Source organism: Rhinopithecus roxellana, chromosome 8 (genome assembly GCF_007565055.1).
Source record: "Rhinopithecus roxellana isolate Shanxi Qingling chromosome 8, ASM756505v1, whole genome shotgun sequence".
Lineage (NCBI taxonomy): Eukaryota > Metazoa > Chordata > Mammalia > Primates > Cercopithecidae > Rhinopithecus > Rhinopithecus roxellana.
Window position 1 is genome coordinate 144,715,881 of NC_044556.1, and position 72,089 is coordinate 144,787,969.

Consider the following 72,089-nt stretch of genomic DNA (forward strand, 5'->3'; position numbering starts at 1 on the left):
TTTTATTTTGCTTCATATTAAGCTCGTCTTTTAAGTCTTAGACTACGTTTTCAATGATTATCAGCATTCTCGATTCCTTTAATGTAAATGGGCCTCACTTTTATTTCTCTTTGGCTCTTGAGTCTCTGTTCTTCCATCATATCAGAAAGACTATATATATTTTCTCTTTTATATGAAGAACTGCTTAATTAGTGTTGGCAACAGAGTTCTCATTTCTGCTGACTTTGCCCCAGGATCTGTTGAGGCAGGTGTCCTCTTTTGCTGTCCTCCAGCCTTGGTTCAGTCAGCTTATCACTTACGCTACTCACAAGCATCAGTGAATATGAAGGTTTACTTCTCACTCTGTTTTCTCTTCTTCTGGTGTACATTTTAAAGATGAAAGATTGTTAAAGAAAATTATATTGTATCTTTTTAATTGTTTCTTTAAAACCCTTATCTAAGATATATTATTAATTGTCAAACTTGCATCAGAACTACCCTCCTTCTAACAATAATGCTTTTCATGAATCAGATGTTATGTGGGTTCTTTTTAAGAATCACACTCTAAAAAACAAAATTTTAATAATGAATAAAATTTTGTCCATACAGATGAAGGAGAGAAAAAATGTGTCTCTCTAAATGGTTATTAAGTTGTAGCTATAAAGTTTTAATGATAGCTTTAAAATTAATTATTTACTAGGCTTGTACATCGTTTTGTAACAATAACAAGAGTATTAGGAAACTCTTGTAACTTGAAATAAGCCACTGATATCAATGAAATATAAATAATGTGTACCATATGTTCATTATAAAAGAAAGCATATAAAATCTCTGTAGGTGTACAATTCAATCAATAATAATTCTGTGAGGCCTAGAAATGTAGTTATATAACATCCCACTTTATTCGTAACTTAAATAGGGCTTTATATCTGAAACTTTGGACTATCATTTAGTAGATAGTTTCAAATAGCCCTGTACCTGTCTAAATATATTAAAGCTGTATTGATAATGCCAAAGTGATTACTACATGTATTTATTCAAACATATGTATTCATCCTTAAGTTAATTTGCTAGTTGAATAGCAGATATATAGAACCAGAGAACCATGGTTTGAAAAACCATGAATGAGGGTGTTCATTTTGCATTTATTCACTCCACTTATTATTTTATTAAAAAACCTGCTCACTGGTTATGTAGACACAATTTTAAATACAGCGTGGTTGAAAATATTTTCTCATGTTTACTGGATATCAGTATTTTATAATTGATTTTCAATACATTTAGCTTATTTTGTGATATATTTGTCTTCTGAATAAATATGCTTTTACTTCCATTGCCTTGATGTACATACTAGCAATATGAGTAATGTTTCACCCCATTGAGAGAAGGCATGGAGAACGATAATTAATGGAGATAGGTGATAAGGAGAACATATTTCTATCTCTCCAGTATATAATCAAGGTGCTCTGCTCATTTTTTCATGATTCAAAATTATTAAATATTAAAAATCATGATCAAAATATTATAACCATCCATAATCAGGTTAACACAAATTATTTAGGCTTCTACCTCAGGTACATTGTGACTGCAATTTAATTAAAAGAAAATAACACTGTTCCAATTATAAATAGAGGAAAAAGTGGGTCATGACTGAAATGCAGTTTCTTTAGACTCAAACGACCTAAGGTATAATTAATAGAGGCCTAATTGGACAATGCAAAGATGCAATAATTTGTATGTTCTTTTCTTCATCTATAATAGAACATATAGCACTTGAGTCATGACATAAACTAGACACATAACTTTATATTCTGATGGACACAATTAGTAAAATTATGCTTTCAAATTATCTTAAAATTGTTTTCCAGATCAGTGCAAAAGCTTCTAGTATTAAATTGGATTTGATTCAGGTTAGGCATGTGGTATAAGAAAGACTTACCAAGTTTCTCCTGATGTGAAGAGTAAAGATAATTTTTTAACCCCTGGGGTTGTTAAACTAGGAAGCAATGTCAAATTCAGAGTGGCTTGAAAGAAAATGGTCCCCACATTCTGTTAGAATACCAATCACTGGCCACCCACATTCTGTTAGAATACCAATCACTGGCCGGGCGCCTTGGCTTATGCCTGTAATCAGCACTTTGGGAGGCTGAGGTGGGCAGATCACGAGGTCAGATCGAGACCATCCTGGCTAACACAGTGAAACTCTGTCTCTACTAAAAATCCAAATAAATAAATAAATAAATAAAACTAAAAAACAAATATATAGCAGGGTGTGGTGGTGGGCGCCTATAGTCCCAGCCCGACTATTCAGGAGGCTGAGGCAGGAGAATGGCATGAACCTGGGATGTGGAGCTTGCAGTGAGCCCTGATCGCGCCTCTGCACTACAACCTGGGTGACAGAGCGAGGCTCCGTCTAAAATATATATATACCAATCGCCACCAGAAAACCAGTGAGCAGCACCACTCACCTTGAGGAATGTTATTCCTCATGTTAACGGATTATAATAGGTTATAATTCTGTAGGGGGTTCATGTGTATTCTGAGGTCAATATTTCCTTACGTACTTTACAAATTTAAATAATTAGAGAATTAGAAACTAATATTAAGGACATGACCCACCTCAGAACATTGAGAACTTAACAAATGATAGAATTCTACAAATAAGACTTGATTTCAGAACTGTTTGTAAGAATACACATCTAAACAATAGCTCCAAGAATTCGAATTGGACAAGCACGCATGCATATCGAATGTAATTCAAGGTGAGAACAGGTGCAGATCGAGATTGAATACGGTCAGAGAGAAGAAGGAAGGGGTTAAATTATTTGATTAACATAGTATAATGTTAATGCTTAATAAAATGCTTAAAATATGCCATTTGACATTATTTCTTGCCTTCACATGTTCACACAAAAATGTTTAGAATGATTTACAATTGTTAAGAGAAAATGTGGGTATGAAAGACCAGCAATATCTTTTTTGGAATGATTTTTTTTTTTTTTTTTTTTTTTTGTCAAATGGAAAAGAAGAAAAGAAAAACAACATATTTTCTTTCTAGTATGAAAAGTTAGGAGGCATTCATCATTCAGACTCAACAACAAAATACGCTTTATTTTATTTTTCTGTAAAATGACAACTAAACTTGCTTTCAATTTTAAATAATAAAAAAGCTGCATGTTGCTTGCTATTGTCATTGTGGTTAACTTCCTCCCTCCCAGGTCTGGTACCATCAGTACAAGTCTCCTCACCTTCTAGGAAGACATTTTGTCTGCTCAGAAACTGCTGGGAGATCAAGTTCTTTTATTTTAATAATAAAAATCATGAACAAAGGCACAAAAAATAGGAACCAAGGAGGCTAACTGCATTTAATATACTGAAAAGGGTTGAAATCTATTTGTGTAAGAACAAAAAGCAGACCCTGAAAAGCAAGTGTGTGTATGTGTGTGTGTGTGTGTGTGTGGGTGCCTGCCTGTTTGATGTTGTAAGTAAAAAGATACAGAAAGCATGAAAGTTGACCCTTTAAATTTTCTGTATGTCTTATAATTAATGTTTTCCAGATTTGGATTCTAATGTAATGTTGGAGACTTTTTAAAATAGTAGCTAATTACTGTTACTCGTCTGAATAATTTTTATATATAAATGACTTTTGAAATTCCCTGTTTTGACACTAGCAAGGAATTCTTTTTTAGCAAAGTCATGAACTAATTGCAGGATATCCTTTCATCAGTGAAATGATCTTACACGTTCTCAGTGATATAAAATCAGCCATTTTAGATGAACTTTATGTATTACGAATTTTATTGCTTCTAGCATCTTACTTTGTGTTATTTGGCAGATTTTAAGATTAAAAAGTGTTTGAGAATAAAGTTGCTATTTCCAAAAAATTTCTAACTTTATAGTTCATATTTCTCACCATTTATTACAAATAATTCCTGGATGATTTAAAAAATATAGTAAGAAAACACCACTACCCAAACATAAGCTATTTTTCCTTACAGTTCTATCAGTTTTAGCCTCATATATTTTAATGTGTTGTTATTAGATGATACATGTTATAGATTGTTATTTGTTTTAGAGAAATCATCCCTTTATCATCATGCAGTGGCCTTCTTGATCCTTGATAAGTTTCTTGTTCTGAAATCTGCTTTTTCTGTGTGTTTTAGTCTGCTCAGGCTGTTATAACAAAATAAAACAAACTGGTGGCTTAAGCAAATAAATTTAATTTTTCACAGTTTTGGAAGCTGCAAATCCATGGTCAAGATACTGACAAATTCAGTTTCTGGTTAAGGGCTGTCTTCCTGAGTTTAGATGGTCACCTTCTCACTATGTCTTCACATTGCCTTTCCTTGGTGCGTGGGAATAGACCATGTCTCTTACAACAACACTACTCCCTTCAAATCTGGGCCCCAGCCTTTTGACGTCATTTGACCTTAATTACTTCCTTAGAGACCCTGTCTCCCAATATAGTCACACATGGGGTAAAAACTTCAGAGTACAAATTTTGTGAAAATATTCATTCCATAATAGCATGGTGTCTATTTTTCCATCCCTTTAGTTTTAATGTATCCAAACATTTATATTTAATGAAGGTTTCTTTTAGCCAACATGTAATTAGGTATTTTTAAAAATTCATTTTGAGGATATCTGTGTTCAATTGAAGCATTTATACCACTCACATTTAAAGTGACCATAAATATATATACGTCAATACCTACCATTTCTGTAACTGGTTTATATTTGTTATATTTGTGCCTTGTTTCTTTATCCCTCTCTTTTTTGCCTTCTCTCGTTTTAACTGAGTATGTTATTCTATAAGATACATTTTAAAAATTTGTTAGTTGTTGCCCTAGAGATTTCAGTATACATTTTTAATTAATGTAAGTCCATTTGCAAGTAACACTATGTACATTCCCATACAGCGCAGGCACCTTTTAACAAATCCTCCCTCATGGCCCTTGTGATATTGTTGTTGCTCTCATTTATCTACATAAGTGAAATATGGATAAATGAATTAATTAATATATTTTTATTATTATTACTTTCATAGTTATTTCTTAGGTCAATTAAGAATAAGGAAAAAAGGAGCATTTTTATTTGTTGTTTGTTTTTTGTTTACTTTCAATTCTTTCTTTTTTTTTATTATACTTTAAGTTCTAGGATACATGTGCACAACGTGCAGGTTTGTTACATATGTATACATGTGCCTTGTTGGTGTGCTGCACCCATTAACTCTTCATTTACATTAGGTATATCTCCTAATGCTATCCCTCCCCCTCTCCCAACAATAGGACCCGGTGTGTGATGATCCCCTTCCTGTGTCCAACTGATCTCATTGTTCAATTCCCACCTATGAGTGAGAACATGCGGTATTTGGTTTTCAGTTCTTGTGATCGTTTGCTGAGAATGATGGTTTCCAGCTGTGTCCATGTTCCTACAAAGGACATGAACTCAGCCTTTTTATGGCTGCATAGTATTCCATTGTGTATATACGCCTCATTTTCTTAATCCAGTCTGTCACTGATGGACATTTGGGTTGATTCCAAGTCTTTGCTATTGTGAATAGTGCTGCAATAAACATATGTGTGCATGTGTCTTTATAGCAGCATGACTTATAATCCTTTGGGTATATCCCCAGTAGTGGGATGGCTGGGTCAAATGGTATTTCTAGTTCTAGATCCTTGAGGAATTGCCACACTGTTTTCCACAATGGTTAAACTAGTTTACATTCCCACCAACAGTGTAGAGGTGTTCCTATTTCTCCACATCCTCTCCAGCACCTGTTGTTTCCTGAGTTTTTAATGATTGCCATTCTAACTGGTGTGAGATGGTATCTCATTGTGGTTTTGATTTGCCTTTCTCTGATGGCTTTCTTACCCAATGTTCTAACCTTTTTTTTGCAGACCGAAGAGTCGACCTACATTATTTTTCTTTCTTTTTTCCTAAAAAACTAATTTTAGTATTTCTTACAGAGCAGGTCTGATGACACTGAATTCCCAGAATTATTTAACTAAGAATCTTCATTTTTCCTTTACATTTAAAAGATAATTTCACTGGGTGTAGAATTCTAGGTTAAAGGATTTTTCTCTTCTTTCAACATTTTGAATATTTTACTCCCATTACTTGCAAGGTTTCTGATGAGAAGTCTGCTATAATTATTGTTCTTGTTCCTCTGTAGGTAAAGTTTTGATTTATTTGGTTGTTTAATTTTTTGGTCTCACTTTGTTCAATATTTTCTTTGTCTTTTTGTTTTCTGCAGTTTAAAAGGATATGCCAAAGTGTGATTTAATTAATTAATTGTTCAATAATTTTTACTCTATTGTGCTTGATATGTATCTGGGTTTGTGTGTTATTAATTTTGGAAATTTGTTGGCCATTTTTTGTGTAGTTCATTATCCTGCTCCTTACCCAAATACTTCATATGGGATCTCCAACTGACATGTACCAAGAATATAAAGTTTTGATATTATTTCTGAATGATTTTCAGACACAAAATTGAAGACACACTGTTTCAGCTTGTATTTGTGGATAATGTATACACTTTCAACATTTAAGGAAATAAATATGTCTCCATAAGCTTACTTATTAAATATATGCTATTATCAACCATTACTTAAAATATGTTCCCTAGTAGAACTAAGGAAAAAGTGAATCTTTGAACTCACTGCAGGCATTTCCTTAGATTATAATGCCTTAGGTCAATCTCTGAGTCTGATGACAGTACCCAGACTCTCCCGTGGTCATTAAAGTTATTACCTGGCTTTCTGCTGCTGCCAACAGTAAGTGCCCTGCTGCTAGCTCTAATTGACCTACCTGCAGATCCTTATCCATGCCTTCTTTGTGAATTTCCAGAACCTGCAGCCATTGCAGACTTTGTTTTTTATTTCTTTAAAGGTAACTTTAGTTCTACCACTGTAAAATTGACAGTCATAAACCTAAAAGGGGAAAGAAAGAAAATCTTTTAGTTTTTGTAAGCTCATTTTGAAAAGGGTATTCACCTGTGGTTGTATGTATAAATTAATATGTATTTCTGGTGAGCAGAATTCAGAACATCTTAAGAAACTTAAGTTTTTACATTTTTAGGAATTTTTTCCTGCAAAAACATTATAGCTAAGCACAAAGACTCATATTTAAGGCATATTTAGGATAGTTCATTAAAAAGTTCCTTTTATTGGAGAAAATTGAAAAATTATAATCCATAATAAAGGGATTACTAAGGACAATATGAAATATATGTAACATGAAATACCATGTAGGTAATCACAATTTTATAAGGCTCTTTAATGATAAAAGAAGGATAATTGGGTTTAAAAGTAAATATGGATTATACTCATTTTTAAAAGATGTGTGTGTCACAAATAAACAGAAATAAACACAACAAAATGTTATCCCTGGATTACATATGTGTCTAATATTATTAAATATACCATTTAATATCATATTCTAAAATATTTAATATGCTTAGATTAAGTTGTATGTTTGATAAAATATAATCACTTCCTTTAATCTGTATAAATTCTTGGACACAGTGAATTTTTCATCAGCATGGGTAGCGGAGAAGGAAAGAGTAAACTTCAACACTTATCCTTAGTTTCTGTGTATTCCTGCCTAACGCAACTCTTATTAACCTGATATCTTCCATGGGAAAACAACAAGCAGCTAACTCAATTTCAATTACTCCTCCAAAATCATTTCTGAAATGTATAGTTGCAACAAAATGATTTTACACAGAGTATTGTTTTACATTATTTAATTACCATATTGTCTTTGAGGAAACTTAGGACTCCTTTTGTACTTTGAATTTGCTTCTTTGTGGGCTAAATTTTTTTAAGAAATCATATTATAAAAAGAAATAGCAGTATTTAGGGCAAAGTTATATTGTTTTTTAAAGATAGCATTTTTAGTGTTCTAAAATACAGTTGTATGCTCTTGTTTCTTTGTTTCTTTTCGGATTGTATAAACCTTTTGCTTTTTACTGAAATGCAGCTGCCTCTTTTACGTCCTATATTATCATCTTATGATAACTAAGGCAATATTTTTAGATTCAAATGATTCCCATTTTATAAGTTAAAGACTTTTATATTAGCTTTTATTAAAGACTTTTGTGTTAAATTATTATCTTTGTTTACTATAGGAAAAATAATAACAATAAATAAATACATTGAAATAAATTCAAATGCTTATGTAATTCAGAGATAGTGTTTTAAATTTCATTTCTCTGTCTTTGAAAATATTTTTCACTTATACCTGGAAAAAGAAGATGCTAGGTACTGCCTTTTTGGGGGGTCCAGGGATTGGGATTTTCTTTCTTTTTTTTTTTTTTTTCTTTGAGATGGAATCTCACTCTGTCACCAGGCTGTAATGACTCTCTGCAATGGCGCAATCTCGACTCACTGCAACCTCCCGCCTCCCAGGTTCCAGCGATTCTCCTGCCTCGACCTCCAAAGTAGCTGGGACTACAGGCGCCTGTCACCACGCCCGGCTAATTGTTTTAAATATTTTTAGTAGAGATGGGATTTCACCATATTAGCCAGGATGGTCTGGATCCCAGACCTCATGATCTGCCCACCTCAGCCTCCCAAAGTGCTGGGATTACAGGCGTGAGCCACTATGCTTGGCCGCACTGAGATATTATTTAAGTAGAATGTTATATAGTTGAGTATTGGGAATGGTATGATTTGGATATGGTTTGTTTGGCCCTGCCAAGTCACCAAGTCTTATGTTAAAATTTGATCCCATTGTGGGAGATGGAGCCTGGTAAGAGGTATTTGGATCATGGGAGCAGATCTCATGAATGTCTTAATACTATTCTCTAGTGAGTGAGTTCTCACTTCTAGTTACCTTGAGCTGGTTGTTCAAAAGAGTTTGGCACCTCCTCTCCTCTGTCTCTCACCATGTGAGCTGCCCACAGCAGCTCTCCTTTGCCTTTTGCCATGAATAGAAGCAGACACTTGAGGTCCTCACCAGATGCACATGTTGGTGCCATGCTTCTTATATAGCCTACAGAACCATGAGCCAAATAAACCTCTTTTCTTCACAAATTACCTACTTCTGATATACCTTTGTAGCAACAAAAATGGACTAAGACAGAGAAGGTAGCAGGGGAACTTCTAACGTGTGAGGTTCGAATCAGCCTAATTGTGCTAACTCTGACAAGAGAGCCAGGAGGTTTCAAAAGGACTCAGGGGCCAAATAAATGCTTTCAAACTCACTGTTCACTATGAGACTTTCCCAAACCATCAATCATGCAAATATATTCAACACACTCACAAGCAGTAATAACAGAGAGGGGGAACAAACAATGGCCAGTAGCTCAGGATGCCGGCACTCTAACTGACAAATGGTGAACATCTGGATTTCTTTGTTTGTTTGTTTGTTTGTTTGTTTGTTTGTTTTCTTTTCTTTTCTTTTTTTTTCTTGAGACAGAATCTCGCTGTGTTGCGCAGGCTGGAGTTCAGTGGCGTGATCTCGGCTCACTGCAAGCGCCGCCTCCTGGGTTCCCGTCATTCTCCTGCCTCAGCCTCAAGTAGCTGGGACTGCAGGCGCCCGCCACCATGCCGGGCGTAGAGACGGGGTTTCACCGTGTTAGCCAGGAAGGTCTCCATCTTCTGACCTCCTGATCCGCCCGCCTCGGCCTCCCAAAGTGCTGGGGTTACAGACGTGAGCCACCGTGCCCGGTCGGTCTGGATTTCTTGATCAAGAAAAGGCCACAGAATTCTCACAGGCAGAGCTTCTGCTGGTGTCCTGGCCATGGTCAGTTTCTTTGCTGTTTTCTTGGCCTGCATGAGTGTCCATGGTCATGATCTCAGCTGCCCTTTTGACTTCACTTTTTTGTCAGGTCTTGGATATGCCTGACCACAGCAGTTACTATTACCTCAGTCCACCATGCACATGGTTATCACCTTGAGGGGTCATCAGTTTCACTCTAGACTGAGTCACTTGTAATAAGCGACTCCATTTGGAGACATTTAGGATTACAAAACGCTATTATTTAACAATCTCAAAGCTTATTCTTACGTTTCTATATATCCCTGCCTAACCCAACTCTTGTTAACCTAATATATCCCATGGGAAACAAACAAGCAAATTCTGATGTGTATATTTCACATTGTAAAGTCAGGGAGGAGTTGGGGACAGGGAGCAATCCTGCTCCTATATAGCATATGTATAATAGACAGAAGATAATTATGTACCCATGATCTATATGATTGATTTTTATGTCAGACAACTGCATTCTACCTAGCATCAAATTTGATGTGTAGTTGAAGGAAAATAGCCTGCTTTCATCAGTTTTTAAAACACTATATAGTTAATTTTTGTGAAAGCAAACATTACAACAATTCCCATTAATACCAGAATCTCTTATAATTATTTTTTGCTGTTTCCATATGTTACACATGAACATACAAACATGCACACTTTTCAGGCTGTTTTCATTGTTTTCAGTTATTTCACACTCTGATAATCACACCATTAGTTAAAAAAAAAAAAAAAAAAAAATGAGTACCAGGTGCTTCATACTGTGACTTTTCTTCTCCCTATTGAGTTATACTGCCATCCTCTTGCAGTAATTTAAATAATTAGGCTTAACTTGCTTTTCAGCCTACAACTGTAATCAATATATGTTATTGGTTAGATATCCCCAAAATAAATTTAATCTTCATCACCACTTCCACATGACAAAGATGCAAAAATGAGACGTCAGCATTGTCATAATTTAAGATGATGCCCAATGCTGTTCAATTTAATAATATACTTTGTGGGTATTTGTGGAAATTTGACATTCTTTATTTTTCTCTTACACTCATTTGTGGGTTCATGCCAAATACACAGTCTGTTCCACTTCAGTTAGTCTTGTGTGTGTCATTGAGGACACCCCCTGTATGTTTACAATTGTCTCTTTTTAAATCAAAGATCCAAGATTTAGTAATCTTGTAGTACTCTTTCAATGTAATGATGCTTACTGTTGTAGCTTTTTTAGTTAACATCTAAAGAGATATCTTTGAAGATAGCACTAAACTAGCTAATTTCAAAAGCAAAATTAGATTACTAAATTTGCCTTAGTTCACAATCCATGACCATTAGTTTCTTAATGGATTTGAGAAACTCAATAATTCCTGCTTAGATGAGATTTTATTAGATTTGGATGTCTTTCATACTAACTTTTAAAGATCTGTAGACAGTATAATCAGATTAGAGTCTCAGTCTCAATGGCTTACAATATATTATAACATTTTTATTGGCTCTTCACAAGCACCTAAAGTCACATTGAGAGCAATATAATACCAAGTGTTCACAAAATTAAATTCAGAAGGTGAGCAATTGGCATATTCTTCCATTGGATAATTGTTGTTTTCTTGTCAGGATTCTATTTCTGTTTTAAAATATATCCATGGTTATCAGAAAGGAGAAAATGTAAAAGGTAATATATTGTTTACAAAATAGGGAATAGCATTTAAACTAAGAAAACTACTTGTTATTTTCTACGTGGTTTTTATGATACATGTGCAGTAATTAAGTGCCACATTACCTTAATTGAAATCTATCTATTTAGTTAAGGTCCCAGGAAATAAAGACCATGCAATATATTTTTCCCTAAATACTCGCCACCGAAACAATGATATTTTGAATGAAGCTGTTTGAATAGTTGACTTTACAATTGAATGTAAATTTTTCCTAAATATAAGAATTAATTATCAATAAATGATAAATGCAAAGTAATACATCAATATCACTATAAATGCATAAACAAATGGTATGTATCAGCATTTTATGAATCATTGAACATAATGTCTTATGTGAATTGGTTTTAAAATTGGTGTGTACAAATACAGAAAATATATCCATTTATTTTTAAAAAGTCAATTGGATGAGATGTTAAAGGCAAATTTATGTTGCAAGTGCAAAATATATGCACATGAGTACAATTCAGAGAGTCATTCTTTCTACAGGAACGCTTCCTTTGATAGTCACACTCCTTTAGTTTCAAACTGAACTGTGATCCTTGAGGCATTTGCTGATGATGATTTCTATACATTTCTAGTGCATAATATCTGATATGCTTTACTATGTTGCATTTGGAACTGCCTGCATTCTGTCATTGCTGACAGTAATGAACCAGAGTAAGACAGGGTAGACCAACTTCTGGATGAAAGTAGGGTTCCAAGTTTAAACACTATGGGAGGAAGATGAAATAATCCTAGTTGAGATTTCTTTCTCTCAGATTGAAGAGTCCTTACCCGCTTGCTAATATGGTAGCCTCAGTCACCACAATGATATATTGGTGAGACATTTTTGAGTCTTATCTCACATGTGTCAAAAGTACTGTGCTTTTTCTAGCTCCTCTGGGTAACTACTTCTTCCTTCAGTGAGCTTCACATATTAGCTTACCATTATATCCCACGAGTGTCCCTTTCAATTAATTATATAACCCAAACTATAAAATATATAAAATTAATAGTTTTTGGTGACCATTGATCATAGTTAACTTATGAAGTTGTTTTTTTCTGGTTGACTTAGCAACATCTCTACTCTGCATTATAACTTGGGGACTCAGAATTTATTGTCCAAATTGGGATGACGAGGCTGAGAATGAACAGAACACTATTCATGATTATTCTGGGAATGGGTATATAAAACAGTACTGTCCTAGGAAAGCTAATATGCAAAATTATCCTAATTATAATACTTTAGGAAATATTTTTTAAAAAGTAATGTTACATGAAATGATGAGATATTTTATACTGATAACTTGTGGTTCATGTATATATGAACATTGTGTGTGTGTATGTGTGTGTGTGTGTATATACATATATATATATTTTCTTACAACTTAGAATGTCAATTCTTTGAAGCCTAGGGCTGTCTTTTGTAATTATTTTACTTTTCTCTGAAGTGCAAGTTTTTTTTGTAAATAAATGCATATAAATAGAGTACCTACTATACGAATTGTTCATAATTATTCTCATCATGACCTTCCTAAATGTCTTAAATTTAGAGTGATGATGAGAACAACAAGAATGGTAGTGTTTAAAAGCTGACATTATGTGTATATACTAGGTTGCTTTAATCCTCCAACAACCATGGGGGTTTTCATATTACTTTTCTCCACTGAGTTTTAGCTAACAAGTGGTATGGCTTGATTAGAATGTATGCAATCTACCTTCCTAAAATAGAGTGTTAATCACGTCTTTATACTGTCTCTCACTGTACTGATAGCTCATTATATTTTCCTGTACTTCACATACATTTCAAATCTTCACAGTGAGTTAACTGTGATACTGTTATTGTTACTGTTATATCAAAGATTAGGTAACAGAAGCTCATCAAATTGTAGTTAACATATGTGACAGCATTTTTTCCTAGAACTAAATCTAAAGCAGGAATTAACAAATGTTTTTTTTTTTTTTTTTTTTTTTTTTTTTTTTTTTTTTTTTTGAGGCGGAGTCTCGCTCTGTCGCCCGGACTGGAGTGCAGTGGCCAGATCTCAGCTCACTGCAAGCTCCGCCTCCCGGGTTTACGCCATTCTCCTGCCTCAGCCTCCCGAGTAGCTGGGACTACAGGCCCCTGCCACTTCGCCCGGCTAGTTTTTGTATTTTTAGGTGGAGACAGGGTTTCACCGTGTTAGCCAGGATGGTCTCGATCTCCTGACCTCGTGATCCGCCCGTCTCGGCCTCCCAAAGTGCTGGGATTACAGGCTTGAGCCACCGCGAACAAATGTTTTTTTCTAGAAGGCCAAATACTATTTTTAGTTTTTTTGTTAATAACATATAATTTCTACGACATATTCTTCTTTATTAATCTTTTGCAAGTTATTGAAAAGGAACTTGATTAAGTCCATGGATTGTAGTTTGCTGACCCATGCTCTAAAACAGGATATTTTCACCATGCTACATATAATAAAATAAATTCTTATTAATTGTATAAGATACAAACAAATAAATGCTGACTTTGTGACTCTTGCAAAATCTTTATGCCTGGCAAAGGTGACTGAATAATTTTTCCAAATCTATACATATTTTCTTAGCCTCAATACATTAATTTACAATGCCTAGTCACTTTAAATTGATAAACAACAACTAGGCAACCAAACACCTTTCCCTATCAGTTTATGAATTCCTTTAAGTCACTTCAAATCGTGTATATTCTGAGAAATAGGAAGATCTGAGCTGTAGGTCCAGATAGCTTCCATTTCTATCACCACTTTACCATAGTTCTGGGCAGGTAGAGGTACTTTACTGGGCCTCAGAATCCTCATCTGTCAAAAGTAATTAAATAATTTAAACAAACTCTTAGGGTTGTTCCAATTTAGAACAGTGCCAGACACACAGTAAGCCCTCAAATATTAGTTATATTTTTATTATTGTTTTTAATTCTAGCTAGAGTCTACTACCTAGAGTTATGGTTATTGTGATATTTTAAATGTATTTCAATTAAATAACAAAGCAATGAACTATAACAATATGAGACACAATTATAACAAATATAGAGGGTTTAGTATATTTTTTAAATTAATAAGGCATCTTTGCCCTTTAAAGACATGTGATAATTTCCTGAGAAATTACTGCCTGTATATCATGAATGGTATTGTGGTTCAGTCACAAGGCGCCATATACCTTGTGCTAGATTAACACTGTGCACTATTAGAGCGAACAGCAGAAGCTATGTAGAAAATTCATAATGTTTAAAATATTTTGCAAAACCAGGAAGAATGTAAGATATGGAAAGACTGGAAGACTAGTGTAATAGTATCAGTAGGCTTCCAAAACCAAGTATCACAAAGTATATTGCAGTAATGAAGATAAATACAAATTACACTGAGATAATTCATATTCAGGTTCACCAACATTATGAATTGTCCTGAATACCAAGACATAGTCTATATACTTGCCTTGATAGACTATTGAAAGCCTTTGAAAAATATGTCTCTTTTTAAAGAATCACACAGTTTTAGGATGATTCATCTGGCAGGGAAAGAAAGGATGGTTCATAGCCACAGGAGACTGCATGTTAAAAAGCTAAAGCAATAGTTTAAGTGGGAGGTAATCCAGGTTTAAGGGAGCATAATTGCAATAAAACAGATAAAGTTGACTAGAAATAAAATTTCAAATGACACATTCTACAGGACTATATATTTTTTTGCCACCACCAATTGTAATCAAAGATTAATACTTGGCTTAAACCATTTTATGATAGGGAAAAATCCTGTACCATTAGAAGAAGTGGAAACTTGAGAGAAAAATCTTAGGAATGGAAGAACTAATGGAGAGCAGACAGAATAAATGATCTCTGGACAAAGAAGAAATTAGATACATGGCGATTAATTTGATAGTTTGAATCTAGGGAACTAGGTGAAAACTTGAAAGCAGATGGGAAAAGAAGCAGCAATATTTCCCAGTAATTTTCCAGGAAGTTGTTTTCTAGGAAATAAAAACATTTAAAAATTAGCTTGAGAACTGTGAGTTTCCAATCCAAAAAATATAAAGGAAAAGAATGAGGCAACATGTGGTCAAAAATTATCTGCCTTCCCTGTATTTCCTATCCCTGAATTCAAAATTTTAGATTTTGCACTGATTTAACTCTAAACTGTCTGAAGTTATAGATATTTATAAGTTACGTCAGAGTATTGAAAAACTCTGAGAAATAATTTCAGAAAGATCTATGACCAGGAGTCCTTGAAATCTTAGAAATAATTGAATTTAAATTATAAGTCCTGTGAGGACTGGGTCTAAGTTTTCTTTGCTTGCACTAGCATAATTGCTAGCATATGGCAAACATTCATCTAATATGTAATGAAAATCTACTGATCTTCATGTGTAAAACCTCACAGAAGTTAATTCTTTCAGTATTCTTCCTTGTGTGATATTTTTAATGTCTTACTACTTTGTGTACCCAAAAGTAAATGGCCACTTTGAAGCCCTATTTTACCTACACCTCAATTGTGTGGGTTTCTAAAGATATGCTCAAGCATAGCCATCCCAAACTTCATTAACAATTGTGTTAGTTTGCTGCTGCCACAGTAATACCAGAGCGTAATTATTTCAAACAATGGTAATTTAATCTCATGTCTAGTGTTCTGTGTGACAGTTGCAACTTGGCTGGAGTTGGCTGGATTCCAACCTTCAAGCTTCAGGTTGGGTTGGAGTCTGCTCTTTCTGTTTCCTCTTCTCTTTGGAACAGAATTTCCTGGAACATGTGGTATAATCCATGTAACCCACACTAATGCATTGTCTACCTGGGAAATGGCCTTCTTATGGCAGAACACAAGAGGTAAACCTCAGGCTTACCATTTTCAGTTTCCACTGAGATCACATCCTTGACAATGCAGTTCACTGGCCAATGAAATTCACATGGCCAAGCCCAAAATCTAATGATAGCAATGGAGACTCTGACCAATAAGCAGACAGAGCAAGACCAGAAACGTATACTATCCTGTAAAGAGAGGAATTAGGACCAATAATTTATTTGACCACAACATACAATCTCTTACCTCCAGCTCCTCAGCTTTTTCCTTAGGCACTTTTCTTGTGTGAAAATGCACTTTATCAATATTCCTTTTGATTATGATTACAAAAATTGATCAGACTCTTCTTTCTCTAACAAATAATGGCAAATATCTGAGAAAACTTATTAAATATCAAACTGGCACAAATAAAAGGCTTTTTCTCTTATTTGTTTATTTGTTTAGTTTGTGCCAGTGAGTCAGCAAACAGGCACGTTTTAATCAGTGAGATCCTGTACTTTCTAATAGCCAGTATCTACAGCATGGACTTGCTATAAACTTTGTCGTGTCTTACATCTCTAGTGTTAGGATATTGTCAATGAATATGTCCTCTGCATCTAAAATTGGTTTTGTCATGTGTGTTCAGTGAATTAGTGTTAATTTAAACCATAAATGAATTAACTGAATAATAAAAAATATGCCAGGTACTTACATGTTTGATATAATGTAAGTAACTGATATTGGGGTGTCTCTTGATTTAATATTTGCTATGTGGTGGAAATTAGATGGTTCCAGAGTAAAATGTACACAGTTTCAAATATCAGGGTCTCTGCTTATTAGATGTGCGTGCCCTGGAGAAATGTTTTAAACTTCTCTTTTTCTATATGCGTAAAATGGGTTATATTATCTATTATATAATTTTTATGAAAACCAATTAAGTTACATAAATGTTCAGTACATTTAGTTACTAAACATTTTTCACCCATTCCCCAATAGATTTTCTTCTTTTTTTGAGAGAGAGTATATCTCTGTCACGCTTGCTGGAGTGGACTGGTACAATCATGGCTCACTGCAACCTCGACCTCCCTGGGCTCAGGTGATCTTCTTACCTCATCCTCCCAAGTAACTGGGAATACAGGCATGAGCCACCATGCCAATCTAATGTTTTGTATTTTTTGTAGAAATAGATTTTGTCATGTTGTCCAGGCTGGTCTCTAATAACTGGGCTCAAGTGATCCACCCGCCTCAGCCTCTGAAAGTGCTAGGATTGCAGGCATGAGCCACTGCACCTGGTTGTCCCATTAGATTTAACATTTTCATTGCTTTGCAATGGCAATAATCAATAAATCTAAGAGCCTACTTTTTATATCAGTTTTGTCCTTATTTAAGATCTGGTTAGAAAAGTATATCTTTTATTCCAAAAAAAATTACATAATACTCACTTCGACTTTTAAGATTCTTTTCTTAAAAATATCAAATATGGACCTTCTAATATTTTGTCAACTTTTGATCTAATGATTTTATGAAAACTAAATGAAATAAAAACCATCTTTTGGTAGTTATTAATAATATTATTTTTGCAGCTTCATGCCCCAATGTTCAAATAAGATAATCTTATAACTATCACAAAAGAACATATTATTTTTAAAGTTAACCTATTGAATCATTTTTTTTAAATGACATTCTATTTTTGCAAGAACAAATAAAATGTTATTTTCAGCAGTACATTATATCTTGTTTTCTTCATTGTATCTTCCTAAGCAGCTTCACAGAAGAATTGAGGTGCAAATGAATAAAACAAGTGTTTATCACAGTGGGTGATGGGAAAATGACAACTTTCACATCATGCTTTTTTTCTTAGAGGCTGTCAGAAAAGGGTGGAGTTGAGGGGGTCAGAAAATAAAATGAACTATCAAAGGACTGAATTTAGAAATAATTATTTCATTTTTATTTTCTCAAGAAGTTTTTAAAATTGTATTTTACATTAGAATAAAGACAATCTAATGAGTTTAATTTTAATTATATGCACCATTAAAATTTAATCAGTATAATTTCTTATCTAACAAACTAACAAGCTGTGTATTTTCAGATGATAGTATATCATATATGATTTAATTATTGAAATAATAACATATTAGGTTGGTGCAAAAGTAACTGTGATTTTGCCATTAAAAGTAATATATAAAAATATGTACAGTTTCACTTCCAATTTTCGTTTGGGATTATAAATCCACAGCTCAAACCAGCTTAGTAAACCAACTTCTAGTATCTTTGACTCTACAAGCTTTTGAAAAATGCTTCAAGGAAATAGAATTTTAAGGAAATAATGACGACAGTATCAGAGATGGACCTTAGTAATAATTTTTAAGAATATAAGTTAATAGTTAAGGTTGCAACACAACATGTCTAATACTGGTCTATTATTGAATAAAAAGTAGTTTTATATCTAAAAGATATATAAAAACTGCCCTTAGGGTGGGGAGGTGATAGACACAAACTCAACAGAGAATTGGTGTTTTAAAGCAAAAGCAAAAAAAAAAAAAATCATATTTCAATATATGTAATTATGTAGTAAAATAAAGAATGTCTGTTTTTTAACTGACAACCTATGCTATGCTGTCCACTTATTCAAATCAAATATGTTAAGAAATCTTCCAGGTAAGTCATTTAACTAGGCACATTACTCTTGAAACCATTTTTCTTTGGATGATACTTTAGAAAAATATAATTTAAAAGGATACAATAAGAGAAAAAGTAAATAGATAAGTAGGAAAAGAAATGCTTGATGAATTCTTACTACTGCTGCTCAGAGATATGAAGGTTTTATTGTAGAGGATGAGTATGATGATTTCCTTTTTTCTTTTACTAGTAACTATGAAAGTCATTGAAATTTGTGGAAAGAATGTTAAGTCCAGTAAAGAACTTTGGATAAGAACACATAGTAGATGCAAAAATATGTAACTGGAGAAGTAAATAACACTTAGGTTCTTAACGCTTTACTACATAAATGATTTAAGTAGAAATTTGCTTATAGGAAGAGAAATAAACTATATTATTTACCAAATTCCTTTTAGCTTGATAATTGATCTGTACATAAAGAAATTTAATGTACCTTTGGTTTAACTTGCTCAATATTTTCCTTACAAATCAAATAGTTAAACATGTATTATATGTATAACCTGCAAATTTAATATGCAAAGATATTGTCATAGTCCTCCTAAATGCTATTATGAAGCAATTGCAGTAGAGCTTACAGGATACGTTACCAAAATGTTATATTAAAAAAAAACCTAAGTCATAATGTCATATCTTAACTTTCAGAAAATATTTTAAATTCCCTTTTAAATGACTTGAGCACAAAGTGGCAATAAAGTGAAAGAAGATGATGATGCAGTTTTATGAGTGTTTTGATATAAGGTGCAGGAGGCTCACAAAGTATGGAGTTACTAAGGGTAATATATTTACCATGGCTTTCATGAGAGTTATTGATTCTATCACTTTAAAAGTTTATTAATACCTGGAGATATGTACATATACTATGAAATAAATAAATGTGGACTGAGTCAGTTACAGTTATTTCATTCACAGGTGCAAGATAATTATCTATAAACAGCAAAATAAGCTGTTATAGTAATTAACATCTATAAGATTCTCAAAAGCTCAGTACTCACAATTCCACTAGCAAAAGAGAAATAGAGTAGAGAAGAAATTGGAAAAAGTCTAAAAGAGCCTAACAAACACAAATTAACTATTTTGACTCATAATATTATTTATTAAACATGGAATTTTATAGTGTAAAATGTACCAATAGTTATAAAAATAAATTTCCAAAATATAAATAGTATTTGTCCCCTAAATGTATCTTTTATACAAAGTTCTCTCCTAAGACTTCTTATCTTTTCTCTCTATTCTTCCATGATTACTACATTTACTTGTAAAGCAACAGGCTATGTGCTGATATTGTGTCTTTGTGTGTAATTTCCATGATATTTCAAAGATGGTTATGCTAATTTATGTCCTCACTACCACTACTACCACTATTGTTGCTTTGATTGTCAATGTCTGTAATATACACAAAGTTGCCCAAGGTCTGTTTTGCTGATTTTCTCACACACACACACACACACACACACACACACACACACACACACACAGACATACACATACATGCACTCATGCACACACATTTTTTCTTCAATTGAAGTCATTTATATTTCTGTATTTCATCTGAACTAGACCTCTCTGATATGTTTTTGATCACATACTGTTTATATATTTGAAATACTTCCTTTTCTCTTCTCTTACATGAAGCATATGGATCTCACCTATTTGAATTCCATCAACTAGCTTTCTAGAAGAAATACTTTTTATCTTTTACCTTGATATGATATTTTGCTTTAAACATTGTATAATACTTTTCACATTATGAATGCATTTCAATACTGTTTGTGTTTATTTCTGCTCTTAGATTGCAAGCTATTTAAGGTCATCTTTTTCATCACTGCATTTTCCAAAAGAAGTTTGCTGAATTGATTTGAATTGGCAAGATAAAAAGTTATGGTTTAAGACTAGGAATTTGCAGCACAAGAGACATTTGAACAAAGCAGACCTTTAGCAATTGTACTAGAATAGCATCATTTAGCACCATCAAAAATGAAGTTGAGTACTTAAATGATTTGCATAGCATTCTTTTGCACGTATTCAACATTGTCTAAGTACGTATGTTATACTAAGAATTATGTTTGTATTGAGATACAATGACAAAGAGTTAAAATATCTTCCAGAAGTGGGGAAATATAGCATGCAAACAATCATTCACAATGTAGTATTATAAATTCAATAATACCACTAGGCAGGAGAGCATCTGGTAGCATAGAGGAAGGAGTTCCTGTCTCTGTTAGCATTGAGCTCAAGGGAGCTCACAGTGGCTTCATGCATGAACTCCTGACATTTTAAACTCTTTGCCATACATAAATTCTTCTGAGGAACTCAATAATTCTAAAGACCTTTGTAAATATTACATCAGTCATCTTTAGTATATGAATCTTGCAAAGCTGCAGAAAGAGCAATTCAATTGATGAGGGAAGATGGGTAAATAAAACATTGGAAATCCCTGGTGTCTGTAAGTTAATTAAAAAATGGCAAAGAGATACAGGACCAAGAATTCTATAGTTTGATAATCTGGAGTTTATATTTACATTTTATATTGCATGATAAGCATAAAATGCTAATGGAAAGAACGTTAAGCAGATTCATGGATCACATAAGGACAAATACTTGATGATGCAGTAAGGAATTTTGCCCTCATTCCAATTGTACTATTATAGAAAATTTTAACAATGATTCATTTCTTCCCTTCATTCAAAGCACAGTAATGGGCAGCAATTTTGAGTAAAGATTTCTCCAGGTGCTAGGCATATAGAAATTAGTGCATCATTGTCCTTGTCCTCAAATGTGTTATATCACTTTGGGAATGACAAATGCATAAGCAATTTATGGCTCTGTGATTTGATGAGTAAGATCTCATGTATAAAATACCATATTATATCTATATTGTATTGTAAAATTATTGTATTCTTTCAACATATCAGTATAATAATAAATGAGGTAATGTAAATAAAACTTTGTACAGTCCATGTTAAGAGGAGATGCTTATGGTTAATATTAGAGATGAGTACAAGACTCTAGCTCATACAGAGGAGGGTGACTTGGCAGGGGAGCACAGTAAGAGAAAACTGAATGCCAGATGATGTATATGAATCTCTTCCAAATCTTTCCAGTCATCTTTCATTTATCTCTTGCTCTGATACTTTATTTCCAATCAGCTAGTACATTTTCTTGCTTCTACCTTCAATTTCTGACCATGTCTTACCATTTTCCTACTACCCGCTTTTTCTACTCTGAGCCAACATCATCTTTCACCTGGATTATTGATACACCTGCACCTGTCCCTGTATTGTCTATTTTCCATTCAGCAGCCAGAAAAATACAATTAAGACATAAATAAGTTCATGAAACATTTCTTTATGAAATCATCACATTGGTTCACTGCTTTTCCAGAGCAAATAGAAAAGTCCCTACAATAACCGACCAGGCTATATGTGATATATGTGATTTACATCTTTCTCCTTTATATATTATATATAAATCTCCTATATATATTATATATAATAGGATATATATTTAGTATATAATAAGATATATAATAGATTATGTATATAAAATAGGATATATATATATATAATAGGATATATATATTTTTTGAGACAGTCTTACCATCTGATTATATATATATATATATAAAATATACATATTTACTTATATATTGTTTCTTTTCTCATACTGAAATATAAATTCCATGAAAGAAAGGACTTTTGTCTATATTGTTTGCTGCTCTGTTACCAGAACTTAAAAATAGTTCCTATCACATAGTGCTCAATAAATTTTTGAATGAATAAATTACATTAAAGAATGAATAGGCATTTATCAATTGTGTAAGAGAGAAAGAAAAAAACATCCTAAGCAAGAAGCTGGCATATAAAAGTCAAAGAAATCCCTGAAGATGGTACTGTAAGAATATATGCATATTAGAGAACAGAAGCAGATGTGGTTGGAGAGATAGACAGGGGACATGGCTGCCTGCATCGTTTACATACTGGGCCAAGTCTAAGGGTTTTTTAATGTTTTATTTATTTTTATTTTTTATTTTTTTCATTTCAGAGCCAGGAAAATTGTGATAAAAACACAATCATATATATTTTCTGTTTCTAAATGGCTGTCCTCTAGCCCTTGCCAGTGGTTTACCTACATGCTCATATTATCTTGTTAATTTGAAAAGGAAAATTAAGCAGACACTTTGTAAGCTTCTTATCAAGAAACACAATATTAAGTTAATAGCACACCTTCTGGGTATGTTGCATGTGAAGAGACAGTAAATTAAGAAGTATATTCCATATTCAGATTTTTTTTAGGTTTATTTCTCCTTCAGTATTAGAACATTTTAATTGGTTTCTTTTAACTTTGAAAAATATGCATTAGAGATAAATTAATTTATAATAAAGGTCACTACCTAACATTAAAGGGCAGTATTTCCATTAGCATTTTAAGTTATGTGCTGATATATTTAACAACAGTGAAAAGACACTTTAAGGAAGCCTCCTCTCCTTTTAAAAGGTCAATACACAAAATGTACTTTTAAAATTCTATATTAATAGACCACATTCTACAATTCCAAATTATTTAAAAACTATTCGAAACAGAAAAAAAATAATTTACCAATATACAAAATAAAATATTGACATAATAAATAATATTCAAACAGTGAGGTTCTTTTTGATTCCATTTATGGTTTTATCAACAATGGGGAGAATTAAAAGGGTAGATAGTGCCTATATGGGCAAAGCGAAACTTTGAGCAATTGTATAATAAACTTGGTAAATTAGTTTTGGCTATATAATCTTATGTTTAAAATACTGGATTTTTTCTGTCTCCTCTTACTTTTCCTCAAGAGCATTATATTCATTGATAAGAGAAGAACTTGTTCTAATTTCTGTTCTGCCGTTCCTGGTTGTGCAGACCTGGGCTAGTTACTAGAGTTGGTTTGAGGGCAAGATCAGATAATGCATGCAAAAGTTCTGACACATTTTAAGTGTTAATTAAATAGTAGCCTTTTTCTCTAATTTTAGCATCTTATTCTACTCTTCACTCCCTCAAACTGCTGTTTCTCAAGGACTCCCTTACAGATAGGAAAGCAATACAGTTATTAACCCACGACATAACCTGTGGTATGGCTTCATGTTTGAATGAATATTTCTTGATTGAATGATATAGAGAGAATTATAACAATAATAACTGATAGTCATTAAGTACTTAATATTTGGCAGATACTAGCCTTCATGTTTTCTTATATAAGTTTGTTTAATTTTCTTGGTAACTCCTTGAGTAGATTCAATCAACACAATCTATACAACTACTATGTTGTTATGATAGAGAAGGAAACTGAAGCATAGAACAAGGACTTTTATTCACAGTAACAGAAGCTTTAAGTGGGAGAACAGAATTTAAATACGTAAAACATGGCCCTGTATTCTGTTCTCTTGGGCACTGCTCTAGGTTTAGGGAGAAAGAGGGGTACCATTTGCAGTAGAACCCATATTTTCAGTGTGTTTGAGAAATAAGGGATTCAGATATGCTTGTTTAACCATAAGGCCATCATTATTCATCCTAATAATATAATTCGCATTGTTGCTGAAATATTTTACATAAATGCCTAGCATTATATTTAGTCTATGATTTTGTAGACCCTATGATTACTCAAATCAGGAGATCTCCAATGACAGTTGTGATACATGTTAGAGTGAATTTAAAGTGCTTTGATTATGTGTTATTTGTTTTTTTGAGGCAGAAATACTGTTGAATGAGAGGGGAGACTTCATATTTGTTTTGCATAGAAAAAATACAAAAATTATTTCTTTTTTCAGCTTTCTGGGGGGTTTGAGGGTGGTTCTGTGTTCCAAATACTTTCATATATACTCCATAGAACTTCAAATGGTGTTTCATGCGGTGTACAGGCTCAACAATATTTCCTGACAGGCAAGAACAGGAAAAAAAAATGGTGAAGAATCCTTTGTAAGTTTGTATTCTGGGTAGTGAGACTTTGAATGATGAGGCCAAGGCAGCAATTTCCATCTCTATGTGGCCTCTTAGGCTCTGCTCTGCCACAGTGTCATGAGCAGCAAGCTTATACTCTAATGAATGAAATGTACTGCCATGTCCCCGTGCAAAGCCCATCTGCTTGTTCTATTTTTCTTCTCATACTCAGCCAAGTTCTAGAGAATAATAGTCCCAGGCTACAGGAAAACATTCAGCTACCACAGCTTCCTAAAGTAAAATGTCTGACATGTTGCTCATGATAGGAGATGTTCAAATAAATAAGCTTAGGTCTAGATGCCATTCTGGATCCAGTCCCTAAGGTTGAACTGCCGTTTGGAATGGAGATCTGTTTATAAGTACGAATGTTATATATTCAGAATGAAGTATAGATATCATAGCCAGTGAGTCAGCAATCTAGTTTCTCATTCCAAATAAGCAGCAATAATTTGTTCAAATCAGAAGACAACAACAACAGAAACAAACAAACAAACATTGGGCAGATGATAAAACAAAGCCTGGGAAGTAATGGCTATCAGACATATTTTTTGAAAATGTTCTGTACTTAGGCAGAAGGTATGCGTTCTGGTAACTTGGAGGGAAAACTAATAAAAGTTGGCAGGAGCTTAATCCTAGAAGGAAACTTAGGCAGAGGGACATGACAACGAGGGGCAAAGTCTAAGCGAGATATGGCACAGAGGAGAGCTTGGCAGTTGGTAATGAAATGAGATAGCAAGAGAGATTGATTTCTTCTCGTGTTGCTCCTCATGGTTGACAGGGTATACATATGCCCTGAGTATGGTCAGGATTTATCATTGGGCTGGAGATAGTTTTAAGCATCCAGATGACCAAATCTCATGGAGAGCAAAGTAAATTGCATTGGAACTGACACCCATTTCTTCTGTATTGGGATAATCCTTCTAACCACAGATGGAAAAGATGATGTATATTTCAGAACAAGTTACTCCCATTGACCATCTTTCCATTTCCCCCACCTCTCATCTTCTTGTAATCGTCATTGTCATTCTGCCCTCTACCTCTATGAATTCAATTATTTTAGATTCCACATTTAAGAAAGAATATGTATTTTTACTTCTGCACCTGGCTTATTTTATTTAGCATAATGTCCTCTGGATTCATCCATGCTTTTGCAAATGATGAGAATCTCTCTCTCTCTCTCTTTTTTTTTTTTTTTTCCAGAATCTTGCTCTGTCGCCCAGGCTGGAGTGCAGTGCAGTGGTTGGCTCGCTGCAACCTGCATCTCCTGAGTTCAAGAGATTCTCCTGCCTCAGCTTCCCAACTAGCTGGGATTACATGTGTGCACCGCCACACTCGGCTTATTTTTGTATTTTTACTAGAGATGGGGTTTCACCATTGTGTGTGTGTGTGTGTATGTGTGTGTATGTATATGTGTGTGTATACTTAGAAAAGAGGAATAAATGATAAGTATTTGAGATGGTGGATATGTAACTTAGTTTGACCAATCATTCCACACTTACACATATCATTGAATCACTTTATATCTCACAAATATCTACAAGTATAATTTGTCAAAATTCAGTAAAATAAAATTTTAACAAAATGATGCCCCTGGCCTGGATTTACAACCCTTCACCAAAAAATTGAGAATCAGCAGAATATTATTCTTGCAGCTTTAGAGAGATGGATTTTATTTTTAGATACAGAAATAAGTTCATTTTACACTCAGAAATAAGACAAGATGGACGCTTTTCTACGTTTCCCTGTGCGTAGAAACTGAAGCTCACTTCACTCTTTAGCCAGCAGTGGAATCAGGTAAAAAATATCCCAACCGTGGATTTTTGAATATTTACAAGCCTAAAGAGTGGGCTAGAGAAAGGTTCCTAGACTAGAAACAGAAGGAAGAAAGAGGAACTATTAAAGGAATGGAGAAGTTAAAGGAATATGAACAACCAGAATGAGAAGTATATTCAGGAAAATAAAGGGAGCCTGGAGAAGCGCTCATTCCACAGGTTAAAATACTTCCATGTGACAACATCTCAGCAAGGAAGACCCATTCTCAAGATTCAGGCTCAGGGATGTTCAAGCCAGGCTGTGTGCATCATGGGCATATGGTTGAAATATGATTCTCCTATTGCTCACCAACTGTCTTTATCTTCAGCAGGCTAATGGGACCCCTTTCACAATAACAACGGGGAGGCTAACATTTGCAGTCTTCAATCACTTAAACCATAAACTCGTAGGGCTGTTAATCTTTCCCTGACTGATTTCCCCGACTGCTTTCCCCAGTTAGATTGCTTTCTCATTTGACACCTACAATCCTTGGCTCTGTTTTGTCATTTATTTGTCAGGACTACATAATGAAGATCATATATTTTGAAAACATTTACTTTTATATTTTAGGTTCCCTTTGTTTGGTATTATTCTTTAGTCGGCCAGAGGCATCTATTTGCTTCTGGGATAAATAGGATTTACAGGAGGACTACAAAAAGAAAGAAGTAAAAAAAAAAAAAAAAAAATGGGTTCACCTTTGGATAGTTAGCGTATCATCTCATGACAATTGTTCTGAAAACCAAGCCTATTTAGGAGGTTTTCTTAAAACTTTCACTTCCCATTGACATATAAAGAAAACTTTTTTGTTGATTAGGTCATATAAATTTAATAAATCCAGGATGTTAAGCTAAGTAAGAATTCAATTTAATATGAAATATTAAAAGTCCCAATCATAAGAGAAATAAATAAAAAAGCCAGTAATGTATAGTCCCACAGGATAGTGTGAAGGGAGAAGGGGTCAAGCTCGTAAGATATATGTGTGCTGGTCCCTGGAGGACTGAGAGACTAAAATGGGTTCAAAGGCTGAAGGGAAAGCTGAGAAAACAGGGATGTAAGCCTGCTTTCTGTATGTAAACTTGGGAAGAGCCTGCTATGTATAGTGACTTTATTCCATCATGCAAGCTGATAGAACATTAGCAAGACAAGCCTAGCATCCAGAGTGTGACATATAGATACACAATTCTGATGCAGTGCTCCTTGTACATTGCAGCATAAGTGCTAAAAAGCAGAATTGAAAGTCTGGCTATGTCTATGGAGGCTGTGAATACAGACCCGTTTCTGTGAAATGTTAGACTTTCTAATAGGCAACTTTGACTCAAGTACTCCCCATGGAGGGGGTTGAACCATTCCTAGAACTAGCGTTTTGATGTAAGACTCTTCCATCCAATCTTTCTTTCCCCTTCTTCTTCATAGGCTCAGACTTGTACAGAAGCCTTGAGTTGAGTTTCACCCTTTAATCTCTCATCCCTCTTCTCCAAATGAAGGTAAAATCCTTCACTGCATCTTGGCTCTCTTACCATAAAGAAGGGAACACAATACCTGGTAGATTGCCTTGAGTTCTGATAGCAACACATACCATACCAAGGAATATTGTTCCGCTTCATAAGCTTAGTGACCTGAAATGCTGCCACCTTTAACTTGGTCCAAGAGCATGAGGAGCTGTGTAGCAGATCAAGGCTGTGATGCAAACAGCCCTGGAATATAGGCCATACAATTCGGTGGGCTCTAGGGTATCAGAAGTATCAGCAGTGGGAAATAATTCAAAGTGGAGCTCATAGCAAATCCCAGAGGGAGGATGACAGCACAGTCCCCTGAGATTCTGGAGCAAAGTTGAGAAGATTTTGACAACCAGATTCAGGTATGTGACTGGAAGAGAGAGAACACTTAATTATAAGCACCAAGTGACCATGAATCTAGGGATACCCACTATGAGGCTTCCGGTAGATCCATCAAGTCATGAAATTGAACAGGGCCATATATAGTCTGACTTAGGATAATCCAACATCAAACCGGAGGAGGACCAGAGGACACATGTACACCACAGGGGTAGCCCAGATTTCCATGCCACCCACCACAATTGCCCCAGTTCCTTTCCTCTGGCATGATCCTATGAGCAGAGAGAAATCTTATTATCAGGTGAATTAGGTTAAAAAAAAAAAAAAAAAGGCCTGGTTTGTATTATCATTAATTGACTCTATGTGTGGGTATCAGTTGAAAATGAACTGTTGCTTCATTATGTCATTTTTCCACAAATGGCCTTGAAAGACAACAGTAAGGAAAAATCCTCCTTGTAGACAGAGTGATAACCAGTGCAAATGGTCATTCACTTTTTTTTCAGAAAAATATGTAGCCCAAGGTGAGAATTTATATTGATTACTAGATACCCAATGGTAATGTCAATCGAGAGACCAGAAATGAAGGAGGTCTGGAGTAGCAGCATATGAACAGACATATGGAAAGTGTATACAAAGTGTGAAGATTTTTGTATCACATTTTAACACCCATGAGAAAACATTCACCATGTAAGAGACACTCAACGATGAAATATTCAAATGTGTTGACTGCTTGACATTAGTCAGCCTTCATCATTGGCTGCACTGGAACTGGTGAAATGGCACATCAATAAAATGGCCCTGGTTGCAGTGATAGGCCCATCAGCATTAATTCCCATTTATAAAGGTTGATTAGCTTCTGCTGCTCCTAAAGATTCAATGTGTCCACAACAGAGACCAATGTAGCGATGTCAACATGACATTATATTTCAAGGAAACGAAAATGACACTTGGCAGCAAGTCAGCTACATTGGGACCTTTCTGTCTTTGATGTGCCAGCAGTTTGTGTGGGGCTTTGACATTCCTTCTTGAAGAATCCCAGTCAGCACACTATTCAGTGGCTTATGGAATGCCTCATGCACAGTCATGGAATCCTACGCAAAATAGCATCTGAACAGGCAACTCACTTCATGGTGCAGAGGTGTATGAGTTGGCCCATCATGTACCACACGCTCCACTAGTTATCCTCCTAGAACACTGAAGTATTCTTCTAGAGGCAGAATTGGAGCACCAACTCAGAGGCAACACTCTCCAGGGATGGATTTTTATCTTTTGTGCATATCCATTAAGTCAAACAACCCTCCACCCACTGCCCACCCATATAGTGTTCTGTCCTCAATGGGAAGAACACATCACTGCAGAAATCAAGGAGTGGGTGTAGAAGTAGCCCCACTTCCATAAGTCCCAATGACTCACTGCATGATTTTATCCTCATATTTCTTGATTCTGCAAGGTTGAAGATCTTGGATCATATTCTTGCCAGGGACCACAGCAAAAGTTTCATTAAGGACAGGCTATTGATGTCTTGACAAATCAGAGAAATTTTGACTGCTTGTGTTCTGGGACCAGAACTCAAAAAGAAGAGTCAGTATCTTGGCAAGGTGATTAACCTTGATCACCACAATAAGTACAATAAGGTAGAACTGTTTTTAAAGATGACTAGGGAAAGAAAGTGTGTGGACTACAGTTGATTCACTTGGGTGCCTCCTAGTATTCCCTTGCTCCCTTATAACTGTGAATGAATATGTGTAGCAACTCTAGCCTGAGAAAGATGTGATTGCCAAGGGCTCAGAATGAATGAGTCACCCCTGAACTCTTGGGTTTTAGTGGAGCCAATCATTATAATATCATCAAATCATTCCTGAAAGAAGTCTCAGTTGCAGATCTTAACCCACTCATTAATGGCACAATAACAAGAGATTTCAAGGGCCCTGTAGCAGCACAGTAAATGTGATGGATATAGATACAGATATTTCCATTCCCTCATATACCTTTTTTTTCCCAAATATAGCGAATTGAATGTGTGGTCCAATCCCCTCAAGAGAACCAGATTAGACAGCCACTTGAGCATTGTTATCCAAACAAAGCCATAAAAGTTTGTAATTCTCCACTTTCCCTCCTGCCCCACTGTGTCCTCACCATGACTAAAGCTTTTGGTCTCTAGAATTGGAGGGAGTTTGGATCTGCCTTTATTATACAATCTCCTTAAAGGATGACAAATCAGGATATGGTGGTTCAGGGCCAGATAGGAGAGGTGCTGAAAGGCTAATTTATCCTAGGGCAACCAGTTAACTTCTCAGTTCCTCCAGTAGGAGGAGACCAATCTCCATGGAGGAATCTGGCTCTATTATGACATAACCTATGTAAATCCCCAGACACATCAAGCAAATGCACCTGCCTTTTGACATAGGTGGTTTATATTTCCCTTCCTGATGGTGGACCAGAGTACTTCCCGGTCTCCGTTTTTATAGGAGAACAAGCAAAAACCATGGCACCATTTGGGTTGCTCATTTCAATCCTACCTCTTACCTTTCAATCTATTCATTGACTTACTCCTATTTATTAACTAGTACAGCACTCAGGATCCACTTATTCTGCCCCACCTAATGTCTCTCAACACTTTGGCAGGAGCAATTTGTATCACTGAAATTGGCCCATAAGGCCCTTGTCTTTTCTCCTCTGGGAAAAATTTTTAAAAAGTTTGTATATCTCAACAACCTTCCCCTTGTATCTGTCAGGAAAATGCTCCAACCTCAAAGACAAAGGCAGGACTAAGCTTGCCACAACTCTAAAGGCACCGGTGAGACTTAGTGAATCATAGGAAGTCTGCATATTATTACTCACAGCAGAAACATAAACATGGTTATAACTGTTCTCCTCTTCTCCAAGTCTCATGAGATATCCTAGTATCCCAGATGGGACTGAAAGAGTGCATTGTGATGCAACTAAAGAACTGAGGGCAAAAGACCTAGCATCTTTTGTGGAAGGCAACAAAAAAGTCAATTTCCTTTCTAGTGAGTGCACAGTTACACAGTAGCCATGCTGTGCTGGTCTTTACCTATTTGGTTGCCACATAATTAGATACAGAAACTGCTTACAATCGGACAATGGTTAGCCATTTGCAATTTGACACACTTGACAAGGACATATGCTTGGGGGATATGGTGAACTGCCTCTCCTAATAAGTAACTGCTTCCAAAACCTGTATATAGAAGTAGATTTGTGTTGTAGGAAGTATCACCTACAATGGCCAAGAAAATATACTACACAGTTCTCTATTACTGGGGTAAAATTGATAGTCACTGCTGCTGCCTTCCTCAGATCCATCATTTTGAAATAAAGACCACCCTTCCTGAGCTCTTTCTAGCCAACGACCAGGCATAATGATAGTAATAATGCAGACTAATTTCTGAGAGACACACAACTCTGCCAATGCAAGACTTTGGCTCAATGACTCTTTACATGACTGGAAGAAATTTTCTTAGAACTGCATTACAGTCTGAGACTCTCCACACCAACTGTTCCTTCCCTTCTCCTTCACAGGGGTCAGACCTACACATCATGATCTGCAGGCTTCACCCTCCTTTCTCTGCCTCTCTCCTCTTTATCATCAACCAGTTGTTTCCCCAATAAATCTTTTGTATGTCTAGTGCTATGTTGGGTCCTGCTTCCTAAGTGGACATAACCTAGCACATCTCCTGAAAGACAAAGAGGAAGATGTCATCTCTGATGGAGACGATTATCAGATGTTTCTACCATTAAGAATAGTAACGTTTTACTAAAGGCTAGAGAGCAGCTTGTGTAAGCCAAGCGAGAGACTCATTAGTAGGGTCCATAGTACCTATGAGGAATGAGTGAAGGGGTTGGTCAGCACTGTTCGTGTAAAGAGAACAGCCCACAAGTTACACCAGTCCACGTGTGCATTTGCCTGATAAGGGCTGGTTAGGCCAGCGGCCCTCAGCAACAGCTCTCAGTGTCTCAAATGGGCAGGGCCAGGCAAAGCACAGCAGAGAAAGCACTGCAACCAGCATGAGATCCAGTCATGCTGCCTCCCACAGCCAAGAAGACCATACTTTTTTCTCAGTGCCTAATGAGAGAATGCAGAGCAGGATAAAATAGTCTTGGAAGGAAAACTTGCATGGAATTTAGTTGTGTCTCTTTTCCTTTTCTACCCTGCCAGCCTCCTACTTTGGGGATTCGGGTTTGTAATGTGACTGACTGTACCAATTAGAGGAAACACAGGTTCTATTTTCTTTTTACAGCTTTGGAGTGAGTTAATTCTTAAAGTTAGTAGAAAGTAGATTCCAAATAGTAAGATATTATATATAATATGGGCATGATTTGCACATCTTTCTATTACAGGATAGTATCTTACACTGATTTTATTGATTGCTACAACTTTCAAATTCCTTAACTTGGTTTCAAGACATTCCATAGTCTTGTCCTACCCTACCCATATCTACTTTTATCCAAATATCCTACATATTTTTTTCACTACTACCTAATGGAGTCTTTCTGGCCCTGTTGGCCTCTTTACTGTTTCATAGATATAATAAGCATATGGTGCATAGGGTGTACAGCCATAATCACTTAACTTACAGCCAGAATGTTTTCATTTGAATTATGCAAGCAAGCATACAAAAGTTATGAACTAGGGATGTTACTGAGCTTCAGATCACTTTTCTGAAAAACAGACATTACAATACTTGCCTCCTTTATTGAATTGTTGTAGAGACCAAGGTTAAACAAGATAAAGCATAAGCAAATACATTGTAAGTTGAAAATGTTATGTAATTGTAATTGTTATCAGTAAATATCCTCTTGTGGTTTTTAAAACTTTGTGGACCCAATCTATATATCAATGCCCAACTCAAGTTTTACATAATTCCTGGAGACTGCCCTTTCATATGGAGAGCTTCAGAAAACAACAATGCTTTCCCCAACAATAAATTATGTGCGGAACTTAGGGGATAAATTTTCCGGAGATGACTTACTGTACAGCCAGGGTGGAGGACCCTCATGTGTGGTCTCTATCTTAGCAGCACCTTGGTAACTTATTAGAAATGCAAATTCCTGGGCGCTGCCACAGACAGACTGAATCAGGTGCCCAGGAAGAGGGAGCATGGAGTGAAGGTCAGTGATCTGTGTGTTAACATGCCCTTAAGGTGATCCTGAACCATAATGGTTTTGAAAACCCCCGTTTTTGAGTATGAGCATTGCAGTGTTCATCTTTTCATCTTCTACAGTTTATAACATAGCTAAATTATTTGAGGGTTTCAATAAAAGATATCTTTTTCTCTGCAATATGTGATGATCTCAGTCTTTGGGTCATAGTATGAATCATACAATTTATAGATGCCTTTACTCTTTTACTCTCCCCTAAAATTTTCTAGGACTAAAGATTATTGAATAAAAACAAAGAGAAACAAGCAAATAAACCTTAACAAGATGAGGAAAACAATCCCCTAAATTCATGTATCTAGTCATTACCAGAATGTTTCACACTATATTCACATACACTTTCACATTATATATATAACACTTAAGTGTTTCTTTGTACAATTTATATTTAGCCATATTACTGCAGTAGAATGGCAAAGCCTCAAGATTTGTATAAGCAGTAATAATTCTTATTTTTGTATAATGATTTTTATAAGTTAAATGAAACTTCTATCTTATATGTAGATTAAAAGATTAAATAATAGCCCTTACAACATTATTTACTTACAATTAGTGATAAGTATTACTTGTATATATTCCAGACTTATAGAACATTTTTCCTGAGAGACAATCAACTTTCCGTGGGTTGTTTTCAGTTCTGGATTTATAATTCCACAGGTATAGAAAATACTGTTGAATGTTATTATTTACTTCAGAATTTAACAGCAAATACACATTTTGGGGAGTGAAGCATAATTAAATAAATTCCCTAGATGACGTCAAAAATATTAATAGTCCGTGAATGTTTAATTATATGAATGCAAGTTGTGTTATTTGTGTGAGAAAATTAAAACAAATGTTACGAGCAGAAAATTGCTTATACAGTGTCACGAATTAGGGGTGACATTTGTCTCTATCATAAGACTATAATTTATGATTTTATATTTTATATTCAGTGGTAGCAATAAAAACTATTTGCATATGACTATAATTAAAATATCATTTATCTTGAAATTTTTATAAGCATTTAAAAGATGTTGCATGTTTTTATCCACTTGTATCATTCAAGTAAATAGCTATATATTAGATCAGCTGGTTACCCAATAACAGAATTTGTTGGCTTTCATGTTTTATGGAAAACTGACTGCTGTTCAGACTATTGACACTAAAATATAGAGAGTATTTTCACTGTCTATACCCTGGTGTTAATATAATCTATAACTTTTAATGAAATATTAATGTTTTTAGAATTTTAGATACCAGGGTGTTTCAATCCATCATTTTTATTCCTTTTTATGAGATAAATGAATCCAAATTTCAGTGTACAACATCTGCTGTAAAATGTTTATATCAAATGTAAAATATAGACAGCAGTAAAATATGGGATGTGAAAGATTTAATACTTTTTTTTTATTTCTTGTCAAACAGTAGAATCACATTTAGAGATAAGAGGCAAAATTTATCCTGAATAACGGAAAATTATTCTGTTTCTTAAAATGTTCAGTAAGCCTACCCAACGTTTCAGTATTTTTGTGTGTTTTCTATTATTAGAGGAAATTTAACAATCTCCTTTGATCTTAATGATGTTACATCATTGTAGCATGAAAGGAATAGTATGACCTCAACCACCTTTTCCTGTATTTAGTTTTCAGAGTACTGACAACTGTCTATGCCATGATAAAAAGAGAACTAAAATGTATTGGAAGAGGCACCTGTGAGTGTAGTTGTCTCAGAGGGAACACCACATTTGTCCCTGTGATATATTTTCAATTGAAAGAAAGTAAAAGGAAAAGAGAAAAGAAAGAAAGAAAGAAAGAAAGAAAGAAAGAAAGAAAGAAAGAAAGAAAGAAAGAAAGAAAGAAAGAAAGAAAGAAAGAAAGAAAGAAAGAAAGAAAGAGAGAGAAAGAAAAAAAAAGCAAGGAAGCAAGAAAGCAAGCAAGCAAGCAAGAAGAAAGAGTCTTTTCTATTTCCCTTTCTTTTTATTCGTGTCTTTATTTCTCCTCTCTCTTCCATTTACTCTTCTCTTCCTTTCCCCTCCCTTCCCTCTTATCCTCGCCCCTCCTTTTCTTCTTTTTACCCCCTAACCCCACCGCCTTGTTTCTAGTCTTCCACAGTATTTTCTTATTAATACAAATAGTGACTTAGTCCTGGTTAGAACAAATATCACAGAATGTCTTTACACTAAGCCAAGAAGTTTTGCCTGATGAAAGAAAACCACATAATCTCACTAATTAAGTTTCTCAAGGCATTGATCACCACCACCCCTATTTACATGCTTTAATATTATATAATATGCACCACATGACATTAAAACATCAGGGTAAATTGCTTCTCTTTCAGAATAAACAGAGGTAAAAAGACATAGTTATAATGTGTAGTAAAGTTTCTACATCTGCAGGATATATTCCTTTTTAAGACTTATTATTTTGATGATGGTGTACAATACATCTCATTACTTGTGGGAGCCAAAAAGTTAACTGCTAATTCCACGGATACCAAGAGGGCTGGAACCTATTACCAATTGCCTAGTACTGAGAATTACCTCATTATTTTATGATAAACATTTTTAGTATATTCTAGGCAGTGAAAGACAGGGTTAAATAAAGCCAGGTTCATCAAAATTGGAACCTTATAGCCTAGTAGAAGAGGCAACCCATAGAAAACAGGTTTTTATACAGTACACTAAATGATGATATAATGGTATGTTTAGGTTGCATCAGTAAATGAGATAAATTCAACTCACATCAGAGATCCAGGAAAGGAGTTTAAAGGAAATACTTGATATGACTCTTTAAAATAAATAAAAATTTTAAAATAAAGAGTGGAAAACAGTCATTTTCCTTCAGAACACTGTCAAAACATCACAAAGATGTGAAAATAAATATTTCATGTAGGAAATTCTGGTTTGTTCTGTTGCAGAAGCCTTACTCCTTAGCTTAGCAAGGTCTGAGTTCTTGTCTCACGATCATGATGAATGAGGTACATGGACATAGGAGAATGAGTATGGCAGAAGAGACTTTTATTAAGTGACAGAAAGCACTCAGTAAGGAGAGGGGACTTGAAAGTGGGTTGTCCCAGGGGATTAAAAACCTCCTTTCTAGGGGTGTGTTTCTCATTTGCAACTTGCACAACCTTTTACTTCCTAGCTGCTTCCTGATCCCAGTTCTTACTGCCCAGGTGTGTTCTTTTCCATAGTTATTCCATCTTAAATTACACATAAGCACCACAGAAAGGCCCACTGGGCAGGGGTGGTGGTGGTGAAACCACAATGCAGATGCCATGCTAATGATATTATAATGAGCTTGGGTCAAGTTAAGGACATTTAGTTGATTTATTGCACCTGCGCCTAAGTTGGGACAGTCCCTTCTGAGCAAATATTCTGGTATAAGAGGAAGTTCTTAACCACATTTCCATCTGCTAGCTGCATAACAGGGGCAATGCAAGTGCATTCATGCAGGCATTCTCTCTCTCATGAAGCCCTACCTCTCCATCTGTACCACTTGCATACAAAAAAAGGTAAGTGAGATTAAAGATACACCTGGATGGAAGCAGGTCACAAGGTCCCTTGTGTTTTGTTAGAAAGATCAGCATTATTATAATTTGAAATATGTTGTAATGAGGATTTATATGACACTTCTATATTTCCCCAAGAACAAGCTGCATATGTTTAAATATTGTATGTTTAAGATTTTTAAGAGGCTTGTAAATTTTTCGAGCTTCATAATCTTTAACAATGCAAACCAAAATACTTAATCAGTTCTTACTTAGTCATTTATGAAGTTATCCATGGGAAAATTATGTTTACTGATATTTTAACCCTGTTTCTATCACTTACTTATTGATCCAGCTTCCAAAACAAGTGTTCTTTGGCCCTCTTACTCAAAGTTTGTTTGTTAATAAAATTTATAGATTTAAAAAATAATAATAATAGAAAAATACATCTGTATCAAGCCATTATTTTATGCTAGTTCTCTTTGTTCCAAATTTAGACTAAAAAAGATTTAAATATAAATGTTTAAGTTTTTTATTTTATTTAAGTTCAGGTATTGGTTTTTACCGAAGAGAGGTTACAGAAAGTGATTTCAAAGGGCAAAATCAACTCAAAATTGTAAAAGGAGATAATGGGGAAAAAAGCGATGATATTCATAACTGATTATTTCCTTCAAGAAAGGAGGGAAGAAATGAAGTGTGCACAGTCCTCTCTTGTAATGTCTTATACCAACGTTACCTCTTGACATTTTTGGATGTTCTGTCACAAGAAAGTTGATCTTTCCATTTCTTTGGTTACTTAGTTTTTAATCTATCTGTTTGCATACATGCTAGAGAGAGATGAGTGATTTTGTCATCTACATAGAACTGGAAATTTATAGTCTGAAAAAAATAAATAATAGTGTCCTTTTTTTTTAATCTGTTTTATTATTTTCATTATTTGAAATTCGATAGCTGTCACTTACACCTTTCTTTCTTTCTTTCTTTTTTTTTTTTTTTTTTTTTTGAGATGGAGTCTGGCTCTGTCGCCCAGGCTGGAGTGCAGTGGCCGGATCTCAGCTCACTGCAAGCTCCGCCTCCTGGGCTTACGCCATTCTCCTGCCTCAGCCTCCCGAGTAGCTGGGACTACAGGAGTCCGCCACCTCGCCCAGCTAGTTTTTTGTATTTTTTAGTAGAGACGGGATTTCACCGTGTTAGCCAGGATGGTCTCGATCTCCTGACCTCGTGATCCGCCCGTCTCGGCCTCCCAAAGTGCTGGGATTACAGGCTTGAGCCACCGTGCCCGGCACACTTACACCTTTCTTAACCTGAGTCTTAGAAAGAATTCAACAAAGCTGTATGGCTTTCTGTCTTTAAAATATTATTTCTTGCTGTTTTTATCAGTCAGTTATGTTATAATAAATATTAAAACTGGCAGGCAATATATTTTAAGTGCTACTGTAAAAGCATTGTTTTGCTATAAATAAACAAGCTCATTTCTCTAGGACTTAAATAGGAATAAAGATTTGATACATTCTCTTCCCCCATTAAACATCTGTGGCAAGAAGCCATTAGAGAGTTGTTAGATTTGCTGGAATTTTCCACTATGCCAGATATTAAATTACCTGTCGTATGTGTTCTGGAGTATACAGAAGGTTGTAATGGTATAAGGATGCTGAAAGTGCTGACATTTTCATTGCTCTGAATATAAATAAACATAATTATTGGCTCTTCCTATAGGGTTTTACTTGATATGTTGACCAGTAGCCATGAGTGGGTTTGTGAAGACAAGAGAATTTAAAAATGGGTGTCTTTACAAATCCATTGTCTTTTGTAAAGAAATGAATCTTAGAGCAATTATAAAATAATTTGCATTATTTTGATCATTAAATTAATATTAGGGTATAGGTTATGGAAACCACATGATTCAAAATAGACACTATAGAAAAAGAATTCTGTTGGAGTGGAAAGAGGCCCAGTGAGCGGCCACCATTATGCACTTCTACTGTGACATGGCCACGTTGCGCAGTGTTGAGTCAGGAAATGGGATTTACACATCCAACTCCTAACCTATTCTTCCCAATTACTATTATTTTCTTCTTGCTTTCGTCACTATTTCTGAGTTCCCCTTTATTTAATATACTGGGATTGGATAACTGCAACTCTGGATACTTAATAATTTAAAAATTGCATTATTAGTAATGATATTCGACTTCCCACATAGAGTTTCTTATGTTTTTCTCAAGTCTTTTTTCAGGGTTCTGAATTCTGTATGGAAATCTATCCCTATATAATCAACCTACTTTCCATGTTTCTGGGTCTCTGAATAAATTCCTTCCTGGATTTGTCGGTACATAATGCCATATTGTGGCTGTTTTCCATTCTCATATATTTGATGAGGAGAGGTCTTGCAATTCTCAAGACAAATCAGGAACGATCTACCACGTTTTAGTTCAAAAATGACTTCTGGATGAGCACGGTGGCTCACATCTGTAATCCCAGCAGTTTGGGAGGCTGAGGTGGGAGGGTCACTTGAGGCCAGGAGTTTGAGACTAGCCTGGGCAACATGGCCAGACCCTGTCTCCACAAAAAATTCAATAAACCAAAAACTTAGCCAGATGTGGTGGTGCACACCTATAGTACTAGCTACTCCAGAGGCCGAGGTGAGGAGTGCACTTGAACCCAGGAGTTAGAAGCTGCAGTGAGCTACGATCATGCCACTGCATTTTAGCCTGGGAAATAAAGCAAGACTGTATCTCAAAAAAAAAAAAAAAAAAAAAAAAAAAAAAAATTACTCTGTCATGATTAAACTGGTACATAAATTCAATAATATGGTGGAATGGAAAACATCCTTAAAGTTGTAAGGATTGGCTGGGCACAGTGGCTCATGCCTGTAATCCCAGCTCTTTGGGAGGCCGAGATGGGCGGATCACCTGAGGTCGGGAGTTTGAGACTACCCTGACCAACCTGCAGAAACCCTGTGTCTACTAAAAATACAAAAAAAAAAAAAAAAAAATATATATATATATATATAGTAATCCCAGGTTTTCGGGGGGCTGAGGCAGGAGAATCATTTGAACCAGGAAGGCAGAGGTTGCAGTTAGTCGAGATGATGCTATTGCGCTCCAGCCTGGGCAACAAGAGCGAAACTGTCTCAAAAAAAAAAAAAAAAAAAAAAAAAGTTGTAAGGATTATTATGATTTCTGATTGAAAATTCAAATATCTACATTGTTTAAATATATATAAATTAAATATAACTCTGGGACTTTGCTTTTCAGAATCACTCACTTTTTCATTCATTTATTAATTTATTCATATTAAAATAACTTAATGATAACTAATATTTGCCAAGCTCTATTCTAATCACAGATATATATGCAAAAATCTCTGTAAAATATACAATATAAATGTATAAAGACTTCTGCCTTGTAGAGCTTACATTTTAATGGGAAATACCAACGAACCAAGATAAGTACCACTAAGATACCAGTAAGAAGCTTATAAGGCCTATGAAAAGAAAAGTAGTACAAAATAAGGGAAATTGAGTGTGTGGAGGTGAGGGGCATTTGCATTGTGTAGCAGAGATAACAGGTAAAGCAAATAACTAGTGTCTTCATACGTTTTACATTAGCAAGGGGTCAATGTGGATGGAGTAGATGAGGGAAAAATAGTCAGAATCAAAATTAAGAAGAGGGGAAAGAAGGAGGGGTATTTTAGGTAAGAAAGAGTGTTGAAAGCGACTATGAAGATTTTAGGCTAAAGTGAAATTAGGAACCATTGTAATGCTCTAAGCAGAGGTTTGACCTCTCTCCTTTACATTTTAATAAGATTACTCTGGATACTGGGAACGGTTTGTGAGGTGAAAATGCAGAATCAAGGAGACCTTTTTGAAGGTTCCTCTAGTATTTTAAGTGTTAGATGTTGGTGGTTTAAACTGTACTGTAGCAGTGGACGTAAAGAAAACTGGTCAGATTCTAGACATATTTTGAAGGTAAAGCCAAAATAATTTTGTAATAGACTGAATGTGTGATGAGAAAGAAAGCAGAAGACCAAAGATGATTCATCTAGAGTTTTGGCCTATTATCTGGATTTCACTAGAAATTTAAGAAGTGAATCAAAAATTATTACTCATCTGTCAGGCAGCAAAAGATAATTTTATTTTTCTCACCAAGCTTCAAATCTAATTGTACAAAAATAAACATTTAGAAAGTAATAAAACATTTGAACATCAAACTGATATTGTGACTTTGACTGTGAATACAATAAAATTTACATTAGCCTGAAAGGCCTTCAAATTTCAGTACCAGAACTTATTAAGTTATCAAATACATAATGCTTGGAACATACAATGTACTCTATTAACTAAGCTTTTCAGAATAGCAGGTTAACGACTAGACATGCTTCATGGAGAGAATGTCAAATTTGTTTTCTTCTTAAAATAAAAGCAGGGTTTAGAAAGCTGAAATTCTTATAAGGGAAGCAAAGGGAAACAACAGGAACTTATCTAATACTGACAATCTATTCTGTGCCAAAGATAAGAATAAAAAATAGGTTTTGGAAAAACAAAGAATTCATACAAAGAAACATATGCATTTTGTACCACTATTAAACACATCATAAACTATCATGAGTTATTTCAAACAAGATACAATTAAGTTCAAATTTGTATTTTTTCTACATTATTCAGACTATGTACACATGCATATGTGTGGACATGCATAATTATATTTATTCATGATTACGTATTCATGTTTGCTGAGCAGCCCACTGCTTTTATATATAATTTATTCCTGAAAGCAACTGAAAAAAAAAACACACACACACACACACAACTGCTGAATTTCAACAGATTTAAAGTTGTGGTTATGTGTAGATGCTGGTCATGGCACTGTGGTAAAGAACAACTAAAAATAAAATTTAAAAAACTAATTATTCTTAATTTTAAGCATTAGTTTATGCCTATAAGTCTATATGCTTTTCAATTACATCTTTTCTTCAATGAATTGTAGCCTACATGTTGAAATGTAGTGATGTCCTATTAAGGCTCAAATTATGCCAGATTAAGCATGGAAGAAAATGCAATTTTGCTATAATTTTATGAGGACACCTATTATTAGTCACAATGTGTTTTTCCATGTTTTATTTTTCTAAAATGTAATGCTAGAAGTTACTTGCTGAAATACATGTACACATACAAACACAACAGTAAAGCTGCCAAAACTGCAAGGTTGCTTACCAATGAATGTCCACATGTTTATCAGCTGATAGTAACAAAATCTGAATTCTAGATAAAGTTTTGACTTAACAGTATCAATGCATACTTCCATTATAGGCCTTAATAAAATAATCATACTAGAATATAACACATCAGAAAGTTTCAGAAATATACTTAATGAAGTTTGAGGATTTCCTTACAAAATGTTTAAGAATCTCTGAGTTTCTCGATTACATCTAAAGAATTGATGATACTCAGTATGAATTTCAAACACAACTATCAAAAAACAGTCTTTCTAAATGCCCTAAAAAATAAATTAAGCATTGTTTCCCATGTCATTGCTTTGCTTGCATTCACCTTTTCTGAGCTATATGTATTCTTAATTTTATTGTTTCTTAATTCTATTGCTCCTAGATTTTTTTTCTAAATACTGAAGAAATGAATCTTTCTCAAGTCTTAAATGTATATCTCTATTTTAATGGTGTCCCAATCAGCACAAATAGTCATGTTCCTGTTAGTATAAAATATTAGAGGAGAAATTAGTATGAATGGACAGAACAACTTGTTATACTTCATAAGAAGAGAAAATGTTTCACATGGAATGTACTTCTCAAAATATAGCCAAAGAAATGCTACCTTCTCTTGCATGCTAAATTGCAGATATGTAGGTTTTCCCTATACCAGTCACAATCGTAGGCCTCTTCCATCACACCGTTGAGGGATAAAAACATCAACAACTTCCTCAGTTTATATCAAAGTTTTAGAACTACTGATTCAGGAGAACTTTTCATACAACCACAGTCACAGCACATCCAAAATAGCTTTTGGGGGAATACTTTCTCCTGCCCTGAGATCCTTTAAACCTTTTAAACCATTTACCCAGATTGTTCATAAATATAAATCATAGATGCTTTCTAATGTTCAAGAAAATTGCTGTAAGACTCCTTCCTCAGATTCCAGCTCATCATCTTGCTTATTTTGTGTGCCCATTTCTTTCTTTCTTTCTTTTTGAAATGGAGTCTCACTCTGTTGCCCAGGCTGGAGTGCAGTGGTGCTATCTCGACTCACTGCAAGCTCGGCCTCCCGGGTTCATGCCATTCTCCTGCCTCAGCCTCCCGAGTAGCTGGGACTACAGGCACCTGCCACCATGCCCGGCTGATTTTTTGTATTTTTAGTGAGACGGGGTTCCACCATGTTAGCCAGGATGGTCTGAATCTCCTGACCTCCTGATCCGCCTGCCTCGACCTTCCAAAGTACTGGATTACAGGCGTGAGCCACTGCCCCTGGCCCCGCATTTCTTTAGTACTGACTCCATCTGACTCTGACCTTGACTTAAATCTGTAACTACAATACAATATGTGAACTTCTGGATTCATGTATTATTTGTTTTTCTTTTTAGTCTTACTTTACAAAATGACTTTTACTTGGCTAATCCATTTTGTTTTCCTGTTTTCACACCACCCTTAGCACCAATGGAAATGAATATTCAGTCACTTAGATATTTCCTTCAAGATAGTGGAGGAGTAAAAGTTGCACAAGGTGGGAGATGGAGCTAAAAAATTTTAGGCATTAATGTGACTATATGAAGAAAATTATTCTCTCAATTAATAGTTTCTAGACGTTTGGATTTGATAGACCAACAAAGCATCCTTTTGTGGATTGATACAAATTTAACAACATTTACCAAGTAAGACTATTAAAATAAGAGAGTTATTATCTAATATAGTTTTATTTAAAATATAAAATTTAACCTAAAAAAGAAAAAAGTCATAATTCTTTTATTCATTCCATAAATGTTTACTAAAGACTTCTTAAATGCCAGAGATAGTTTTTGGTCTTTGGGATATGTGCCAACATAGACCAATCCTTTAAATGAAATAAAATGGTCTATTAAATATTAAACTGTTTTTGCCTTTCTTATTCTATTAAAAAAATGTCCATGGAGTAAACTTTCCAGATCCGTAAAGGTAATCATTTTAAATCAATTTATTTAATTGAATGACTTTAAATGGCGGTAAATGACACTATTGAGAAAGCATGCTTACCTTTAAATTAATACATTATGTAAAAGTGAACCAGATTAATGGGATTTCATTGAGTGATATAAAATCTTTTCCAAGCAGCTTTCCATTTAATTATCTTCATAGCCTTATACTTCTAAAGTTGGACAAAGAGTAAAGAGTTAAGAGAGAAGCAAGTAAATAAAAATAGGAAGAATTTCATCATTTCTAAAAGAAGTGATAATAGAGCTTTTGGAGCAGTACTGAACAAAGACATACATAATATCTGTATTATATAGAAAAGAAGTGTGTGTTTTACCTAATTAAAGATAGCAAACAAAACACAAGATCTAATGTATTAAGTGTATATTTGGGAATATTAAAATTAATCCTGCATCTTCAGTTTAGGCCTAAATAAGACATTATTCTAGTATATTTAAATGTATATTTAATTTGCAACAAAAGTCAATTTTCACTTACACCATTAGGAATAAATATGTTATGCAACAGGAAGGGCATCTGCAATAAAATAGTCCCAGTGAAAACACTGATTATCGATCTCCCAAGAAAAGCATAAAATTAGATATGACATACTTCCCAAAAAAGGAAAATAAAGCTAATTTATTCTTGTTCTTCCCTGTTTAGAGACACCACACTATAGCAGTTTATTTATAGTTGGCCGTAAAGTTTTAGGAAGACTCAAGATTTTATTATCAAAGAAAAACAGGTAGCATTTATTAAGGGCTCTCTATGTTCAAAAAGCACAGTGGTAAATCCTATGGAAAAGATAAAAATGAATGAGATTAAGACCTTTTTTCAGAGAATTCACAATGTGATGTGATAGATAACTTTTTTAAAATTACAATAGAGGGTAGTGGGTGATAGATACAGTAATACCCTGTATAAATAGAAAATTGAAAATGCTGTTTCTTCCTCCGGAAGTAACAGAGACCTTGATAGAGTAGCTAAATTTTGTGTTGTATTTTATTCTTAATAAAGAATGAGTAGGAATTCAATGTGGAAAATAGAGCAGCAATTAGAGTGAGAAATCTAGAAGGAAAGAACCATAAGTTCCTCTTAAAAGGAGTAGCACAGAAAGATTTAGTGTGAGTGGTTTATGCATTGAGGATTGAAGATTTAAGAGTCATGTCAAGGAGTTGGTCTTTGAAGCTGTCGTGTGATTTAGATAGTCCAAAGTGACTGGATAATTAAGAAGAAAAGAGGGCTAAAAATAATGCCTGGGAGATGGTTTTTCCTTTCTCTTCTTTTATTTATTTTTAACCTGAGGAGAAAGAAGAGCTGGTAATGTGTGCTTAGAAAAAATAATCGCAGATTTAGAAAGGGATCATTATGAAAGATAAACCTAAAAAGGATTTACAAAATAATGACATGAAAGAAAACAAAATAAATATGCAGGATGCTGTCAAAAGAATTAAATGCTTCAGAAAGGTTGAAGAGAATGAGGACTGAGAATCGCTATAGAGATTAGCAATAAAGATAGACATCAGTGAACTTTGAGAAAATATCATCTTGATAACTCGAGTTGGATGATAGACTTCAGGGACTCAGGTATAAATGTAAACAGTAGCATAAGAAAGATACTCTGAAAATATAAACTGATTTCAATTTGAGTATTTTATAAGATTTCCTATTCTCTATGAGAGTTTATTTACACAATAGGAAAGATTTTTAGATCTTATATTTAATTTAGTACATTCTTACTTCTCTGTTACCTACTATGATTTCACGCCCCCTTGAGGCATTTCATATTTTATATTTTATGGTCATTCAATTATCAGTGAACACCAATAATTCAGACATTGGAAAATGTTGACTCTGTTCTATAAAACACCTTATCGTATCTCTTCTCTTTCCACTTCTGCTGACCTTCAGCCCAACCATTTCTTAAGTGAGAACAAACAGATGAAGACCAATCCCATACCATTTCTTTTCACCATCAACTTTTCTCTCTCATATATCTTGAGCCTGTAAAATCTTGAGCCTGTAAATTGTTGACAAAGTAAACAGAACAGTTTTCCCAAAGTAAAAGTTTAACATATACTGTTAAATATTGTTAGAAATTGTCTCTGAGGTACTGAGACAAACACAGAATTTGACTTTATGCTTTATGTATACATTAAACTGCACTTATTAAGGTTAAAAAAGGAGAAAAACCTTAGAATGACTTAGACATTCTTAATTTCTTTTACCTGAATAATATAATATGCATGCCAAATTTTAAAATAAGGTTATACTAGTAGCCTGGAAAGAATAGAATTTCATTTCTTGTTTATTATAATTGATGGCAGAAAAGGCAGTATGTCATTAAAATAATTATAAATAGCTGAAAGTTATTCTTATAGTAGCTACTTGAAAGAACAACCAAGATGCTATGCCCTTAAGTTCTAAAAGTCAAAATGTCAAAAAACAAAAAGACTAGTGATTACTGAGTATTTCAGTTTAGAGAACGGATAGGAAGAATAGCTATTGTCTTGGCAGACACATTTTCTAGATTAAAGGCACTTGATTTTATGTCATTTTAAAAAATTAAACTGCAGATGTTAATAATTAAAAATAGAGGGAGCCCCATGCTTTCTTATGGAATTTTCCCTTTTCTGACCTCTCTGTGGCATTGTGGACCGTCATTCATTGAAAACCATGTATTTTACTATTTCAGATTGCCTGTCTAGGCTATAATTTCTGTCTCCTCCTCAAATACGTTTTCTCTCTGAATTTATCCTCTAAATGTGAACATTTTTCCAGTTTATTTCCATCTGTAAATTTTCAGTTTTCAGTGAGTCAAAAGGAACATGGGTGCTATGTAGACAGTTATTAGCTATGTGACTAATATTAATTTGGGTGAATTATTTGTACTCTCAAGAGCTTCTAACTCCTCTTCTACTTCCCACTATATCTCTGTATTTCTCAGTCTGATTTAGAGTATATAAACAATATTATTAATAGAACAATAAAAAAGTCAAAACAGGCACAATGCACATTTTGTAAATTGACTTATTTAATGGACAGCTTTTCATTTTTCTCTGTGAGGCTTTAATGGTAATATTCTCCCTTGTAATTGTTACCATTACTCTCATTTATATGATTTTCAAATGCACATATCTTGTCCCATTCACTGTTCAGTAATCATCTTTCACAGTTTCTGCGAAAGAGATTTCACAAATCTCCTAGGTTTCTGCTTCCAAGTATTCTAATAACCCCTCAATTTCAACTTGTCTACCTTTCGATTGTGTATATTTTATATATATATATATTATATATTTTATGTATACACACACACACACACACACACACACATATATATATATAATGGTTAATGGTACCTACAGTCACATGACTTGAAAACTTGAATATATATTTGTATGCCACCTGCCTCATTGGTGAAATCTTCTCAGGTCTCAATTCATAACATCTCTTATATATAATATTCACTTTACTGTACTTGCATAATAAGTACCTCCCACATGCTATGGACTTTCTGATCATTGGTGCAGCAGTGTTGAAAGAGATAGATTCTCGTACACAGTTTATGCCCTAGCAGTGAAGATGCAAATTACATATGGCAAATACCATAAGGGAGAAAGTACAAGATGATAAAGTTAAACCAGCTCAAGAGTTCCATAGATAGTTTTTTTTATAACCACAGAAATGGACACTTCTGCTGTTAAACCTTGAAACTTACATTTCTTGTATTTGAGTTCCTTTCTCAGGAAATGACCTTCAGGCCTCTCACAAAGAGTATAAAATAACTGAAACCAGATCACCACACCAGATACAAGACCCCTCATTCACCACGATTGCTGCTGTGCCCTCCCTAGTTCATGTTTTCTTACACATTGTTACATTTCTTGCCTGCTGTGCAAACCCCTAGTTTTAGTCAGTCAGGGAGATGGATTTGAGACTGAACTCCAACCTCCTCGGCTGCAGCACCTAATTAAAACCTTCTTCCCTGGCAATACTTGTTATCTCAGTGATTGGCTTTCTGTGCAGCGAGCAGCTGGACCTAAACCAAACCCCTGGTGTTTTGGTAACAAAGGAAGGATAAACAAGAAAATTATTCTATTCTGGAAATTAGAGTGAGAGAAGACTTCCTGGAGAAAATGGCTTAAAAAAGTGACAATAGAAGAGGGCATAAGAAAGGGTTGTGAAGATAGAGAAAAGAATGTATTCTAGGCAAACAATGAGCTTCCTGGAAGATGTGTAGACAAGAGAAGATACGGCACATTTCTGTAGCAACCATCCTAAGTTGTTAGAACATTACATCCACTTTAATATTTAATTTTGTGTCTAAAAGTTGATTTGAAAAATTAAAATCATAGACATTACTTACAGCCATAAAATTATATAGCCATGTGACTATATAATTTATTGTGGTAAAATGCAGTAAAGTATTATGCCATTTAGGCAAGTTATTTGAAATAAAATCTTCTACTATCCTATTCTATTTTATTCTCTTTTTGTTTCTTGTTTGTAGGAATGCAAAATATTTTTTATTCTAGTGAATAAATAAATACAACGATCTCTTTATTCCCTGAGGAAGAAGTACTATCTTATTACAGAAGAAAAGACTTAACAAACAAACAAACAAACAAACAAAAAATACAATGAATTACAGGATTTAGCTAAGCTTGTGTATTAGTTAATTCTCACGTTGCTACAAAGAGATACCTGAGACTGGGTACTTTATAAAGAAAACGATTTTAATTGGCTCATGGTTCTGCAGGCAGAAGCACCGTGGCATCTGAGGAGGCTTCAGGAAACTTACAATCGTGACAGAAGGTGAAGGGGAAGCAGGCACTTACTACATGGCTGGAGCAGAAGGAAGGGAGAGATATGGGAGTTGCTACACATGCTAGACACTTTTAAACAACCAGATCTCGTGAGCACTCACTCAATATCAGGAGAGCAATACCAGAGGGATATCTGTGCCAGGCCCCACCTCCAATATCGGGGATTGCAATTCAACATGAGATTTGGGTGGGGACACAGATGCAAATCATATTAACTACAACAGAAGAAATTGGGGAAAAGCCTGGGAACAAATCTTGGGAGTATGCCTACATTAATAAATTTTTCCTATTGAAACTTTCACAGATGAACAGATACCATATAAGGTACGTGAATATAGAGCTTGTTGGTTTGGTGTACCACTGACTCAGAACTTAACATCTTAGCAAGGACACTTGGAGCCACTCTTAAAATACAGCCAGCCAACTGATGGTGTTTTGAACCTGGGAAGCAATAAAGGCTTACATTAAATGAAGTGAGAACGCCAGAATGGTTTTAGAAGAGTCTTGAACAAGGCAGCAAATGGCTCAGAGATATGGACATATTAGAATGAATATTTTATGTAATCCCATAAAATTACCTTTTTATTATGCTGGGATGATTTAGAAGCCACTCACGTAACTAAAATGGTAATAAATTTGCTAGTGAGAGGCACTACTATATTTGAGAAGAAAAGAGGTGGGTATCTTCTATAGGCTAAGAGTGATGATATAGATGCTGCTATGAAGCTGGACTCACAGTACAGTAGTCTGCAAACTTGTCTTTAAAGGGTCAGATAATAAACATTTTAAGGTTTGCAGGTTAACAAGCAAACTATTGGATATTATACAAATACTTAGCCATCTAAAATATAATTAATTAAAAATATAAAAACAATTCTTAGCTTCCATTTAGTACATGAAGCATGCTCTATTTGGCCTGCAGGCCATAGTTTGTTCAGCCTTGTCCTAGGTCAATGGAGATGATAGGATTCCAACATAGCAGAGGTCAGGAAGCATCTCTTAAACATGGGAGGTCATGTGGATGCAATTATCCTAATGGGCTACAAGGCTGAAGTAGCATCCATGGGGCTTTGATCTATAGAGGTCTGTGGTGGTAGGGAGTTCACTATTATATTCCTGAGCTCAAAATAAATGAAAAGCCAAAGAAAGTACTGTTTGACTTACAAAACATCATTAAGAAAACAAGAGCAGGTGTGTGTGTGTGTGTGGAAATATCACCTCATTGGTATATATACATATTTAAATATATGTATACTATAAGTAAATATGTATATATATATATATGTATATAAATGTATACACACACACACATATATATTTACCAATGGCTAGTATGTTATTTCTGTACCTCTAAGAGGAAGGTTTCATAGAACCAAGAACCAAGAAGTGAAAAGGAAAATACCCATTGTTACCATTATATCCAGTGATGCATATGACGGATTTGCACTTCAGGCACAACTGAAGTAAAGATGTTTAGTATTTGTTTTCTACTTGTCACAGTTATTCTCTGTACCTCTTGCGTGGCTTCTTTTTTAGTATAATTTTGTTAGTCTTTCTTGTTTCTCTTTTTATAGATTTCAAGTTATTTGTTGTTTTATTATTCTTTCAGTGTTTACCATATTATTTATCACACTAGTCACATACATTCTATACTTATTATAGTCTAAGATAAATTAGTTGTTTTACAATTTTCTAAACAATTCAGGGGCTTTAGAACACTTTAACTCCATTATGTCCCTCCCAGCCTTTCATAGTATTGTCGTCAGGTAGTGCATGTGTATGTTTTAAAAACAAAAGTCACCCTTGATTTTTAAGCAGTAAAAAGTAATTTATTTATCCACATAATATTCTTTTCTCTTGTTCATTATGCCTTTCTCTGCCTTCCTGTGGTCATATTGAGTCATTATAGTTTGGAAATGTCCTTTTATATTTTCTTTACTGAAAATCTGCTGCTGATGAAACCTCTCAATTATTATTTTTTTTGTCTAAAAATTGTATTTATTTTCCTTTAATTTTTGAAGGACATTTTTTACTATGATATATATATATATATATATATATATATATATATATATATATTTTTTTTTTTTTTTTTTTTTTTTTTTTTTTTTTTTTTTTTTTTACGATGGGAGTCTCGCTTTGTTACCCAGGCTGGAGTGCAGTGGCACGATCTTGGCTCACTGCAGCCTCTGCCTCTTGGGTTTAAGCAATTCTCCCGACTCAGCCTCCCGAGTAGCTGGGACTACAGGCACCTGCCACCATGCATGCCCGGCTAATTTTTGTATTTTCAATAGAGACAGGATTTCACCATATAGATCAGGCTGGTCTCAAACTCCTGACCTCGTGATCCACCTGCCTCAGTCTCCCAAAGTGTTGGAATTACAGGCATGAGCCACCGCACCTGGCCCCTATAGAATTCTTTATTGGTGAATGTTGTTTAGTTTTTCAGCCCTTGAAAAATATCAAAGCATGTTTTTTTCTATCATTTATGTTAACAGGCCAGTTATTAATCTCATTATTGTTTTTTGAAGAAATCTAGCTGTTTGCAATAGACTGCATTTTGTCTTCCTAAAATTCATATGTTGATGCCTTAAGTTTCTATGTGATTATACTTAGAAATGGGTCTTTAGAAGGTAATTGGGCTAAATAGGGTTAGATGGGTGAGGCCTTAATTCCATAGGACTGTGGCCTGGTAAGAAGAAAAAGCAAGAGCTGTTTCTCCCCTTCTTTCTCACTCTCTCCTCTTTCTTGTTCTCTCTTTCTCTCATTCTCTCTCTCTCTCTCTGTTATGTGAGGCAAAACGGCAGCCACCTGGAAGCCAGGAAAAAAGTTCTTACCAGGACCCAAATTGTCCGGCACCTTTGTCTCGGATTTCCTTACCCGCGAGAACTGAGAACATAAATTTCTGTTGTTGAGCTACCCAGTCTATATATTTTGTTATGGCAGTTCCATCGAATTACTACAGTGGTTTTATTTTTATTTTAAAAGTTTTTCTTTCCAACTTTTATTGTATGTTCAGAGGGTACATGGGCAGGTTTGTCACATAGATAAATTGTGTATTGTGGGGGTTTGGTGTACAGATTATTTGGTCACTCAGGTAATGAGCATATCACCCGGTAGGTAGTTTTTTGATGCTCTCCCTTCTCCCACCCTCCACCCTCAAGTAAGGCCTGGTGTCTATTGTACCCTTCTTTGTGTTCAAATATACTCAATGTTTAGCTCCACTTAAAAGTAAGAACATGTGACATTTGGTTTTCTCTTCCTGTGTTTCATATTTTCTTCATCCAGTCCACTGTTGATGGGCATCTAGGTTGATTCCGTGCCTTTGTTATTGTGAATAGTGCCGTGATGAATATACACATTCGTATGTCTTTATGGTAGAATTATATCTATTCCTCTGGGTATGTACCCAGAAATGGGATTGCTGGATTGGATGGTAGTTCTGTTTTAAGTTATTTGAGAAACCTCCAAAATGCTTTCCACAGTAGCTGAACTAATTTGAATTCTCACCAGCACTGTACAAGGATTCTCTTTTCTCCACAACCTTGCCAACATCTGTTTTGACTTTTTAATAACAGCCATTCTGACTGGTGTGAGATGGTATCTCACTGTGGTTTTGATTTGCATTTCTCTAGTGATTAGTGATGTTAAGCATTTTTTTTTTTACATGCATGCTGGCTACGTATATGTCTTCTCTTGAGAAGTGTCCATTCCATTCTTTGTCCATTTTTTTTAATTTTCTTTTTTTATTGTTAATTTATTTAAGTTCCTTATGGATTCTGGATAGTAGGCCCTTGTCAGATGCATAGTTTGCAAGTATTTTCTTCCATTCCATAGGTCATCTCTTTACTCTGTTGAAAGTTTCCTTTGATGTGCAGAAGCTCTTTAGTTTAATTAAGTCCCATTTGCTATTTTTTGTTTTTGTTGCAATTGCTTTTGGAGTCTTTATAATAAAATATTTCCCAGGGTGTATTTCCAGAATGGTATTTCCTAGGTTATCTTTCAGTTTTTATAATTCTGACTTTTACATTTAAATCTCTAATCCGTTTTTAATTGATTTCAGTTTATGGTGAAAGGAAAAGGACCAGTTTCAATCTTTTGCATATGGCTAGAAAGTTATGTGAGCATTATTTATTGAATAGGGATTCCTTTCCCCATTGCTTGTTTCTGTCAAATGTCAGATGGTTGCAGGTGTGTGGTTTTACTTCTAGTCTCTCCACCCTGTTCCATTTGTCTATGTGTCTATTTTTGTACCAGTACCATGCTGTTTTGATTACTGTTGCCTTGTTGTATAGTTTGAAGTTGGGGAGTGTGATGCCTCTGGCTTTGTACTTTTTGCATAGGATTGCTTTGGCTATTCAGGCTTTTTGTGTGTGTGTGTGTGTGTGGTTCCATATGAATTTTAGAATAGTTTTTTCAATTCTGTGAAAATATCACTGGTAGTTTGAGAGGAATAGCATTGAATCAGATGGTGGTTATAAATTTTCTCTTTCTATTCAATATTTTAGATACTTTACTATAATGTGTTATGTGTTATATACTATAGATCATATGTTTATATTATATATCAATATATATCTATATGATATTGATAATATATCTCATATATGTTTGTGTGTGTATACATATTTATGGAAGGTCTGACTTTATATATATTAAATAGTATATATAGTATATATATAAATATATAGTATATAAATATATAATATATAAACATACACTATATATACTATGTATACTATATAAATATATAATATATAAATATATTTTATATATTTTATATATTTATTATATAAAATTATATATTTATATATTATATATAAATATATAACATACATATATTTATATATTATATATAAATATATAATATACATATATTTATATGTTATATATAAATTATAATATATATAATCTCCATAAATCTGTGACTTCATATCACTAATCAGTTTTTGGAAATTATTAGCTATTATTTATTCAAATAATTATCCAAATTTTTTTCATTTCTAATGGGACTGCATTTTCACATATATTAGACCTGTTCATGGTATCTCTGTTCTTTCTGTATTCTCTCTAAATATTTTCATTTTAGTATTCAGATCTCCAATCTTGTCTTTTGCTGCTTCTCATCTGTTTTTCAATACAGCCCTTTAATTCTTAATTTTACATATGGCATATTTTCTATTGTTTTAATTTTCTCATAACTCATTCTATAAAGTCCAGTTCCCTGATGAAAAATTCCAATTCATCTTTATTTGGTTGAAAATATTAATTCATCCTCATAATTTACATCTTAAATCCTCATAATCTATTTCACCTCTGAAACTATTTCTTTGTTTCTTTTCTAATCTTTATTATTATCGTGATCACCATAATTAGCAGCCATCATTTACTTTTGCCTATTGCTGTGACATGTAATTTTTTAAATGGAATTGTGTAGAAAAAATTTAGAAATATTTTAACACATTGGCTTATCTTTCTTTATAGAGTGCTTTGTTTTGTTTTTCACATGTGCTTAAATTTGGGCCATACCACCTTAATCCAATATGAAATTAAGCTTATTGGAAACTGATTACAAATCATTATGAGATCTGGTCTACATCTTATTTGATTTTGTCTTCATGCAACTGGAAGGCTAGTGTATCCATAAAAATTGTTCCACCTCTGGAAGCCCTGAACTTTAATCCATGCTTCCATAGTCTTGGTAAATTGCTCATAGCTATCTTCAGTTTCCAGACACTAGAACTCAGTATAGGTTATTGAAAATTACCATAATTCAATTAGTGATTGAACTAATAATTGGTGGGATTTCAATGTTTGTGACAGCTAGTCAGTTCCTAAGTTATTGTTTTTTGTTTGTTTGTTTGTTTTCTGTTTTTTAGAGTATATTCCTTCAGGCCTCACAAATAAAAGGCTGAAGTATTTATGTGCTCCTCCCCCTCAGTCTTACATTCAATTTCTTTTATCCACCTCTGGGAGATTAAAAACATATATTTGTTCAACTTCTTGAATTCCATACCACCATATGTGGATTGTCATATCCCTAGATGGAAGAATCGCACATGGGAAATCTACATTCACCTTGTTGCTTCTCCTCTGTCCAGTATCTTGTTCCTACAGGGCTTGAAAGCTTTAAAGTGACTACTAAAAAGAAGTTACTCAAATTTTCTAGCTTTTGGTTGGAAGATTTAACTGAGACAAGCTAATGTGCTTTACGTTTAAATAGTAATGCTGTGGTTTATATGCAAAGATTCATTCCTTTGTTTCAATTATGCATATTTTAAGCATATCATGATCATTGAAAGTCACATCGAAATTATTTGCATCTTTATTTTTGCTTTGCAGCATAATTTTTGTATTGTATCATGTAGCACCAAGAAAGTGTGTAATTTTCATATGTTAGCCACAGGTGAAAAAAAATTCTGCTTGGAGTGGAAATATTTCATTTTTCAATTAACTTTTAACCTAAAAAACATCATAGTATTAAAAATACATTTAGTTTACTTAAGAAGCAAAACCTACACAGCATAATTAACTCATAGGACTTTCTAAAGTTACAAGGCCAGAGTTGGGCATATTTCATGCTATCAATTAATTATCTAGAGAATAGTGGATATCCAATAACTCACTCCATGCTGTGGTAAACATTGAGAAGCAAGCAACTTATTTGTTATAATGTCATTGTTTGTTCTTGAGAATACATTTCTGAATTATATATGAAAGCTAATGGAAATATGATTATCTAATAAAATTTGTTTTACGAAAAACAATTCCTTAACAAAAGTCATAGTAAATGATGGCAAATGAATGAAACATGAACTATGTGTTAATCTTGCTTCCCCTTTGCATGCATAATTACTATTTATTCTTACAACACTTTGAGGTAGATATCAGGCTTTTATGACCTAAATAACTCACCCAAAATTACAGAGGTAGTAAGTGATACAGATATAACTTAAATATATCTCTTTCTGATTTCAATGATTGTTTTCTGAATAGAATTTTTCTTCCTGATTCATCATGTTACTTCATAAGTTTACAACTCATTCTCAAAGGAATATTTAAAATACAGAAACTCGTTGCCTGTTTATTACTAACATTGAATGAGCTGAAATACAATAATATGGATCAATTTAAGAAATAAAGAAATGTGTTTATTTTTAAATGCCTTTACATGCCTTTTCTTTTAGCTCTAACATCTTCATATTTTCATCTTTTCCAGTAATTTACTTAAATGTTTAAAAATAATAAGCCAAAAACATTTTTTGAAGAATTTAGTTGTTTTATTCCATTACTCAGTTTTCCACTTTAGTCATAATAGTGGGAGATGAATTCATCACATTTTATTCGTGGAACACAAAAAAATTAGCTTTTTGTTTGTTTGTATTAAATATACATTTAATCTATAAGCACTAGACATTGAATTATACTAGAAATGGATAACTACTTAGACAATATACCTCAATATCACGGTTATAGTTATCCTTTATCTTTTCTTACTTGGTGCTTGGTAGAATATGTTAAACTATCATGCTCCATTCAGTACTGGCTCTGATTAGCTACTGCGTGTGAACCCAGAACTTTCTATATGCTATTGCATTGAACAAATATATCTGTATTAAATACCTTAAAAATATTTTGTAGTCAGAGATTGTAATTAAATATCTTCTGAAATATGCTAAAATACCAACATTTTGTTATGTACTCATCAAGTTATGGGCACTGCCTTAGTCATTATGTTTGGCCTCAGGGCCACACAATGTAATGAAACAGATACACTGAAGTGTGATGCAGATAATCCCCGAGTGTTCTAGGAATTTAAAACTAGGTCACTTAATTCAGACCAAGTGAACATAGAGGGATTGCAAGAGACATTAAAAATAAAAGTAGAGGAAGAACAGAGAAACACAAGAGAAAGTCTGAATAACTACAAATAATTCATGTTGACTAAATGTAGAGAACAGAGAGCTAGAGAAAGTAATGACATTTTAGAAAGCCAGATAATGTAGAGCAAATATACTACCTGTTGGAGATGAAATGCGAGTAAGTGACTCCCTCCAGTTCAGCAAAAATCTTGTCTCAAAAATAGGTCTGAATTGAGGGCCAATTTACAGGAATTAGGGTTCTTGATATGGCAAGTGGTCAATAAAATAAATGGGGCCAGGTGTCTCCAGCTTTGCATGAGGCTAGTCTCTCTGGTGATAATTGGAATAGTAACTTAGAATTAGAGCTATACTAAACATTACGGCAATGCACTCCTTTCTTACCTTGGCAAACTCTTTTTACATTTGCCATTCGTTAACAGGGGAGACTTACTAGCTTAAAATGGTGAGATTTAGCATTTAGCCTGACAAAGGTGTCATATCAGACATCTGCTGCATTATTTGCTATTGTCTTTAGAACTTTCTGTTGTTTAAGTGATGTGAGTCTTTGTCAACCCAAGTGGTTTATGTCAGCAGGCCTACAAATTAGTGTGATAGGCAAAAGTTTTAGCAAAAATCTTTAAAAAAAAAAACTGAAAAGTTTAGACAATTATTTTTATATGAAACACCCACTGAATATCTCTTGGTAAATCTAAGTTGGCAAGAGGTGAGTACTTGAAAATATGATGCTTCAGGTATTAATTGATTATCTGTCAAAATGACAAAAGACCTTGCTAAAAAGATTTGGCTTGTCTAAAATTAGTAGGTTTGAAAAACACTGAAGGAATTTAGGTAAAGCACAAATATAAAAAGATATGCTTATTTGAAAAGTTACTCAGTGAGTGGGGGAGGGAGGCAAGTCTCATAGACTTAAGATAAATTATGGGGCTATTATTAAAATGTCAGGATTTTTATATTAGCTAGTTTAAAACTTCTTAGTTAACACATTTTTTTTTGTCCTAGGAGCAGAGATTAAATGATTAGTGACTTCTCCATTAGTTCATCATTAGGATGTCACTCTGGCTAACCCTTTCCCAGGTACCAGGGGAATTAAAATTAAGAAAGAACTAACAATTTTTCATTTTCATTCACTGAGGACCATACGTGTTGCAAGGTCTGACTTTGTATTTTATTTCATTGCCAGTTGTTTGTAGAGAGAAAATATTCCAGTAGGTGAGGTTGGAAGCCTTAGAGTTGCTTGCTGCCCAGCCTCAGTTTTCCTCTTTGTGGGGATAGAGTTCCCCAACAGTTACTGCAAGACCAAACCCCCCATTACCAGGCATGTGATTGAATCAACTTATGCCGAGGTGGACTATGATGAGATCAATCTAGTCTATACACTCCAGCTCCATAGTCATATTAATTTCTTGGAAAATGGCTTAACATTCACAGCTAATGTGAATTTAAAAAGCATTTCAAGAGTTTTTTTTAAACCTTCCCTCTGTTCCAAAGCAACTAAATTAAGTATCTCTTTTAACAAAGATTGACCAGAATAATTTATCTGTACAACTATCTTTCATATAATACAGCTCTTTTACCCCCCACTTATGTTATAGTAGTCCGTGTGTTTCTAAGGAAAATAATTGTGTGTATGTGTGAATTGTAATGGATCACAGTAAAAATATTTTTTAAAAATAAAAATTAGTTTTAAAGCATATTGACATCCAGAAAGGACTGAGAGGAAGGGTTGTTATTGAAAATCTTCTATGACTAAATTTGAAGTGAAAATACAATAACATGGTTAACTATCTACAGTTAGTATTTATAATACAAGATTTTTAATTTAAGACTTTTTTTTAAATGAGTAATTACCAACAAACCCAACATGTGAAAAAACACCAGGAACATCTTCTGAATATAATTTTAGATATTTATTTAGGAAGATGGTCAGTTATAAAGAGAAAATAAGAAGAAAAGAAATGGATATATCTTTTGCAATATTGAATTGATTAGATCTGTTGATTCGATCAAAGAGAAAAAACTCAAATGAATCTTAGAGGATTTATTGTAAATGTTTATTATCATATTGACAAATATTCTTTACAATTAAGAAATAAAAGTTTAAACATTAAAAGAATCGTGTTGTATTTAAAATTTGTACTTTAGATTCTATTAATTAAGTTCTTGCTATAAAAAATGAGGACATTAATATATATCATAATGCCAGCTTCCAAACTTCGGTCTTCTTATTTGTTAGTCTTAGTGTTAATTTTAAAATTTAAAATTTTGTAGCATTTAACTTCTATTTTCTCTGAGAATTTTAGTTTTTTACCACATTAAATGTATCTAATGTCTATATTAAATCTTTTTACAACACTTTCTCCATTTTGCTTTATTTTGAAACACATTCTGTCCCATTCATTGATTGGCAAATAAAATTTTTCACAAATGTTTATATGTACTGTATTTCTTGAATTCTGTCGTGATACAAATATCTGTCTGTTACCATCAGTTCTAAAAGATCATTCACATATTTACAATTTTCTTGGTTCATTCTTTTTCTGTGATTTTTGTCGAAATTGCTCCGTATGTCTAAAGTGAATGTTGCCACGGAGATTCTGAGGCCTCATAGATTTTTCATGTGTAGTTGATTTATTGTTATTTATTTTTGCCTAGACCCACATCTAATTTCATCTTTCTGATTAAGTTCATTGCCTTGACTTTAGTCATTCTTATTCTCTCTCTGACATGCAATGAGACATCCACTATAACAAAATCTTTGTTTGTGTAAGTAAACCTTTCTTCCCCCAGAAGGTTTACATTTTAATCTCATTTATTTTTTAGTTTTATAGAAATACTATTTTAAATCTCATTTGTGTGATTTATATAATTAACTAAAAGATAACTATTCTTATATAATTATATTCTCCATTTTATTCTGTGTAATTTCTTCCCACCTAATGATTGTGTTATCATCTCTTTTACTTTTGTTCTTGTTTTGATACTTGTCATTGGACTTTCAATGTTGTTTAACATTAATTTGTCTTACATTTCTTTCCTAGGATACCTGATGCTGTTGATGCTTTATTTTCTTCTTTAAACTGTTCTAATCCTAATACAGCTTTTAGAATAGAGCTTATGTTACAATTTCTCTCAGGTTTTGATGAATTCTTTCTTTGTTTCAACAAGGTCTTTTGTGAGGTTTCTATAATCTGCCTTTTAATTTCATCCTTTGTTCATTTTATCTTTTTTTAAAGTAACTGTTAACACATATTCCTGCTGTTGGTTTATGTATGATTATTTCTTAACTGAAAAAAAGTAGACTGACTTTTGTACAAAACATTGTCATGTAATCAAAATTATGTGATATGGGTGACATGTACTATTGGATAATGCATAACTGGTTAAACCAACAGACAGAGAGTGCTGTGAGCTCACAACAGTGGAGCATTAGCAAATATGCATGCCAGCCATCCTTTGAGACTGAGGCAATTCCCAATCTTTCTTTCGTTTTCTTTGTGTGTGTGTGTGTTTCATGGGGTACAAAAGAGAGAACTCAGTAAGACTTTATTCCACTATCTTTAAATAAAAAACTATGTTCTGTAGAATACTAGAACTGAAGTGAAGCATTATAGGCCATTTAGTTGAACCACTCTATTTTACAAATAAAAAACTTGAGACTTACAGGCAGAGTTGGAACTAGAAAGGAAACCTTCTAAGTTTAAGTCTAGTGTTTATCTTACTTTTGGAAACCGCTTATGTGTAGAAGAAACATATGTGTTCCACAGAGGACATTTCTGTTGTATCCATAGGTAAAACTGATTCTTGTTTCACAATCATCTCAGCGCCATTATTATGGCTCCTCTCCCCTCATCAGACTATGAGTTGCTATTGAACTTCCTTCCTTTCTTTGGTTTTATTGGGTAAATTAGATCGTTTTGAATTGAAAGTAAGATGTGCAGATAGAATTATATGCTACATGTTGGTGTATTTTTTATTGACTGGAAAAGTGTTCTTAGGCTTTATTTTTCACTAATCTTGTTTTGTCAGTGTAGGAAGAAGAGGAAATAGTAGTACAAAATTTGTTTTTGAAGGTAGGTCAGTGATAGTTCTTGAATCCATAAATTCATCATTATAAAATTCTGCTATTTTTTTGTATAATTCCTGTCTGAACTGATGCACCAGACCCGGTATCCAGTGTTTCCATTGACACCTTAGGACTCTGCCCTTCATAGATGCAAACATGTATGATTTTAAAATACTTACATCCATCAAAGTGCAGAGAGTCAAATTTAAGAGAAAGTAGACTCTGCTTCATGATCAGAAGTTAAAGCTTTGCTATTATCATTTCTCCTCTCTGCCTTTGACTTGCTTATTTATTTATTTATTGAGTTACAATGAGCATCAAGGTTAATTTTATTTTAAAACCATAATTTCCTTCCTGTTGTATGAGGACCTCTTTTACTTTTATGATTTTTATTTGTGTGAATGTAGGGGGTGAATTACAATTTTCTTACAGGAATATATTGTGTAGTGGCATAATTTGGGCTTTTAGTGTAATATCACCCAAAGATCGTACATTGTGCCCATTAAGTAATTTTTCATTCCTTACCTACCCCCACCTTCCCACCCTTCTCAGTCTCCATTATCTATTATTCCACACTCTCTGTCCATGTGTACATACTACTTAGCTCCAACTTATAAGTGAGAACACCCAGTATTCAACCTTCTGAGTTATTTCACTTAGGACAATGGCCTCCAATTTCATACATGTAACTGCAAAATATATTATTTCATTTTTTTTTATGGCTGAGTAGTATTTCATGGTGTGTGTGTGTTTGTATATCATGTTTTCTTTATCCAGTCATTCATTGATGGACACTTAAGTGGATTCCATATTTTTGCTATTGTGAATAGTGCTGCTATAAACAGACTGCTTCAGGCATCTTTTTGATATAATGATTTCTTTTCCTTTGGGTGTTTTTCAACATTGAGTTCTTTAAGCCTAACTTGGTAGATGTTAGCTACTTGCTCTTCTTAATCTTTACAAGACCTTATTGACATTGCTTAGATCAAGACCCATTTGCTTGCCTACCTGGGTCTAAAGTTCTGGCATTCTCCCTGAATGACATTTGCCCAGCTTTTGATTTATTGACTGCTTAAAATGCTACTGTTTCAAAGTCCCTCTCTACAAGATGTATTACTCTCCTGGTTTCTTTAAATCTGTTTCAGCTCAAAGAACAGCATGACATGTTTTAAAAGAATTTACACGAACGATTTTTAGAATTGTACAATCTCTTTAGAGATTTTCCTTGATGCTTACCTTTTCATGGTTCTAGCTAAACATGTTGTCTATGAATACAACTACTTAATCTTTTGAGGATCTTAATTGAAATTGAATGAATAGTTGTTAAGAGTCCTTTCCCTCACATAATTCTACAAGTACAGTAGAATCAGATTCTCAGAAATTTTGTTCTGAAACTAGAGTTTCCTTGACTTTTTTCATCTACACTCCATATTCCCTCTGTCATTAAGTTTCCGTTTCAATTGCCACTGCTTTAGTTCCTCAGTATCAACATTTCATAGTTGGGCCATTGATAAAGTTCCATGATTCCACTCTTTGCTTCTTCTTTGCTATCTTTTAGCCTTATCTTGGGTGTACCAACTCAAGCATACATAAAAATTGCATAACCATGTTGTTACATATTATACCCACAGACTCAAGCCCTCTGAAATTCTCATTTGCTGTCTCCAATATTGGATTCAAATATTGCGTGCTTAGCTAGCAACCCATATGATTCTAACGTAGGAGATCTAAAGAGTATACATTGAGAAATGTCATGTTCCAGTATTATAACACTTTTGTAGAATATACATAAACTGTCCATAACCACCTTCTCATCGCCATTCCTGCATCATAGTTTTATACACTAGCAAAACCTGTTTGTAGTTACCCACACATATTATTTTGTATCTTGCTTACATGTATTTCCCCTGAGTTTCTCCAAGTTTCTTTTACTTTTAATCTTCCTTTTCCACATCCCTTATGATTCCGTTCAGGCATCGCTATTTCTGAAATGATTTTCTGGACATCCTCAGCTACTTTCTGTCTTTAAACAATTCTCTCTTCATAACTCTATTAGTATCATGTTGCATAATATAGTAATTTGTACATATTTTTCAATTTCATCCTCTTTATTGTACATACCTAAAAGATTGATCATTCATCTTGATTTTCCTGACATTTAGCAAAATTTCTGGTATAAAAAGTGTTCAAAAATATTTGATGAACAAATAAATAAATCAGTAGTATGAATTCAGTTTTCAATTTTGCCATTGCAATAGTTAAAAGGGGATAGAATGAGATTAACAGTTAAGTCCTTTCCACATCTGAAATTCAATTTTCTCAATTTTGCATGAGTTGAGATATATAAAAGGAATATGATATTCAGTATTTTAGAATAAATACTGAGGAAACCACTGATTGGGTAAAACATCTAGAAACTAATCTTCATCTTATAAATGAGAAATATGAGGATTTTCACTTACTGGAAAATACAGTATTTACTAGTTGCAGAATTACAACTGATTATTCTTAAAAAAATGACATATTTATTCAGTGACATATGGTATGATTGAGGAGATAAGAAAATATTAAATTATTACAGAAATGGTAAATGTAAAGTGCAAGTAAGTGCAATAAATGTTAGTAAAAAAATTATGAAAGATGATATGTGTAGTGGGATCAAGATTGAACCCCAACATTTGGTAGGATTTGGATAGAAAGGGGGTATGAAAGACAAAAACATTTAAAAAGACACAGGTTGGCATATCTGGAAAAAAAAAGTTGTAGTCAAATGTGATGCAGACCCCCATACTTCCTTTCGAAAATAATAATTTGGAAGTACCAACTTGCTTTAAGTAATAATTTTCTTTTAATGTCATATTCATTAACATTCAAAATGTTTTTATATTATCATTTTTGTATTCATCAGCTATATGAATAATAATAGAGTTAATCAAATAGAAGAATAATAATACTGCCCAATAAAGTGGTGTTCTATTATGAACCATAGGTCATCACCATGCTGATATTTAAGTCTCTCTTATTACCTCACTGTATTTTGCCTTTCAAAACCAATACATGTTTTTCTTTCCAATTTTTATTTTAGGTTCAGAGGGCAGAAATGCAGGTTTGCTACATGGGTAAATTGAACGTAATAGGGGTTTTGTATTGGTTCATTTTCTCACTGCTGATAAAGACATACCTGAAAAATGGGAACCAAAAGCAGTTTAATTGGACTTACAGTTCCACATGGCTGGGGATGCCTCAGAATCATGGCGAGAGGTGAAAGGCACTTCTTACATGGCAACGGCAAGAGAAAAATGAGAAAGAAGCAAAAGCAGAAACACCTGACAAACCCACTAGATCTTGTGAGACTCACTGTCACGAGGATAGAATGAGAAAGACCATCCCTCATGATTCAATTACCTACCCTGGGTCCCTCCTACAACACGTGGGAATTCTGGGTGATACAATTCAAGTTGACATTTGGATGGCGACACAGCCAAACCATATTATTGTGCCCCTGGCCCCTCTAAATCTCATGTCCTCACATGTCAAAACCAATCATGCCTTGCCAACAGTCCCTCAAAGTCTTTTTTTTTTTTCTTTTTAATTATACTTTATGTTCTAGGGTACATGTGCACAACGTGTGGGTTTTTTGCATATGTATACATGTGGGATGTTGGTGTGCTGAACCCAATAACTCGTCATTTACATTAGGTATATCTCCTAATGCTATTCCTCCTCCTCCCTCCTCCTCCCACCCCACAACAGTCCCCAATGTGTGATGTTCCACTTCCTCTGTCCAAGTATTCTCATTGTTCAATTCCCACCTATGAGTGAGAACATGCGGTGTTGGTTTTCAGTTCTTACGACAATTTGCTGAGAATGATGGTTTCCAGCTGCATCCATGTCCCTACAAAGGACATGAACTCATCCTTTTTTAATGGCTGCATAGTATTCCATGGTGTATATGTGCCACATTTTCTTAATCTAGTCTGTCATTGATGGACATTTGGGTTGATTCAAAGTCTTTGCTATTGTGAATAGTGCTGCAATAAACATACATGTATATGTGTCTTTATGGCAGCATGATTTATAATCCTTTGGGTATATACCTAGTAATGGGACGGCTGTGTCAAATGGTATTTCTTTCTAGTTCTAGATCCTTGAGGAGTTGCCACACTATCTTCCACATGGTTGAACTAGTTTACAATCCCACCAACAGTGTCAAAGTGTTCCTATTTCTCCACATTCTCTCCAATACCTGTTGTTTCCTGACTTTTTAATGATTGCGATTCTAACTGGTGTGAGATGATATCTCATTGTGGTTTTTGATTTGCCTTTCTCTGATGGCGAGTGATGATGAGCATTTTTCATGTGTCTGTTGGCTGCATAAATGTCTTCTTTTGAGAAGTGTCTGTTCATATCCTTTGCCCACTTTTTGATGGGGCTGTTTGTTTTTTTCTTGTAAATTTGTTTGAGTTCTTTGTAGATTCTGGTTATTAGCCCCTTGTCAGATGAGTAGATTGCAAAATTTTCTCCCATTCTGTAGGTTGCCTGTTCATTCTGATGGTAGTTTCTTTTGCTGCGCAGAAGCTCTTTAGTTTAATTAGATCCCATTTGTCAATTTTGGCTTTTGTTGCCATTGCTTTTGGTGTTTTAGACATGAAGTCCTTGCCCATCCCTATGTCTTGAATGGTATTGTGTAGGTTTTCTTCTAGGGTTTTTATGCTTTTAGGTCCAACATTTAAGTCTCTAATCCATCTTGAATTAATTTTTGAATAAGGTGTAAGAAAGGGATCAAGTTTCAACTTTCTACTTATGGCTAGCCAGTTTTCCCAGCACCATTTATCAAATAGGGAATCCTTTCCCCATTTCTTGTTTTTGTCTGGTTTGTCAATGATCAGATGGTTGTAGATGTGTGGTATTATTTCTGAGGACTCTGTTCTGTTCCATTGGTCTATATCTCTGTTTTGGTACCAGTACCATGCTGTTTTGGTTACTGTAGCCTTGTAGTATAGTTTGAAGTAAGGTAGCATGATGCCTCCAGCTTTGTTCTTTTGGCTTAGGATTGTACTGGCAATGTGGGCTCTTTTTTGGTTCCATATGAACTTTAAAGTAGCTTTTTTCCAATTATGTGAAGAAAGTCATTGGTAGCTTAATGGGGATGCCATTTAGTCTATAAATTACCTTGGGCAGAATGACCATTTTCACGATATTGATTCTTCTTATCCATGAGCATGGAATGTTCTTCCATTTGTTTGTGTCCTCTTTGATTTCACCGAGCAGTGGTTTGTAGTTCTCCTTGAAGAGATCCTTCACATCCCTTGTAAGTTAGATTCCTAGGTATTTTATTCTCTTTGAAGCAATTGTGAATGGGAGTTCACTCATGATTTGGCTTTCTGTTTGTCTGTTACTGGTGTATAAGAATGCTTGTGATTTTTGCACATTGATTTTGTATCCTGACACTTTTTGTTGAAGTTGCTTATCAGCTTAAGGAGATTTTGGGCTGAGACGATGGGGTTTTCTAAATATACAATCATGTTATCTGCAAACAGGGACAATTTGACTTCCTCTTTTCCTAAATGAATACCCTTTATTTCTTTCTGTTGCCTGATTGCCCTACCAGAACTTCCAACACTATGTTGAATAGGAGTGGTGAGAGAGGGCATCCCTGTCTTGTGCCAGTTTTCAAAGGGAATTTTTCCAGTTTTTGCCCATTCAGTATGAAATTGGCTGTGGGTTTGTCATAAATAGCTCTTAATATTTTGAGATTCCATCAATACCAAATTTTTTGAGAGTTTTTATTATGAAGGGCTGTTGAATTTTGTCAAAGGCCTTTTCTGCATCTATTGAGATAATCAGGTGGTTCTTGTCTTTGGTTCTGTTTATATGCTGGATTACGTGTATTGATTTGTGTATATTGAACCAGCCTTGCATCCCAGGGATGAAGCCCACTTGATCATGGTGGATAAGCTTTTTGACGTGCTGCTGGATTCGGTTTGCCAGTATTTTATTGAGGAATTTTGCATCAATGTTCATCAGGGATATTGGTCTAAAATTCTTTTTTCTTTTTTTTTTTTTTTTTTGTTCTGTCTCTACCAGCCTTTGGTATCAGGATGAGGTTGGCCTCATAAAATGAGTTAGGGAGGATTCCGTCTTTTTCTATTGATTGGAATAATTTCAGAAGGAATAGTACCAGCTCCTCCTTATACCTCTGGTAGAATTCGACTGTGAATCCGTCTTATCCTGGACTTTTTTTGGTTGGTAGGCTATTAATTATTGCCTCAATTTCAAAGCCTCTTATTGGTCTATTCAGGGATTCAACTTTTCCTGATTTAGTCTTGGGAGAGTGTATGTGTCCAGGAATTTATCCATTTCTTCTAGATTTTCTAGTTTATTTGCGTAGAGGTGTTTATAATATTCTCTGATGGTAGTTTGTATTTCTGTGGAGTCAGTGGTAGTATCCCCTTTATCATCTTTTATTGTATCTATTTGATTCTCTCTCTCTTTCTTCTTTATTAGTCTTGCTAGTGGTCTATCAATTTTGTTGATCTTTTCAAAAAGCCAGCTCCTGGATTCATCAATTTTTTGAAGGGGTTTTTGTGTCTCTATCTCCTTCAGTTCTGCTCTGATCTTAGTTATTTTTTTGCCTTCTGCTGGCTTTTGAATGTGTTTACTCTTTCCTCTCTAGTTCTTTTAATTGTGATGTTAGAGTGTCCATTTTAGATCTTTCCTGCTTTCTCTTGTGGGCATGTAGTGCTATAAATTTCCCTCTACACACTGCTTTAAGTGTGTCCCAGAGATTCTGGCATGCTGTATCTGTGTTCTCATTGGTTTAAAAAAAATCTTTGTTTCTGCCTTCATTTTGTTATGTACCCAGTAGTCATTCAGGAGCAGGTTGTTCAGTTTTTATGTAGTTGAGCAGTTTTGAGTGAGTTTCTTAATCCTGAGTTCTAGTTTGATTGCACTGTGGTCTGATAGACAGTTTGTTATCATTTCTGTTCTTTTACATTTGCTGAGGGGTGCTTTACTTCCAACTATGTGGTCAATTTTGGAATAAGTGTGATGTGGTGCTAAGAAGAATATATTCTGTTGATTTGGGTTGGAGAGTTCTGTAGACGTCTGTTAGGTCTGCTTCGTGCAGAGTTGAGTTCAATTCCTGGATATCCTTGTTACCTTTCTGTGTCCTTGATCTGTCTAATGTTGACAGGGGGGTGTTAAAGTCTCCCATTATTATTGTGTGGTACTCTAAGTCTCTTTTTAGGTCTCTAAGGACTTTCTTTATGAATCTGTGTGCTTTTGTATTGGGTGCATATATATTTAGGATAGTTAGCTCTTCTTGTTGAATTGATCCCTTTACCATTATGTAATGGCTCTCTTTGTCTCTTTTTATCTTTGTTGGTTTAAAGTCTGTTTTATCAGAGACTAGGATTGCAACCCCTGCTTCTTTCTGTTTTCCGTTTGCCTGGTAGATCTTCCTCCATCCCTTTATTTTGAGCCTATGTGTGTTTCTGCATGTGAGATGAGTCTCCTGAATACAGCATACTGATGAGTCTTGACTCTTTATCCAATTTGCCAGTCTGTGTCTTTTATTTGGAGCATTTATCCCATTTACATTTAAGATTAATATTGTTATGTGTGAACTTGATCCTGTCCTTATGATGTTAGCCGGTTATTTTGCTTGTTAGTTGATGCAGTTTTTCCCTAGCATCGATGGTCTTTACATGTTGGCTTGTTTTTGCAGTGGTTGGTACCAGTTGTTGCTTTCCATGTTTAGTGCTTCCTTCAGGAGCTCTTGTAGGGCAGGCCTGCTGGTGACAAAATCTCTCAGCATTTGCTTGTCTGTAAAGGATTTTATTTCTCCTTCACTTACGAAACTTAGTTTGACTGGACATGAAAATCTGGGTTGAAAATTCTTTTCTTTGAGGCTGTTGAATATTGGCTCCCATTCTCTTTTGGCTTGCAGAGTTTCTGCTGAGAGAACCACTGTTAGTCTGATGGGCTTCCCTTTGTGGGTAACCCAACCTTTCTCTCTGGCTGCCCTTAACAGTTTTTCCTTCATTTCAACTTTGGTGAATCTGATAATTATGTGTCTTGGAGTTGCTTTTCTCAAGGAATATCTTTGACCTGAAGCTAAGGGTCCTGACTGTTAGAAGGAAAACTAACAAAGAGAAAGGATATCCTCACCAAAACCCCATCTGTACATCACCATCATCAAAGACCCAAGGTAGATAAAACCACAAAGATGGGGAAAAAGCAGTGCAGAAAAGCTGAAAATTCTAAAAATCAGTGTGCCTCTCCCCCTCCAAAGGAACGCAACTCCTCGCCAGCAATGGAACAAAGCTGGATGGAGAATGACTTTGACGAGCTGAAAGAAGATGGCTTCAGATGATCAAACTTCTCCAAGCTAAAGGAGGAAGTTCGAACCCATCACAAAGAAGCTAAAAACCTTGAAAAAAGATTTGATGAATGGCTAACTAGAATAACCAGTGTAGAGAAGTCCTTAAATGACCTGATAGAGCTAAACACCATGACACAGGAACTACATGACAAATACACAAGCTTCAGTAACCGACTTGATCAACTGGAAGAAAGTGTATCAATGATTGAAGATCGAATGAAATGAAGACAGAAGAGAAGTTTAGAGAAGAAAGAGTAAAAAGAAATGAACAAAGCCTCCAAGAAATATGGGACTATGTGAAAAGATCAAATCTACATCTGATTGGTGTACCTGAAAGTGACGGGAGAATGGAACCAAGTTGGAAAACACTCAGCAGGATATTATCCAGGAGAACTTCCCCAACTTAGCAAGGCAGGCCAACATTCAAATTCAAGAAATACAGAGAATGCCAAAGTCTTAACTCATTTCAACATTAACCTAAAAGTCCACAGTCTGAAGTCTTATCTGTGACAAGGCAAATCCCTTATGTGTATGAGCCTGTAAAATCAAAAGCAAGCAAGTTACTTCCTAGATGCAATAGGGTACAGGTATTGGGTAAATACAGCCTTTCAAATTGTGAGAAATTGCCCAAAAGAAAGGGATTACAGAGCCCATGCAAGTCCAAAATCCAGTAGGGCAGTCAAATTTTAAAATTCCAAAATTATCTTCTTTCACGCTAGGTCTCACATCCAGGTGACACTGATGCAAAAGGTTGGTTCCCATGGCCTTGGGCAGCTCCACCCCTGTGCCTTTGCAGGGTACAGCCTCCCTACCAGCTGCTTTCACAAGCTGGCAATGAGTGTCTGTGGCTTTTCCAGGCGCAGGGTGCAAGCTATCGGTGGATCCACCATTCTGGGTTCAGGAGGATGGCAGCCCTCTTCTCACAGCTCCACTAGGCAGTGACCCAATAGGAACTGTGTAGGGGCTCCAACCCCATAATTCCCTTCCACACTGCGTTAGCAGAGGTTCTCCATGAGGGGCTCACCCTCACAGCAAACTTTTACCTGGGCATCCAGGCATTTCCGTACATCTTCTGAAATCTAGGCCAAGGTTCCCAAACCTTGATTCTTGACTTCTGTGCACCTGCAGGCTCAACACAACATGGAAGCTGCCAAGGCTTAGGGTTTCCATCCTCTGAAGCCACATCGCAAGCTGTACATTGGCCCCTTTCAGCCATGACTGGAGTGGCTGTGATGCAGGGCACAAAGTCCCTAGGCTGCACACAGCACAAGGTCCATGGTCTCAGCCCACAAAAACACTTTTTTCTTCCTTGGTCTCTGGGCCTGTGATAGGAGGGACTGCTTTGAACATCTCTGACATGGCCTGGAGGCATTTTTCCCCCTGTTCTTGAGGATTAACATTAGGCTCCTTGCTACTTATGCAAATTTCTGCAGCTGGATTGAATTTCTTCCCAGAAAATGGGTTTTGCTTTTCTGTCATACAATCAGACTGCAAATTTTCCAAAATTTCATGCTCTGTTTCCCTTATAGAACCGAATGCCTTTAACAATACCCAAGTCACTTCTTGAATGCTCTACTGCTTAGAAATTTCTTGTCAGATATCATAAATCATCTTTCTCAAGTTCAACGTTCCACAAATCTCTATGGCAGGGACAAAATTCCAACAGTTTCTTTGCTAAAACATAACAAGAGTTGCCTTTAATCTAGTTCCCAACAAGTAACTCATCTCCGTCTGAGACCACCTCAGCCTGGACCTTATTGTCCATATCACTATCAGCATTTTGGGCAAAGCCATTCAACAAGTCTCTAGGAAGTTCCAAGCTTTCCCACATTTTCCTATCTTTTTCTGAGCCCTTCAACGTGTTCCAAATTTTGCCTGTTACCCAGTTCCAAAGTTACTGCCACATTTTGGGGTATCTTTTCAGCAACACTCCACTCTACTGGTAGCAATTTACTGTATTAGTCTGTTTTCACACTGCTGATAAAGACATACCCGAGACTGAGAAAAAAGAGGTTTATATGTACTTACAGTTCCACATGGCTGGGGAAGCCTCAGAATCACAGTGGGAGGTTAAAGGCCCCTCATACGTGGTGGCAGCAAGAGAAAACTGAGGATGAAGCAAAAGCGGAAACCCCTGATTAACCCGTCAGATCTCCTGAGACTTATTCACTATCACAATAGCACAAGAAAGACCGACCCATGATTCGATTACTTCCCCCTTGGTCCCTCCCACAAGAAGTCAGAATTCTGCGAGATAGATATCAAGTTGAGTTTTGGGTTGGGGACACAGACAAACCATATCAGGTGTGATGTGCAGATTATTTTGCCATCCAGGTAATAAGCTTAGTACCTGATAGGTAATTTTATAAGGCTAAACTTCATCCCACCCCCTATCCTCAAGTAGTCTTTGGTGTCTATTGTTCTCTTTTTTTATGTCCAGGTATACTCAATGATTAGCTCCCACTTACAAATTAGAACATACAGTATTTGATTTTCTGTTCCTCTGTTAATTCACTTAGGATACTGGCCTCCAGCTCCATCCTTGTTGTTGTAAAAGACATGATTTTGTTCTTTTTATGACTGCATAGTACTCCATGGTGTATATGCACATTTTC